The sequence below is a fragment of the Archocentrus centrarchus genome, chromosome 1 (assembly GCF_007364275.1).
Source record: "Archocentrus centrarchus isolate MPI-CPG fArcCen1 chromosome 1, fArcCen1, whole genome shotgun sequence".
Lineage (NCBI taxonomy): Eukaryota > Metazoa > Chordata > Actinopteri > Cichliformes > Cichlidae > Archocentrus > Archocentrus centrarchus.
Window position 1 is genome coordinate 9,072,992 of NC_044346.1, and position 70,375 is coordinate 9,143,366.

General features: G+C 40.7%; 4 protein-coding genes and 1 long non-coding RNA gene across 18 annotated transcripts in view; all 5 read right to left on the reverse strand.

The window, feature by feature from the left end:
* Positions 1-292: 292 nt before the first annotated feature.
* LOC115782680 (uncharacterized) lies at positions 293-4,649 on the reverse strand. 3 transcript variants are annotated; one of them, XR_004020173.1, is made up of 6 exons: positions 4,596-4,649; positions 3,390-3,522; positions 2,611-2,782; positions 2,324-2,420; positions 2,061-2,168; positions 293-1,848 (listed from the first exon to the last, which is right to left on the reverse strand). It is a non-coding gene; the product is annotated as an uncharacterized LOC115782680 (long non-coding RNA). The 3 variants fall into 3 exon arrangements; XR_004020170.1 differs by having other exon boundaries at positions 297-1,848; positions 3,382-3,522; XR_004020172.1 differs by lacking the exon at positions 4,596-4,649 and adding an exon at positions 3,737-4,537 and having other exon boundaries at positions 297-1,848; positions 3,382-3,522.
* A 2,220-nt stretch (positions 4,650-6,869) lies between these two features.
* LOC115782588 (gastrula zinc finger protein XlCGF57.1-like) lies at positions 6,870-18,919 on the reverse strand. Of its 7 annotated transcripts, none has more exons than XM_030732885.1 (6): positions 18,713-18,919; positions 14,580-14,713; positions 10,827-11,779; positions 10,576-10,753; positions 10,334-10,462; positions 6,870-8,780 (listed from the first exon to the last, which is right to left on the reverse strand). In XM_030732885.1, the coding sequence occupies exons 2-6, from the start codon at positions 14,695-14,697 to the stop codon at positions 8,089-8,091; spliced, it is 2,070 nt and encodes a 689-aa protein (XP_030588745.1). In that variant the 5' UTR covers positions 14,698-14,713; positions 18,713-18,919; the 3' UTR covers positions 6,870-8,088. The 7 variants fall into 7 exon arrangements, with proteins under 7 accessions (XP_030588745.1, XP_030588710.1, XP_030588719.1 ...); XM_030732850.1 differs by having other exon boundaries at positions 10,334-10,465; XM_030732859.1 differs by having other exon boundaries at positions 10,334-10,465; positions 18,338-18,919.
* Positions 18,920-20,280: 1,361 nt separating this feature from the next.
* LOC115782623 (gastrula zinc finger protein XlCGF26.1-like) lies at positions 20,281-30,072 on the reverse strand. The gene is made up of 7 exons (XM_030732914.1): positions 29,798-30,072; positions 23,921-24,040; positions 23,745-23,848; positions 23,590-23,627; positions 22,872-23,088; positions 22,223-22,453; positions 20,281-21,638 (listed from the first exon to the last, which is right to left on the reverse strand). The coding sequence occupies exons 1-7, from the start codon at positions 30,070-30,072 to the stop codon at positions 21,031-21,033; spliced, it is 1,593 nt and encodes a 530-aa protein (XP_030588774.1). The 3' UTR covers positions 20,281-21,030.
* A 2,096-nt stretch (positions 30,073-32,168) lies between these two features.
* Positions 32,169-40,027, reverse strand: LOC115782629 (zinc finger protein 2 homolog). 6 transcript variants are annotated; one of them, XM_030732934.1, is made up of 7 exons: positions 39,756-40,027; positions 37,433-37,576; positions 37,228-37,358; positions 35,530-35,591; positions 35,125-35,221; positions 34,556-34,816; positions 32,169-33,481 (listed from the first exon to the last, which is right to left on the reverse strand). In XM_030732934.1, exons 1-7 carry the CDS (start codon positions 39,989-39,991, stop codon positions 32,862-32,864), a joined length of 1,551 nt encoding a protein of 516 aa, XP_030588794.1. In that variant the 5' UTR covers positions 39,992-40,027; the 3' UTR covers positions 32,169-32,861. The 6 variants fall into 6 exon arrangements, with proteins under 6 accessions (XP_030588794.1, XP_030588786.1, XP_030588801.1 ...); XM_030732926.1 differs by having other exon boundaries at positions 34,556-34,834; XM_030732941.1 differs by lacking the exon at positions 32,169-33,481 and having other exon boundaries at positions 34,604-34,806.
* Positions 40,028-55,578: 15,551 nt separating this feature from the next.
* LOC115781323 (zinc finger protein 16-like) overlaps positions 55,579-70,375 on the reverse strand; it is a 23,766-nt gene continuing 8,969 nt past the window's right edge. The window contains exons 7-11 of the mRNA XM_030730980.1: positions 59,635-59,688; positions 59,087-59,532; positions 56,340-56,528; positions 56,030-56,082; positions 55,579-55,720 (exon numbers count right to left, since the gene is read on the reverse strand). Coding sequence (XP_030586840.1) covers positions 55,579-55,720; positions 56,030-56,082; positions 56,340-56,528; positions 59,087-59,532; positions 59,635-59,688 — 884 coding nt within the window. The remainder of the gene's footprint in view (positions 55,721-56,029; positions 56,083-56,339; positions 56,529-59,086; positions 59,533-59,634; positions 59,689-70,375) is intronic.

Below are 70,375 nucleotides of genomic sequence, written 5' to 3' on the forward strand. Positions count from 1 at the left end.
AACTGGAGTGGATTTATGGTCATCATTCTCGGAGGTGTTCTCAAATGATTTCCATAATGTAATACTAATTAATCATGCATATTGTTACTGCCTGTTTCACTATAGTTGTTTGTGTTTATATAACAAAACAGAAAATTTCTGCTATAATAATATTGCAGTTTTCAACATAAGTTTACAGTTAATTGTGGATTTAAAATTTGATTGGTTACTCAAAAATATTCAAATATAGAGACTAGTTTGGGACACAGAACAAAAGTGTAAAGCATTGCCTTTACTTTATTTCCTTGGTGGTGTTGCTTGTATTAACAGTTATGGCAGCTGCTCAATGTCATAGTTGCATATTGATCATATTAACCAAACCATTAAAGCATTATTACCTTGGTAAGACAGTTGACGATTTTTTAAATCGTCTTTAATATTCTGCTGCCCACTTGCTTGGGTTTCGCTTGTAAATGTAGCTTTTTATCTGAGAAATGAAACATTTTCAAGCACTTTTACTGTTTCTACTGTAGGTTAACATGCTGTACAGGGACCTGGTGGGAGAATCAATTTCCCAGTTTCGTGACTACCTCTCCAGACGCAGAAGCTTAACGGGCCTGCTACTTTCATATATGTTTACTGCTGAGGTTTGATGAAGCAGGTGGAGAAAAGTCAAAGAATGATCACTGCCAGCTCATCATTTCCATGCAAGGAGCCTGCTTTGATTTTTTAATTATTTATAATCTTGAACCAAATGTTAGATATGACTGATGGGCTGCAGACCTGGAGGGTGCAACATAACTTTCACCCAAGGATCCCAGGATAGAGCCCATCCCCACCGAGACCCTGGGTGGATCAATGGTGAAAATGAAGACTGATAATCAATATGGATATTAAATAATAATCCACTTATTATGCAATTTCCAACATATTTGTTGGATTCAGCAAGAGTAATATTGATGACATTTAGAGTCTGAATTATTAACCCTAACCCTAGCTCAGCATACAGTCACGCCCTGGACTGCCAGTATTATTAGTCTGAGAAGGAGAGTCGTTCTGGTCGCAGTTTTGATTATAAAATAAAAGGGAAAATATAAACAAACAAAAAGCTTAACGTTGTGAAGACTTGGAAGAACAATGTGACACTGATGAGAGGATTAGGCTCATTATTTATGATGACAGACCAGTAATTCATGTTCTATTGTAAATTGTCATTTTTTGGTATGCTTATGGTCACCACCTCTAATCCAGTTTTATATGTAAAAACAATAAAAATTGTACATGAATTTGACTGATAGTATTATCAATAGCATAAGAGCACAACACAGATCAAAATGAAACAGAAATTTAAATAAACAGAAATCAAAAAAGTCATGTGGAACAAAGGGAAACAGGTGAGGTTACACACTGACTCACAATCAGTTCCAAAGCAGAGAAAACCAACAAAGATCACAAACTAAATCAGGAAATGACTTCAACATTAAAAAACATCTCATACATGCACAAAACCATGCTGTACAGGTACAATATGGTAAGTGTTAACAGTCAAAGGCTGGACTACTAAAAGCTTTTATAAAGTCACTGAGTCATCAGTGATTAAAATGAGTGTTTTCTTATGTGCAGTGAGTGTGGCCTGTAAAAATTAAATAACACAAACTGAGTTTGGTGAATTGAAATGACGACAAAAGAATTAACGACAAAAGACACAAACATGCTCATAATATTCATTAATAATCAGGAAGCAGCAAAACAGTCGTGGTCAGACTTTTACAGTCGTAGCTGCTCTCACTGTCATCTTCATAATCGCTGTGATCGATGCAGGACATCAGTCCCTCCTCTCTGAAGACCCCTTGAAACGTTACCTTTGACCTTCAGGGGAGTAAAGGAAGCAGAGGTTCAGGCCTGTTACCATGTGGTTACTAAAATGAGTGCAGGCAGCAGCCAGGCAGTTAGAAAGTAGATGTTTCGAGTGACTGCTGTATGGTTCCTATGGTTAGGTTATTATACTTATCAATACTACATTTATTAAAGCACACAGACCGACAGAGAACAGATGCTGATTGGTGCAGGAACACGCTCACCTGTGGAGCCCACTGAAGCTGCTGTTTTCTCTTGTTGGCTGTCTCAGTCTGCTGTTGAAGCTGGCGCCTGTTTGGACAGTCTGATGCTGAGATCCTGCCCATCTGAGTCTGAAAACACACAGCAGTGATTAGTTTGTATTATGGTCAAAGTTGGATCTTCATTTTTGTCCTTCTTGTGAGGCTAAAACAGTTCAGACTGTCTCTCTGACAGGATCTCATTTGAAAGTGGTGACAGGGTTATCGACTGACCCACATCACTTTACCTGGATGTTTTTTTCTTAAGCTGCAGGCAGACTGCCCTCTGCCTTGATTCACTTCTAACTCTACAGACCAGATGGCCTCTGAGGTCACAGTCAGCATCTGTAGCAGGAAACAGGAAGTTCAGCTCAGATTCTTCCATCTCTTTCTCCATGTTTATATGAACACAGATGGGCAGCAGGTAATAATATTAAAGATTTACACACTTATTAGACAACAGTAACAGGTATTGCTTGGTTAGTGTGTTATTCAACGATTCAGATGTTAGCAGCCTGTAAGTGCTGTGCTTCACCTGCAGTGCAGAAGAACATCAGTCAGCAAGTCCAGACAGTGAGATGGAGTCATCTCCTCTGTGACTCCTGCAGTTCTTCAGGGGAAGCACCACAGTCTCTCCATGTTGTCACCATCTGTGAGCCCAAACCCCTCAAACTGTCTGCTGCTCTGCTTCCTCTTGGATTAAAGCTCTTTGGAGAAAATCACACGCAGAGGTGAAGAACATTATATTACTAAATATTAGAGCTCAACTTTAGATAACTTTAGATCTTCATTCCAACAGTAGAACAAACAGACAGGAGATCAGAGGACTGGTGGCAGCATTTCATAATCATGGACAGTGAGATGTTGGATGGTGTAGCAGCTCCTGATTCTGAATGAATACAGTATGATATCATTTTCTTTCAGGCCCCTCTTCTGTGGAACCAGCTGCCAGTCTGGATTCAGGAGACAGACACCCTCTCTGTTTTTAAGATTAGCTTTAAAACTTTCCTTTTTGATAAAGCTTATAGTTGGGGGTGGATCAGGTGACCCTGACCCACCCCCCCTTGTTACACTACTATAGGCCTGGGGTGTTGGGAACGTCCCCTGATGCACTGAGCTTTTTTCTCCACTTCCCACTTTTCACTCATCATGTGTCTGTACCCACAGCTACCAGCATTAACTGTGTTTGTTTTTCTACAGATTGCTCAAGCAGTAACTCATAATATTTTTAAGAATTGTCTCAACCGTAACAAGCTTATGATACTTTGAATATTAAAAATAGTAATGCTCTCACTAAGCTATGTACCTAATTACCCATATTCATGACTTATGTAAGGGTGATGCTTGGAGCTAAAAGGACAGGACTGCAGGGATTCCTTCTTCCTGAGCTTTGCTTCCTCACAAGACCAAAGGTGGCAGCCCGGGTCACCATCATATCACCGTCCACCTGAGAAAGAAACATGTACAGTAATGCGGGCTTTGTTGTCTGATCCTGCAAAAAGACCGAGGTCAGAAAAGCCCAGAGAACACAGATACACAGGCTACAACATTCATACTCCAATATTAATTCTTCATAAATGAAGAGCACCAGGTTGACACAATCATACTATTACTAGATATCACATTACTGTGTATGAATGAATAATAAACAAGGAACAAACTTTGGAGATGCTGAGCATCAAACTGCAGACCAGCATCTACTAAACATCTTTGTTGAAGGAGCCCATCAGAGATCTGTAGAGTGTGTTAGCCTGTGGTATAAGCAGCAGCCACTGAAATATCGCTGTTTTTTAACAGTCCTGATGTGCACCCTCTAAACCACTGTTCACACACCTGAATAAAAAAAATAAAATGTTGACATGTACAGCTACCAAATTTACCTAACCATAAAAATACTGGTGTTAAGACAGAGACACAACAAAGAGAAGTGGGAAAAGTCCAATTCAGCACAGACACACAGACAGAGATGAACTCTGCGTTTGTTTAAAGCTGAGGACAGTGAATCAGATATTGAATATAGATGCACTGAAGCTAATTCAAATATTCATTTGGAATCTGTGGCTGAAAATAATCATTTTATGTAACTAGTAAGTCTAGAAGCTCATATTTCTGTCATAACATTGTTTAAATCAGGGGTGTCCAAGCTTGCGGGCCGCTTCCGGCCCCCCACTTCCGGTCCGCGAATTGATGTCAAAAATAACATACAATTTGGCCCTTTAAGTTACTTTTTTGACATTTCGCCTTCCCCTCCAATTAAGAGGGTTAAGCGCAATGTCAAAAAAGCAACATAAGGGCCAAAGTTTGGACACCCCATAGGCTGTGCGATATCCGCTAACATTTGCACAGACACTTTACCTAGCGCCTCAAAAACGGCAAAACCCGCAATAATTTCTACAAATGCATCTCAGAGTTGGGATATCAGCGCTCTCTTACAACACATCAATCTAATTTCAAGTGCTTATTGAACTCACTGTCTTAATAATATCACTATATAAACGCTGTCCATTGAAATCCTCTTACCTGAACACTGCCGCATCCGCCGGAAGTCAGCGAGCATGGATTCTGTAGTCCTTCATACCCTCTCGACTGACTACGAGGTGGAGACGGCCCTTGCTGGCCCATATCCACGGGCCTGAAAAACGCTAATAAAGTCAGTAATGACCTGATAACATCCGAAGCGGGTGAACTGGCAGTCATGCAATTTACCTGGAGAGCAGCGGGAATACGCGTCACCACGGTCACGGCCGATGGGGGTCATGGGTACTGTAGTTCTTTATTTATTCATCGTTAGACGCGGGTTCAGGCTAAATAAAAGTGGTCACACCAAATACTGACTTTCAAGCTCAATATCTTGGAATAATTTTTGATTCAAATCTGAACTCTGAGGCAAACTGTGTGCAAAAAAAAAAAAAAAAAAAGGCATTTGTCACATTTTTTTAACACATTAACAAAGCCAGGATAATTGTTATTATGCTTTTATTGAGATTTTTAGGTCCTTTTTGTCTGTGCCACGGTTTGAATATGAATCTGTAAGGAACAGGAACTCTTTTAATCAAATTGTTGAGCTGAACTCAGCATCCCTCTCAGTCAGACAGAGCAGCTGGCTGGTTCAGTTTCCTCTTTCTGGATGAAGGCATGTAGTCCCAAAGTGCAGAAAATCAAAGTATAAAAAATATTTGGTTCCCTGAGCCATCACTCAGATGATAACTGACATGATGTATTTTCTTATTTGTTTATTAAGTTGTGCGCCTGTTATGCTCACCTGTTTGTTTTGAAAATGTGAGCATGGATAACTTACCACCTGCATACCAAATCTAACAACAGGTATAAATAAAGGAACCTGATACCACAAATTTTCTAAAATGATACATAAAAGCAGACCAGACCTTGAATCATTTACAGATTTATTTGAACCATTACCTTGTTTATGATATTTGGAAAATGGACAGAATGTGATTTTATAAAGAGATCAAATGTGAAGCATGTAAAAATAAAACCCTGGCCCTGAGATATTTGTTGGTGCAACACTGATAAATCTACAGTGCTAGGACTGCTTTGAGCTAGCAGCCACAGAAGTTCGCTGGTCTGCCTGATCGACCAACACCTGGACAGTCTGGGCCAGCCGGCTCAGGCCCTCATCCTCCATGATGAGCTGAGGGGAACACAAAGAATCCTGGGAGGGGATGGAGAAAGGAGGAAGTAGATCCAAGTAAGGAAAATACATTTTTGAGTTTTCACCAAGAAGCAGTCACTTACTAATATATATAAAATATTACCAAAACAACTAGGTATCTCCAGTTTTAAAACTTATTTTAATAATATTGCATTTTAATAACTAAAATAGAAACATAAGTCTAAGCTTGGAAATATAGCTTATTATTAAAAGTCTGCTCCATCAGGACTATGATTGTAGATCGATCAGATTTGAATGGCTGTACTAGTAGCACAAGAAACTTCTTCTTAAACATATTGTGGTGTGTTACAATTTTCCACTTGAAGTCTGTGAGAAAAATTCCAATGTAGCCAATTAGACATAACTACGAATGGAAAAAATCCAGGGCCTTTAGTCAGAGTAGCCAAACAAGTAAATGTTTTCTGACTAGGTTTTCTACGTTTGATATAGTACAATTTTCATTTTTGTAATAAATATATCAAATCTACAGCAATAGACAGCAGTGACTACAAGTAACAGTTACAGTACATACATATGTATGTATGTCCACACATGCACACCTGACAGTTGTGCAGCTGTATGGAGCTCACAACTCCTGAATCTGTGTAACAAAAGACCTAACAAAACAAAAATGTTCTCTAGTAAGAAATGGCACCGATCATTTCTGAAGCTACAATTTTGGAGTTATTAAACAGCCTTCTGTTTGGTGATTACAAAATACTTACCAAAGAGCTGTAACAAAAAAATTCAAGCCCAGTCAGGCTTAATTGGCGATTCTAAACTGCCCACAGGTGTGAATGTGAGTATGAATGGTTGTGTGTCTCTCTCTGTGTTAGCCCTGCGACAGGCTGGCAACCTGTCCAGGGTGTACGCTGCCTCTCACGTAATGCCAGCTGGGATAGGCTCCAGTCCTTCCCAGACCCTGAATTGGACAAGCAGAAGAAAATGGATCCATCTATATTATACGCTATTCCCACAAGCTTAAAAAAAAATCAAGTTTGTCATAAAATACATTGTGCTGGTCTTTGCAAAAACAATATTAAACCTGTTTAGCATATCCAGGTAAATCTTCAAGTGGGATGGAGGGTTTTAATGATTTGACCACGCTCCTGAAATCCCAAGCAAAGTAGTGTTTAGAACTTTTATTGTTCAATATAACATGTCCCACACATTTAGACAGAGGCAGCACATGGCAAAATTAATCATCTACATGGCTTCAAATTACTGCCTTTTGTATCACAGACTTGGAGGATATGGTACCTTTAATCTTAAATTGCTTTATGGCCACTGTAACAAAAATATTCAACCCAATATCCACACACTATAAGTCTGATAACAAATACTGCATGAAAATGTAACCATAGAGTCATTTATTATAATGAATGTGAGTGCACTATTCCAGTGGCTCAAAGACAGGTAATGAGCGACAGAGCTGAGTAAATGTAATCTCTAACATGTAGAATTTAAGCATTTTCCAAGACTTTTCGCAAATTAGTGAAAATGTGTTTGGCTGCTGTTATTTGCAGAACGTCACTTGGTGTAGGTCTTTTTAGTGATCTGTCCACACTTTTCAGGGAGTTACTTGTTTTTTTATGTTAATAATTTTTGTGTAAACTAGGGATGATCCTGGAGGCAAATTTACTACTTGATTAAATGGGAGATCAAAAAAAAAAAAAAAAAACAGACCAGTTTGCCAATCTCAAAGTGAGAAAACACTTACGACAGTCAAAACTTTGCTTAATCTAGTGGACGCACATATACTGCTTATGGATCTGAAAGCCATTTAAAACAGCTAATCACATTCTTTAGTAGTTAAAAGGTATTTTAATGCAGCTGTGTGATACTGAGCCGTGCACAGCACTGCACACACACGTTAGTGTACAAGATTAGTTTACCAAGTGTGGCTAACGTTAGCACTGCTAAGACAGTTTACACTGCCACTGACTATGTGCAGCCGTTTGTTTTTAAGATCAAAATGCTACCAGACCACATTGATTAGTGCGTCTGTCATCTGCTTGTTTTTCACATTGCTTGCTTTCAGGTTCTTGTCACAGAAAGAAAGAGAGGAGTGCTGCTGGGGTTGCACTCCTGCGTAACATCTTAGAACAGTTTACTGGCATTGTACATTAATAAAATATTAATATTTTACTTATCACACTAACATTTATTGTGATGACTAGCACCCAGTGGACTAGTGCTGCCCATCTTTAGTGTGAACCACCACACAAAAGTTTTAATGAAGTTTTAGTCACGGAGGTAGTCCCTTACTTCCACATCATCTAGTTTATGTTTTACTGTCCGAAGTCTTAATAATACTACTGGTAGCCTTTTATAAATACATCATCCATCTTTCTTGTCTGTTATGCACATGTTAATTGGAGAGTTATCGTCGCTTTGTGAAAAGTCATCATTCCTCACAGACTGCTCCTCAGTCTGAATCTGCTCGTGCTTTCGTCTGTGGAGCCTCAGGCTTTGTGAGCGGCTGAAGCCTCTCCCGCATATGTCGCAGCCATATGGCCTCTCTCCTGTGTGTAGCCTGAAGTGGTTCTTCAGGCTTGAAGCTCGTGTGAAACTCTTTTCACACTCAGGACAGTCAAACTTCTCCCCTAAGTGGATTTTCTCATGTTCCCTCAAACGACCAGACTGGTTGAAACTCCTGTCGCACTTGGAGCAGTGGTAGGGCCTTTCTCCTGTGTGCGTGAGCCGATGTCTGTTCATGGCCCCCGAGTGAGCAAAGCTCTTCCCGCAGTCCGGGCAGGAAAACGGTTTCTCTCCTGTGTGAACTTTATAGTGACCTTTCAGTTGACCTTTCTGGGTAAACTGTTTCCCGCATAGAGTGCAACGATACGGTTTCTCTCCAGAGTGAATTCGCATGTGGATCTGAAGTGCAGACATCTTGTGGCAGTCTCTTCCACAGAGGCCACAGCAGTAAGAGCTCTTTGGTACATTGTTATTTGACTGTTCCCGCACTGGCAATGCTTGAGGGTGTTCTTTTTCACTGTCTGCAACACAATCAGGATCTTTTCCAGACACTGTGGAAACATAAATGTGAAGAGCTGAAACAAGTCATTTAAAAACACCAATGTCCAAAAACAACAAATATAATACAAAATAACAAATAAATATAATACAACAAATAAACTTTTCACCTGTGGAGACATTACTCACTATACTAGAAAAGCAAGTGATCCATGTGTACTTGTGTGCAAGAAGTTTCATTGAGACAACTTTTTAACTAGTAAAAGAAGAGTTGCACCAAATATTTAAGCTGATTAAAAACAAGCAGCAGGACTTTACTTGCCACAATTATATCACTTGATCAGGCTCCAGTCACACAGATCTAGAGACCATTCAATGACCAACTGGCAACCACCGGCTGCAAAGGAAAATACATGCTGGAGGTTGCTGGCAGTCACTAGCATGAAATCGGTCACAAGAAAGTATACAGTGCTGCACCCAAACCCTCCTGCAATTGCTTTGGTCACTAGCAAATTGCCATGGTTGCCCATAGTTCGCATAGAAGACACCGACTTTTTTGCAAACGCTTGCAAACTACTCAACACGCTGTAGTGAAACTGTAAAATGTGCAACACAAACTGGAAATGGAAAACAATCGCCTTCAAAGAAAAATTTGCATCTTTTGAAATCCATTGGTCACAGTGGTAAGGCACAACTTTGAAGGCAAATGTCCTCTGTTTCCAGTTTACATTGCACCTTTTCAAGTTTACCTACAGATTGTAAATTAAATGACAAGTGTTTGCAGATAAGTCTGCATTGTCCATCCAAATTACAAGCAACTGCAGCAATCTGCTAGTGACCAAAGCAATCACAATATGGTTTTTGGTGCAGCACTTTCCTTGTGACCCATTTCGCACAACAACCAGTTGGAGAATAGACACTCTTCTCTATCGACTGGAGGTTGCCAGGGGGTCACCAACCAGTCTGCGTGACTGAGGCCTTAGCTATGTTTACCCTAACAACAGAAGTGACAAGTGATAGCTTTTCATTTTAATGCCCAGTATATGGTCAGTATAGTTGTATTGCATGCCATATGTAATGGCACCACAGACCCATCAGCTTCAAGCTAGACATCTCAGTGGAAAAAGATGGTATCCATTTGAATCAAACCATCTGAATCAAACACTAGACTAAGCCACTAGATACTGGTAAAGTGTGTTGCAGTACAAATTTGGTGCAGGAAACTGCATCTGTCATTCAGTATTTCTAAGACATAAACAAAATTGTATTTAAATGAATTACACCTAACAAGTTTCTTGTTAATGTGGAAAATTACATTTCTGGTTTGAGATGTTTGCTGCATTACAAAAAAAACCCCCAAAAAAAACAGGCTGTCATCCAACAGCCTTCACCAATCAAAGTTAAAGCCCAGATAAATTATGTACAATATGAACCTATAAATATCTTTTTGTCACTGCTACATAATGTTACTTAATGCTACTTTAAATCTGGGAGAAAGAACATATTCTTGCCCAGCCGGTTTAGTTAACCTAATATTAACTGAAACTGCACCCCAGTTACTGGCAACCAATTAGCAGTAGCATCTGCTCTCATGTATTCTCCTTACTGTTGAGAGGCTGCTCTTCTTCCTCCTTTACTGTAACACTAATTTCTGTGCTGCTTTCCTGATGCCGCTTTTCAGTTTCTTCTGGAATAGTACAGTCCTCACCAACAGGTACCTGCTCTGGAGTTTCTTCTACTGGGAAAAACAGAAAAGCAGCAACACATAAATATCAGAGATGAGCATCAAATGAATTCACACGCCTTTTAATCTACCAGACAAAAATCTAGAATGTCTTGTTTATGTACCACACAATGGTTCCTCTTCTTCCTCCTCTTTCACGATTACATTCATATGTGGGGTGGGCGCAGTGTTGTCCGGCTGGTCGACGGGTCCATTCGGGGCATTTTCACACTGAGCTGCTTTTTTAAAACCCTCTGAGGAATTATACTCAGCTGTACAAGGCACACTCTGACTGACAGACACCTAAAAATAAAAATAAAGTGAAGCAAATATAACACACAAATTCTACTTTTGAATAGCCGTGTCTTGTCACTACCTCAGAGCTGTCGTTGCTGACCAGATCTTGCTGGGAAGATTCTTCAGCTGCAGCCTGATCTAGGTCCGGGACGTCCTCTGTACCGGATTCCTTCTTGCTCTGTGTACATGAACGCTTATGGTTTCTAAGAGTTCCTGCCAGTGAGAAGTGCCTCCCACAGTCTGTGCAGGTGTACGGCTTTTCCCCAGTGTGAATCCTCATGTGCCTCCGAAGCTCTCCAGGAGCAACGAAAGACTTGTCGCACTGCGTGCAGCTGTAGGGTTTTTCTCCTGTGTGAGTACGCATATGTGTAGTCAGTGTCCACTGCTGTGCAAATGTCTTCCCACAGTCAGAGCAGTGATAAGGCGTGATGCCGGTATGGAGACGCTCGTGTCTTACAAGTGTACCTGACAAGGCAAAGCGTTTGTCACAGAATGAGCACTGGAAAGGTCTCTCTCCAGTGTGAGTCCTCTGATGATCTCTCAGCTCAGCAGCTGAGTTACAACTTTTCTCACAATCTGAACAAGGAAATTTCTTCCTCGTAAAGCCTGCGACAACCTCGGAGTGCATCGCCTCCAAGTGCGTTTTCAAGTGCCAGTGACGAGAAAAGCTCTTTAGACAGATAGAGCAGTGATAAGGCCTCTCACCGGTGTGTGTCCGCCGGTGTAGCCGGAGCTCCCCTTGACTGGCAAATCTTTTCTCACAGAAAGTGCATGGGAATGGCTTTTCGCCAGTGTGGACCCTTTCATGGATCATGAGAAGCCCCTTTTCTGGAAATCTCTTCTCACACATGGAGCACGGGAAAGGCCTCTCTCCTGAGTGAGTACGTAGGTGGCGCTGAAGCTTAGAGGCATAAGGAAAGTCTTTCCCACATACCGAGCAGCTGTGAAGACAAGGTGGTTTTTCGTTCTCACTTGGACCAAATATCTTTGAGGGAGCATCTGCAGGTACAACACCAGGGATAGCATTCACTCCTGTGGGAAAACAGAGAGAAGATTGGCAAACAAGAATCAATCAATAGTGTGCTTACAAGCACTTCGGAAATCAGGTTACATTTGAGATATTGAGAAAACCTATTTTCCCTGGTAAATTTCCCCTCAAGTGTGCTGATTTCTGTGATCAGCTATAAGTGTAACTAAATTTCTAATTCATGGGGGGTATTATAAAAGAAAAAAACAAATGTAAGGTGAACCCACTGCAAAGCAGCCTCTCCAATGAGCTCTCATCCTGCACACACATTCCAGCTCCACGTTCCTAGAACGTTGCTGCTGACGATAGTCCTCTTTCCACTCTGCAGCCTGCAGCAGATGAACCAGTTCCCCACCTGAAGCAGGTTGCGGTCAGTGTGGCCCTACAGCTGGATTTATAATCCTGCTCTATGTTACCAAGAGCAGTCCAAGACAATGGAGGAGAGACTCTCTGGAGAGGGAGCTTATTAAGAATATCAGGAACTGCAATGACAGCAACCTAGCCAGCTTTAGACACGGGGCCTATTCAAGGAAGCGTGTTCAACAAACTGAGTCTAAATGCATACTATGAGTTGACCAACTTTGAGATCGGCAACTCTGAGTTTCCCATTCCAGAACAGCTGATCAGAGTTAGTTCAATCAACTCTGAGTATGTTCATCCTGATTTAGCGCATGCGTGAGTAAGGAAAGAAAGCCATCATCAATGGAGCGCCGACACCATGATTCACCATGGCAACGGGTAAATTAAGAGTGGAGCCTCCATTTTAATCAGATGGATGGAGGATCGCATATGTCAGTTTGGAGCATGACGAGTCACTTTAATCAGCCTGACCCACTCTGTCAGCATCATAGACAGAATAAAAGTTTGTTATAAAATATATAATTTCTTTTATAATGTTTACTGTCATCATTTACAGAACTTCAATCATCATCATCAGATGAAGCTGAATCCTAATTTTACATTTGATTTATAAAATCTAATTATTCAGCTGCAGCCTGACGGACAAAATGCAGAAGACTCAAAAAGAAGATAAAAATGTGGAGAAACAGCTCAGACTGAGTTTACTGATGGACCTGTGTGTTAGTGACTCAAACAGCAGCAGACCCCGGGGGTGGAGCTGACCTCAGGTCAGTTTATTATTACATAACAACTGTTTTTGCTGCAGTTTATGACAGTTCAGTTTATGGGCATTTAATTGTTTAAATAAATATTCAGTAAAAATGGACTCTTGATGGAATAGTAACCTTACTTCATTGATTTTTTTTTTTATTGCGAATTTCATTATTTCTGCCATTACGGGATAAAAATGAGTAATGAGATTTACAGAAAATCTACTTTAATATTTCTGGTTTAAGCGTTTCTAATCTGATCCAAGATCAGCTTCACTAGTAGATGATGGCTCTCTGACAGCCACAGCAGAGATGTTTCGCTGACTTACTGTTAAAGGTCAGAGTTCAGTCATTGTTTCATATTTAGCTGAAAACATGTAGAGCAGCTTTCCAAGTCTGATTTGAATGTAAAGTTTTACCAATAAAGGCAAACATGTTCTCAGAAATGTCTCAGCTTTATAGGTTTTAAATATTTCAGTACAGTTTTGGAGGATGAGACATTTTAATTAAAGAATGCAGATCGTGTTGGGAAAATGAGGCCATTATGAACAGATCCAGACTGGATGAGCTGGGAAATGATTAGGTCATTTATTTCTTTGTTGTAACAATGCTTCTTGGCAATAAATCTTATACTGTTGGAAATTCTGTTTATTTCCCCTTAAATGGTGCCACATTTGTAAGGAAAATGCATGCAATTACCCAATCTCTGCTAATGCCAAACACCTTATTCTGCTATTGACTCTTGTTTTGAGCTTCTGGTATCCCAGGTGCTGACAATCAGGCTCGTCATCATTGGAGGGAATCTCAGTTGAGAGAGAAATGGAGATCTGCAACCAGTGGAAATCCCATATCTCCACAGTCTGGGACCGAACTCTTTCCTCCAAGATGACAACGCTCACCCCTACAGAGTAGTTAACTTATTAAATTGCCAATATGTCTTGTTTCTTCAGACTTCAATCATCCAATCTAATAAACAACAACAAACAAGTCAATAGCAGAATAAGTTTTTTGGCATTGGCAGAGCACGTTTTTCATGGGTGCAACCCACATACTCAACTCTGCTGCTCAATATACAAATGCATTTTCCTTACAAATGTGGCACCATTTATGGTGGGGGGGAAAGAAAAAAAAAAAAAAGGCTTTTCAACAGTATAAGATTTATTGCCAAGAAGCATTGTTACAACAAAGAAATAATCCACCAAACACATCTTTCATTTTGGTGTTTCTCTAACAATTTGTGTTAGTATTAGAAGCAGGCTGTGTTTTTATCAAACTAGTGGTGGATAGGAGCAGCTGCAGGACCTATAAAAATATTTTTTCTCCAGAAGTATATTAAACTGTACTTTCTTTCAAACTAAATTTGAGTGAAAGAAAGCCAAAGAGATGAGATGGAGGAGATACAGATGAGACTTCTCTGTCTAAATGGATTTTTCCCAATAAATTAGATTAGCAAATGTGCCTGAAATGGTAACTTGTCAATTTTCAGCACACTGCTGTACTGCTACTGTGTTGAATCACACTGTATAACAAAAGGAAAATAGAGGTCTCACACAGGAAATCACCACAAACCACAAAAATGTAAACTTTTACTAATCACACAGTATTTAAAACATAGCTGTTGTATTGAATTAATGTGTGCAGGGCATTTATTTTTCTTGTCACTGGTCTATTCTTTGCTGTCATTTTATTTACTCACCAAGATCTGAGAAATCAACCTCTTCACCATCAGAGTTGATCAGCCCTCCAATCTCTTGCTGATCATCTTCAGCGAGGATCACAGTTGGTCCAAAGTCCTCTGGGTTTTCAGAGCCCATCTCTCAAATATACAGCCTGGTAAAGGTGAATAACTATCAGTAAACAAACACCAAAATAAAAATTTACAGCAACTACTATATGCAGTTGGCCAAAAGCCAAAATCACACCTGTAATGTTAAACCTAAATTTAACCTAAATTTCCTGATTTGGCCCTGAATCCATCCAGTCTGCCAGACTAGTTTTATTTATTATAAATATAAATTTGCCCTAAAAAATACCAGTCAAATTTCTCTCTCTATTTTCTAGATCTGGATCAGCACATCCTGAAGAAAAGCCTAATTAGACAAAAGGCAAAAATCTCTGCCCTGCTACAATATGTTGCCAAAAGTATTCACTTGTCTGCCTTCACATGCATATGAACTTGAATGACATCCCATTTATAATCCATAGGGTTTAACATGATGTCAACCCACCCTTTGCAGCTATAACAGCTTGAACTCTTCTGGGAAGGCTTTCCATAAGGTTTAGGAGTGTGTTTATGGGAATTTTTGACCATTCTTCCAGAAGCACATTTATGAGGTCACACACTGATGTTGGATGAGAAGGCCTGGCTCGCAGTCTCCACTCTAATTCATCCCAGAGGTGTTCTGTCAGGTTGAGGTCAGGACTCTGTGCAGGCCAGTCAAGTTCTTCCACACTAAACTTGCTCATCCATGTCTTTATGACCTTGCTTTGTGCACTGATGCACAGTCATGTTGGAACAGGAAGGGGCCATCCCCAAACTGTTCCCACAAAGTTGGGAGCATGAAATTGTCCAAAATATCTTGGTATGCTGAAGCATTAACAGGGTTCTAGCCAGAAGAGAAATTTCAGCCTGGCACGTGCATCTGTGTGTGTGTGGGGTGGGGTGATTAGCATTAGCCTGCTAATGCTATTTAGCTTTCTAATGCTAAATGCTGTGCCAGCTTGCTAATTGAGTGATGGTGAATTTGGACAATATTATGTATATAATATTCTGGGATAATGGTTGGTCCTACAGGTCATTGAAGGCACCTGAATCTGACTGAACCATGTGACTTGATGACACTAGGGAGCGTGGATTCCTCTAGACCAGGGGTGGGCAATTCCAGGCCTCGAGGGCCGGTGTCCTGCAGGTTTTAGATGTGTCCCTGATCCAACACACCTGAATCAAATGGCTGAATTACCTCCTCAGTATGCAGTCAAGTTCTCCAGAGTCCTGCTAATGACTTCTATATGTGATTCAGGTGTGTTGGCTCAGGAACACATCTAAAACATGCAGGACAGGGGCCCTCGAGGCCTGGAGTTGCCCACCCCTGCTCTAGACTGTGTTACAATGCTCTGAAAATAAGATGCACATTTACCTGTAGCTACTGAGCAACACGTCAGTGTGTTATCCTTGTGAGTCTATGAAGACAAGAAACAAGACAAGCTTGAGCTCCCTTTTCCCTCTACTTCCCCCTTGGTTTCACATTGGTTGCTATTCTGCCTCGCAAAATCAAGCACGAACAGGACCGTCGCGAGATCGCATGCACATTGTGAATGAAACTGACCGTGCCCAGGGATAGATTGCAAATTGTGGTGAGATAATATTATAGTGCAGCGATCTAGCCAGAGGGGAAAAAAAACAAAAAACTGCACAGAGTGTGTGGGGTGCAAGCCTGCTTGCTAACTGCAGTGACAGAACAGTTCCAATAGTGAACCGGTGAAATTCTCAGCCGGGCCCATGGCGACCTCAGCACGGCGCAGTGCTGGGCGATCAACCACTGGCTAGAGCCCTTAATAAGAGTTACTTTCACTGGAACTAAAGGGCCGAGCCCCTCACCACAATCCCCCCTCTACCAAACTTACACTTGGCACAGTGTAGTCAGACAAGTACCGTTCTCCTGGCAAATGCCAAACCCAAATTCATCCATTGGATTGCCAGATGGAGAAGCGTGATTCGTCACTCCTGAGAACACGTCTCCGTTGCAGTGGTGTGCTTTACACCACTGCATCCAACACTTTGCATTGTGCTTGGTGATTTACCGCTTGGATGCAGCTGCTCAGACATGGAAACCCACTCCAGGAAGCTCTCTTCGCACTGTTCTTGAGCTAATCTGAAGGCCACATGAAGTTTGAAGGTCTGTAGCAACGGACTCTGCAGAAAGTTGGTGACCTCTGTGCACTATGCACCTCAGCATCCGCTGACCCCACTCTGATTTTACATGCCCTACCACTTCACGGCTGCGTTTTGCTGTTATTCCCAATGGCTTCCACTTTGTTATAATGCCACTACCAGTTGACTGAAACTTCACAACTAGATTTGTTGCACAAGTGGCATCCTTTCACAGTACCACTGGAATTCACTGAGCTCCTGAAAGTGACCCATTCTTTAACAAATGTTTGTAGAAGCAGTCTGCATGCCTAGGTGCTTGGTTTAATACACCTGTGGCCATGGAAGTGATTGGAACACCTGAATACAATGACTTGGATGGGTGAGTGAATACTTTTGGCAATACAGTCTATGACAGTTAGAAAATTTTAATATGAAGACCATAATCACACCTCTGTGAGAAAAGTGAGCCAACCTGCTAAGTCAGTGTTATAAAAATCACTTGAAATATTCAGATGCATATAGTCTAACTAACGTACAAGTTTAACTAACATACAACTCAACCACAGGCCTTTTACTAATGAGCTTTTATGCAAAGAGCTGTGTACTAAAAACATATTTCTCTGTGGATAACATATTCAGTGTTCTTGTAATTACGATTATATGTTTATCAGAATTAAGTGTGACATACTGGCGGCAGTAAATTAGATATGTATTAGGGATGCATTAATACGGCAAATCAGCCAAATATCGGCCTCAGCCAATGTCCTTGCTCACTGCGATTGGCAGATGAGATTTACTGTTGGCAGTGGCCGATGTTTATGCTATACCTTCGATTTCATGTCTGCTAAATTTTCAAAGACAGTGTGATGAAGAGCAGAAAGAGTTTAAAATAGTTTTTTTTTTTTTTTTTTTTTTTTTAAATGAAGATTTTTTTTCTCTGGCACAAAAGAGGGAATAACAGCTAAACAAAACAAAAACATTTTTGTTAGAAACTGGTCTGGGCCCAGAATTTCCCAACTGGAACATCCCTAATGATTAAACTATTGTTTCTGATACTGTCATGATTCATAATGAGTCACACATTTTATTTGAACCAAGATGTGATTTCCTCATAAGGTTATTATCAATTAATGCCACGAATAATCAACTGGGATTTACACAGTGACTGTTGCTCTTTGTATTTCTATACATTCTGCTTAACTTTAGATTTATCTATAACCGGAGCTCAATAATAAAAGCATTCTTGTCACAATCGGCCCACTACCTCCACCCTGGAAGACATTCATCGTGCTGCTCAAGGACACTTAGGCAGGTCGGATGCTTCCCTGTAGAGAAGGTTAACCGGACCCAGCCTTTAAATCTGAGCTGCCTCTCTAAGGATCTATATTACAGTGAATCTTGTGTCAAAATAATTGACCAAGCTTTAAAGCAGTCGGCATTGGGGAAACCACTAATCTTGCATCTGTGGCAACTTGAGTAGCTCGGCTAGCTCAGTAGCATTAGCTCTGCAGAACTCATCTGGCTCCATCCATGAAGTGTTGCATTAATCATGATTGAACTTAAGCAGCAGCTAACTGACTAACCTGTTGGTGTGTATATCGTAGCAATAAATATCCATCACAGCAGGAGCAGATGCACGCAGCAGTACAGACAGTTTGACCTCAGGCTGAATGATGTCTGAGTCGTGACGCGGCGGTGACCAGCGCTTTGGTCAGCCACCACCTCCATCTGCTGTTATTTTCCAGCGATCCGCTAACGTTTACGAGCTATGCTCATCTTAGCAAGCAGCTATCAGTCCCCTTAAGCTACAGCCGATATTCAGCAACAAATAACAGGTCGCACCGGTTCATCCTTGGACGTTAAAATTATACATTTGCGCAGACTTGCCCCCGGCTCCGCAAACCACGCTAACTCAGCTAGCTAACGCTTAACAACAGACAATAGACGTTTTGACCAACCTCTGCATAGACTTTCCCTCAGGTAAAAAGTAGTCGCTCGACAGAAGTTTATGGCAACGACCTGGAAATATTTCTACTTCACTCTCAGGTTCATGCTCATGTGTTCAAACAGTGTGTCAAATTAATGTCAACTAATGAGTTAAGGTAAATAAGCGTTTGATAACAACCTTTCTAGCTTTAGCTTCTAGCTTAAAGTACCGTCGGAACTTCCGGTTGGCCTTTTGGATCACAATAAAAGCCTCAGTAATAACCGCTTTTGGAGCTTTTTGTTAATGCACAGACATGCAAAACAATGATGAAATATGTTAAAACTACATAGCGGTTAGTCATTCTTAAAATAAAAAAACAAAAGGGAATTGCCTGTTAACAGATATTCGAGCACAGGTGCAACTCTTAGCATTATCCGCTGCACTGCGGTTATAAATTAATTAATATAATTAATGCAACATACAAATATTATCGCTTCTCCTGTGACGCGTTCAAATGTCTATATCTAGATGCAAAATTTTTGTACTTTTCAAGTGCAGCAAATGTCAAACATGCACTTATCGGCCATATTATTAGCTAAATGCAAACATATAATCATCCAATCACATGGAAGCACAGCATCATAATGAGGAAGAAAGGTGATTTAAGTGACTGAATGTGGCACAGTTGTTGGTGCCACATGGGCTGGTCTGAGTATCAGGAACTGCTGATCTACTGAGATTTTCCTTACATAACCATCCCTAGGGTTTACAGAGAATGATCTAAAGAAGAGACAATAACAATGAGCGGCTTTTCTCTGGTGAAAATCCCAGAGGAGAATGGCCAGACTGCTTAAAACTGCTAGGAAGGCAACAGTAACTCAACCACTCATTACAACCAAGGTATGCAGAAGAGCTCTCTGAGCACACACTTGGAATCTTGAAGCAGATATGTTACAGCAGCAGAAGACCACACTGGATGCCAACTGAGCCTACCATATGCACAGGCTCACCAAAGTTGGGCAATAGAAGATTGAAGAAACATTGCCCCATCTGCCGAGTATTGATTTTTACTGCGTCATTTTGATGGTGGGGTCAGAAGTTGGTGTAAACCACATGAAAGCATGGATCCATCCTGCTATAGTGTAATGGAGTGGGCCCCCCTCAGTACCAACTGGGCACTGTTCAAATACCACAGCCTACCTGAGTATTGCTGCTATGTCCATCCCTTGATGTCCAGTGTACCCATCTTCTGATGGCTACTTTGCAGCATGTCACAAAGCTCAGATCATGTTAAACTGGTTTCTTGAACATGAGTTCAATAGAGCATCTTTGGGATGTGGTAGATCATGGATGTGCAACTGACAACTGTGTGACGCTATTATGTCAACATGAACCAAAATCTGAGGAATATTTCCAGCACCTTGTTAAATCTGTGCCACAAAGAATTAAGGTAGGTATACGGGGAGAACCTAATAAAGTGGCCAGTGACTGTGCTTGGTTTCCAAAGAGATTTTTGTTTATATTATGCAGAGACTTTCTAACACAGACATGTTAGTGTTAGTAAAAGCAGATGTCAGACAGTACAGGTTTATTGTTCAGCTGTGTATTTATAGGTTGTGATGTCATTATAAGATAAGGCATAGCAACAAGGAGTACACCCCAGTATGTGACTACCCAAGCCTTAAAAACTTTTCCACTGTGGCTAAGTTAAAAGTCAAGATTTGGTAAATCAGAAACTACTGGCTACACTATGGACAACAGGAGTAAGCATACCAAATATACCACGTGATTACTTTTTCAACTTGAGTCAAGTGACAGATTTTATTTTACATGAGCCCTTGTCAAACATTGACACGTAACATTGCTGGTTTCATAATTCTGTTAAAGTGACAGCAGTCTGTCTAAGCCACTTTTAATTACGTTTTTCAGCTTCATTCAGCCAAACTTACAATACTGATGGGACAGGACACCATACTTCAGTATTGTGTATCATTTGTGAGATGTGTCAGGTAGCATATAATGGATGAAGTCCGAGTTTTCTTCTGAGCTTTATTTTTGCTGTTTAGAAATTCAGAGAGACCCCATTGTATCTGCAGTTATGGGAATGTATTCATACACACTTTAATAAATGGATCAGGCAATCTAACAGCACTGTGACGCACACAGTGCTGTTAGATTCTGTCTCTATGTTGGGGTAATCATTAGGTATCAGATTACTGCCGCTGTGCCACATTCATAAGTGTGCATAAATCTCTGGATGCTCAGATGTCAGATTAACAGAAAGGAGAGTGTGTCTTCAGGGGGCATTAGTAATCAAAGACTTCTCAGACTAAATGTAAATGCTCTCAATCATGTCAGCTGTTGTTTTGGTCTTCCCAGAGGTCTTGTGGCCGTTTTTGGCTTCTTGTCATGAATCTTCACATGCGCTTGATAACCCTGATAGTAATAGAAACATTTCCCACATATCTTACACGTATACGGGTTCTCTCCGGTGTGAACTCTCAGGTGAACTTTAAGGGTATCTGCTCTGGAGTAACTTTTACCACAGATTGAGCACAGAAAAGACCGCTCTCCAGTGTGAGTCTTGAGGTGCAAATTGAGGTTGTAGAATTGCAAAAATGCCCTCCCACACTGATCACAGTGGTAATTCTTTTCTGCAGTGTGGGTTAACTTGTGTTTTTTAAGCACTTCTATCGTGACACAGCTCTTTCCACACTCTGAACAGAGGTGAGGTGAATCTCCTGAGTGGATGTGCGTATGCATTTTAACGCTCTTGATGTGTTTGAATCTCTTTCCACAGTCAGGACATGCATAGGGTTTCTTGTGAGTCTCACGGTGTTCCTCTAGCTGATGTTTCTCAGGGAAGTCCATTCCACAGTCCCCACACACGTGAACTGTGGCAGGCGATTCTTTAGGCTCCCTCTTCTCTTGAATTAATGTCCACTTTGGGAGCTCTCCTGTGACAAATAACATGTACAGGATTAAAAAACAAGAACCGAAACATCAAGCCCACAGACAGGTGAACTGAATAACACTGCTCATGATGTTATACATTCATTGTTTTGTGGGTGGAGTTGCTGGAGAACCCGATGATGCATGCTGCCATGCCGTGGGGTGAACAGACATGATGTCAGGGTGGCTGATAAAGTATTTATTTTCTTTTAAGTTGAACAAAGTCCTTTAAAGATGGCATTATCAGTGCTAACATTTTTCTGATGCTTGTTCCACCAGCAGAGAGTGCCCTCTGGTGGCACATGCAGTCAAAAAAGCAGCAATTCAACACAATAGCGTCTTTATTGGAAAGAGGAGCAGATGTATTTTTAAAAGGTATCTAAAACTCATACCATCATGATGTTTAAACACCCAGGCATACAACAATACCGTGATACAGCTCCGAGTCTAATCAGCTGTACATAACTTTTCTTTTTTTTTTTTTTTTTTTTGTCCAGTTAAGTAAAAGAAGAGTTAAGAGAATTCCAGCTGGCAGAAACATCTAACTGAAGCAGCTGAAAGTGTTCTAAGCAGAGTAGCTTTGTCTCACCTCTGTGAACTTTCATGTGTGTTTTGAGGTTTCCACCCTGGGTGAATCCTCTCCCACATATGAAGCATTTGAAAGGTCTTTTTCCCGAGTGAATCACAAGGTGTCGTTTGAGGGAGCTGTGCCGGGGGAACACTCTTCCACAGGTCAGGCAGTGGTAGGTCTTTGGTTTACAAAGCTCCTGGGAGCTGCTGTGTATGCTGGTAGCTTCTGGACTTAGAATGAGAGTTTCTCCTACAGAAAGAAAATGTATAGATATGTGTCAGTGTGAAGACTGAAAGAACTGAATGATTCATTGCAAGTATCAAGCGCTGATTTATAACTGAATTATGATATTAAAGTGTATCTCTTCCTGTTGTTTCAACAGTTTTCAGATATAAAACATAAAAAAATAATTATGTACAAAAAAAAAAAGGAGAGAAGACAACAATCGACAATCTGCTACTTTCAATATCTTTCATGGCCGACAAAAGACAAGCACAAATTAAAATAAAACTTTGTTGCACATGTAACACAAAAGGATTGTCTTGTGTAATGAATGTAGCTAAACGACAAGAGATGAAAATGAATTTTAGCTTTATCTGGTACAAAAAATGTCTTATCTGTGAAATTTTTGAATAAGGTTTAAAATAAAAATATAATACTCCACCACCTGTAGGTGCTGTGTTGTGATCCTGCGTTTCAGGTGTGTCGTCTTCACTGTGATTTTCCTCAGCGTTCGTCTCATTCAGGTGTATTTTCTTTGACCTGGTGTTGTATGAGGCAGGTGGGGTGAGCTCAAGCTCATAAGATGGAGGAACGGAGGAAGCCTCTGGTGTCCAGGAAGCCTGGTCTGCTGGAGAGCTCTTTTCAGGTTTTTGCTCCTGATCCTGTAAACACACACAGCTTTAAATTCTCAGCATCTATGTGAGTACAGGTTACAACCTCTAAGGTACTAGCTCATAACTGAGCAGTGTTCACAAGTTTAAATATATTTTTAATTTAGTTTCTATAAGAAAAAAAAAAGAAAGCAATGATTTGAACATTTGCATTCATTTGCAACCTAGATGTAATTAAAAATAGTGCAAAGGCCACCAAATGTTTACATTTTATTGGTTCAAAAAATAAATAAATCAGCTCCATAAACTTCATAAACCACATCCCAAAACTAGTTTGGTAAATATTCACAGTCTTTCAGTCCAGTGCATTAAAGACAGGCTTCTGTAGTGGAAATTGCTTCATAGCCTCAGTAGCACTTATGAGCTCATTGCTGCACCCACGGGAACTATGCATCGAATAACAAAACACATAACCAAGATCCAAGCTTATTTAAGACTGAAGTAAAGTGAAATGATGGAATTTTAACATCTACAAGACACAGTTTCTCTCACCTTGTGTTGAATCCCATGCAGATGGTGAGGCTCGTTTCCTGTATAGACAAACATTATATTACAGCCACTGCCAAGGTTACACAGAAAACATGACTGTTTTTCAAACAATCACAGTTAAGTAATGAATGCAGCATGACAGATGTTGCTGTCCTCACTCTGAACTTCAATTTTTTCTGTGCTTGGTGGTGGCTCTGCATCTACAGCACCATGCGCAGTGACCTGCTTGGTGATCAACTTAGGAGTATTCAGGCAGCCAGCACTGTAGGAACAGAAAAAGCAATCAGCAAACAAAGTAATTTTCATGAGAATGAACTTTTGATTTCAAGTTTACCGAACAGATACAGGGGGAATGTAGTCCTCATTGACACGGTCACCCTCCTCTGCTCTTTCCTCTTCTGATGTTGAAACATCTCCTTTGTCCTCACCTGGAGAACATGTCACTTCCTGTGCCCTGTCAATGTTTTGTAGAAGGCAAAAAAATATTATTAGACAGTGACGATCAACTGATGAGAGCCCACATAAAACTTCTAGGTACACCGCAATGTTTAGTTTTGTTACTTGGTGCACATCAGACTGGATTATGGGTACACAGCCCAGGCTACAGCGCTGTGAAGAAGTATTTGCTTCTTTCCTGGTTTTATTAGTTTAGGGTGACACAACCAATTAAGTTTAGGGGGCAATTACTTTTTTTCACAGGGATGTGCAAAAGTGCAAAATGCGAATTTTTGGCTCCAAATGATCAAAAAAACCAGTGTAATCGTCAAAAAACTATTAGTAAAATGATTCTGTCTCATTACAATCTACAAGTATACTCTCAGGCCTATGCAAGTGGCCAGCAATGTTGCTGGTACTTAGGCTTGTGCAGGTGCATTATGTGTTAATTACTGTTAATTATCGAGTGAGAAATCTACACCGTAACCTGACGTGCACCTGCCGAGAAATGTAACTACAGGTCGGGTCGACGAAGCCTGCAATGATTCTGATAGGCCTGTTCAGCGCGGTCGTTTCCTCCCGTGCATTTTTGGCTACTTTTACTGCACAGTTTTTGAATTTATCAGGGAGATAATAACAATCATGATCTCAATTAGGGGTGTGCGATATATATCATCTACGATAATATTGTAATTGCTGTGTTAACGATGTGCAAGCTGACATTATTGAGTATGCTAATTAGAAAAAAAAACAAAGGCCTTGGCTCCAGGCGTTCACTACTTTATGCTTTAGTATAGGCTGAGAGCGCCCGTACTGTGCGCTAGCATAGCTGCCTGAACAACACGCCTAAAGCTGGAAATGAGTGAACACACTACGCCAGGGGAGGAAATTCAGACATTGCCAGCCTCGCAGTCTACCCCCTTAATTCCTAGGCGAGAAGGTGGTTTGCAGTTTGCAGACCTGGTAAGAAAACGGACAGCTCAACAACTAACCTGTTCCATCATCAGCAAGTATGAGGAATATGAAAAGTTTCGGGAAAACCGCTGTCCAAGACAAACCACGACTAGCGGGGTAAAGAGGAAAACAATGAAAGGATTGATGTTAATATCCTTTAATTTAAAGTACGTATGTTACAATCACTGCGTCATAACCCAGCGATGTTCTCGGAGCTCACCTGTTCAGAGCCTCGGATAATACGCTGAAGCGGGTTTCTGATCAGATGAGGGTGTGTAGTTTCTGTGAATTTATTTTGCTATAACGTAGGGGGAATCCCCCTGGACAGCCTCTTTTTTGATTTTTTTTTTTCTTTTTTTTCCCCATTCTGTCAAGCAATTGCTTTTGAAAAACTTTACATTTGTCATGCAAAGGACACTTAGTTAAAGAGATTTTAATCTATGTGTTTTTCCTGGTTAAATAAAGGTTAAATAAAAATAAAAAATAAGGTAATGTCTCAAAAACACTGATTTAAGTCTTATATTTTACCAGCTTGCAGTTCTTGTATTAACACATTTTAAAATAATGCAGAATATCGTTTATTATCGTTATCGAGAATATTGCAGAAAATATCGAGATATTATTTTTTGTCAACATCGCACAATATAAGTAATAATAATCATAGCATCAATATAAGGACTCACAAATGTCAGCAAATTCCTGGATAGAGATTGCTGAAACTATCAGAATGGACGTGAGGGAATGAACAAAGAAGTGGAAAAACTAGAACAGAGCCCCTCTCCTGCAGGTTTTAGATGTGTCTCTGCTTCAACATACATGAGTCAAATATAGAAGTCATTAGCAGGACTCTGGAGAACTTGACTGCATACTGAGGAGGTAATTCAGCCATTTGATTCAGGTATGCTGGATCAGGGACACATCTAAAACCTGCAGGACAGGGGCTCTCAAGGCCTGGAGTTAAAGAGCCCTGAACTAGAGGGACAAATGTGTTTGCAATAATTCTGATTTAGTCTGAAGCTGAACATATTTTTTGTTGGCTCTGGGCTATAATAAGCCAGCCTCTATGTTCTTGGATTCAGTTACTGACTGGAATTAATTGAATGTCAATTTTGCATACATGTACAGAATCTTTGAGTGTGCTAAAATGTGAGCAAATTTATTTGGTCTAAATAACTTGGTCTGATTTCTTTTTAGAATCATTAATCATGATAACTGGTAATACCTTTCTATTTATTATTTGTGTTTAATTTATAAAGTATTTGTATTGTAATTTATTTTTTTATATTTTATTTATATATTCTGTATTTAATTTGAATTTAGTATTTAATTTCAGGGGACTGTAGAAGTGAACTACAGTTGAAACCAGAAGTTTACATACACTACATAAAAAGACGTGCATTTTTTTCTCACTGACATGAAATCATGAAATCCTGTTTTAGATCAATTAGGATTTCCAAAATTATTTATATTTACCAAATGCCAGAATAATATGAGAGAGAATTTCTTAAGGCATTTTTGTTATTTTCTGCAAAGTCATAAATTTACATTTATTTCATTAGTATTTGGTACCACTGCCCTTAAACTGAATGACTTGGGTCAAACGTTTTGAATATCCTTCCACAAGCTTCTCACAATAGTTGGTAGGAATTTGGGCCCATTCCTTCTGACAGAAGGTGTAACTGAGCCATGTTTGTAGGTCACCTTGCTCGCACCTGCCTTTTCAGCTTTGCCCATAAATTTTCAATAGGATTGAGATCAGGGCTTTGTGAAGGCCACTCCAAAACATTGACTTGGTTATCCTTAATAAGCCACTTTGTAACCAGTCTGACAGTATGCTTTGGGTCATTGTCCATTTGGAAGACCCATTTGCGCCCAACCTTTAACTTCCTGGCTGCTGTCTTCAGATGTTGCTTCAGTATTGCCACAATGTTCTTTCCTCATGTTGCAATCTATTTTGTGAAGTGCACCACTCTCTCCTGCAGCAAAATAACCCCACAACATGATGCTGCCACCCCCGTGTTTCACAGTTGGGGTGGTGTTCTCAGGCTTGCAAGCTTCTTCTCCCTTTTTCCGCCAAATGTAACGATGGTCATTATGGCCAAACAGTTCAATTTTAGTTTCGTCAGACCACAGGACATGGCTCTAAAAATTAAGGTCTTTGTTCTTGTGTGCATTTTGCAAACATTGATCTGTTTTTTTTTTGTAGTAATGGCTTCTTCCTGGCAGAGTGACCTTTCAGCCCATGTCGATACAGTACTCTTTTTACTGTGGTAAAGACACACTCTTACCAGCATCTTCACAAGGTCTTTTGCTTTTGTTCTTGGGTTGATATGCACATTTCGGACCAAAGCACGTTTATCTCTGGGACACAGAACCCGTCTGCTTCCTGAGCGGTATGATGGCTGGACATTCCCATCTTGTTTGTACTTGTGTATAATTATTTGTACAGATGAACACGGAACCTTCAGGTATCTGGAAATTGCACTCAAGGATAAACCAGACTTGTGCAAGTCCACAGTTCTCTTCCTGATATCTTGGCTGATTTCTTCAGACTTTCCCATGATGTTACAAAAATAAGCAGTGTGTTTCAGGTGTGCCTTAAAATACATCCACAGGTGTCTCTAATTAACTCAGATGTTGCCAATAAACCTATCAGAAGCTTCCAAAGACATGACATCATCATATGGGCTGTCCCATATTGTTTAAAGGCATAGTAATCTTAGTGTATGTAAACTTTTGACTTTGCAGAAAGCAATAAAAATGCCTTAAGAAATTCTCTCTCTCTCTCATTATTCTGGCATTTGGTAAATATAAATAATTTTGGTAATCCTAATTGACCTAAAAAAGGAAAGGTTTATTCTGATTTCATGTAGGGATGGGAAGCTCGACACTGAAGTTTTGACACTGTGTCGAGCTCCTGAAGGGCAGGTGTTTCAAAACACTGCTCCGAAACACCTACATCACGTGACCGTGGCTAAGCGAGGCTTTGGTGCGTTTCACTCCTGCTGTTTCCAGGCGGCCGAGGCGCCGGGATTCATTTGTTTTTTTCTTCTCTTTTTTTTTTTTAATTTAATGAACCTGTCGTTTTTGTTTTGTTTTTTTGAGTTTGGCTTTGTAATTGCTGAATTATTATTATTATTATTTTTTTTAACCAACGTTTCTATTTAATACAAGCAGTACACACACGCATAACTCATTATTGTTTCTGTGGGCAGTGAAGAACGATATAGGTGACCCATTTACAAACAGGAGAAACATTTCTTTCGGTGTAAAAGTGGATCAACGAACTCACGCTGAACAGCTGACTGCGAGCGCTGAAAATCCTCAATCCTCCAGTTGCACACTGAATGACCTCTATTTATTTTCAGACATTAGAGGAACTTCCCCAAGTCTGACCTGCATCCACTCTCCGCTCAGTGTCCTCCTCAGTCATGTTGGTCACCACGATCGCTGCAGAAGCGATGAACCAAATAATTAAACTGAGCTATAGAGAGAGATTGGCCAGCAGGTGTCACTGTGCGGATGAGTTTCAGATTGTGTCGAAGCTTCGGTACAATTCCGGCACAAATGCTTCAAATGCTTCGGTGTTTCACAAAGCCTCATTTTTCCCATCACTAATTTCATGTCAGTGAGAGAAAAAAAAAAAAAAAAAAAGCATATGTATTTTTTTTATATAGCAGGGATCCTCAAATCCAGGCCGCAAGGGCACCGGTGTCCTGAAGGTTTTAGATGTGTCTCTGCTTCAACACACCTGAGTCAAATATAGAAGTCATTAGCAGGACTCTGGAGAACTTGGCTGCATACTGAGGAGGTAATTCAGCCATTTGATTCAGGTGTGTTGGATCAGGGACACATCTAAAACCTGCAGGACACTGGACCTCGAGGCCTGGATTTGAGGAGTCCTGTTATATAGTGTACATAAACTTCTGGTTTCAACTGTAGATGTCAGGGTATTGACTGTACTTTAAGTGCAATAAATGCAGTGTTTACAAATTCAATGAGTAAACATGTTAAATAATAGTGATTCCAATACTGACCAAAATAATTGTGATTATGATTTTTTGTTTTTTTTCCATAATTGAGCATCTCTAACTTATGGAGTCATTTATTCTGTTCTTTCTTCACAGATCACATCAAAGGAAGACCAGATCAAAAACTACTATACTTGCCAACTAGATTTCTTCAGAGTGTGACAATTTGTTGAAACGCTTTCTGATTTATAAAGAAAGACTGCTTAACTCCTTCTGCATGTTCACAAATATGCTAAAGGTTCCATAATTTGAATGTGGGCTTCAAACATCTTTGGGGCTTTAATTAAAATGCCTCACATTGTTTTAAAGAACAGAGAAATGCAAAAAAAAAAAAAACCAAACAAAACTGACCGCTATAGTTTATTTGGTTTTCTTTACTTTACCCTAAACTGTCAAATCAGAGGCAATCGTTGTCTGCTTATCAGCTTTTCAAGGCAGGGGCCCAAACCCAGGGGCTACGTCCATCTTTGATATACAGTCTAGTTACAGGTTCGCAGACTCTGCGCGCGCGCGCGCGCGCGCACACACACACACACACACACACACACACACACCTTGACCTTAACCCCACTACGGGAAACGCACATTTTCACTAAGACACACCGACAGCTGCAGCTGAACATGCGCAAAGTAATAAAAACAAACACTGGCGTTAGCCTTCCGACGACGCTAACGTTAGCTGGACTGCAAAATCACGGTAACGGGCCACGGAGTGTTAGCTTTGATATTTTAGCTATGTGGTCACATTTTGCGTAAACCACCTTAAACACAATTCAAGCACAGGTAATTACCTGTCCAGCAAAAATGTGGCAAACTCTGCATCTGTTTTGAACCCTTTCTGCTTCCGTATCTCCTTGCACCCGTGAAAAACAGGTCCAGTGTTTATTTTGCTTTTATCTCGGGCTCGGTCTAACCCTTTCTTTTCAGCTCGCTGCTTGTCGGTAGCCTTTTTAACTGGCTCTGTTGTGTTCGCTGGGATCAGGAAAAGGGTGACGGTCTCTTCGTTTGATGCTGCAGCTTGTTCCTCAGCCATTGTTTGTAAACTTTTCTTGGAGCTAGAGATCATGCGCGGAGAAGAGCGGGTGCGCGGCGCGCTCACGAACAGGACGCTTTCTAACATGCGTACTTAGTCCTGAGAAAAGCCTCTGGGAATAAAGTTTATTAAAACGAAAGCGGAACAACTGCGAGCTTTAAAAGAAAGTAAATAATGTACTTATTTAAGTACTACCCAGAACAAATTATAACCATTTTGTACATACTGGATATCAGTGTGGAGGTCATCATAGCTCTGCATGAATGTTAATATGAATGTCGGGCCTGCTTCCCTCAGCTCTAACATTGACTGCATATAAGCAGGATCTATGGACTGCTTGAATGCAATGCACAGACACATTAGGTACACCTTGCTGGTACTGGGTTGGACCCCTTATGCACTCAGAATTCTTTGTGTCATAGATTCTACAAGGTGCTGGACACATTCCTCAGAGATTTTGGTCCATGATAGCATCACACAGTTGCTGCAGATTTGTTGGCTGCGTATCCATGATATAACCCTCCCATTCCACCACATCCCAAAGGTGGCTTGAGATCTGGTGAGTATGGAGGCCATTAGAGTACAGGGAACTCATTGTCATATTCAAGAAACCAGCCTAAGATGATTTGAGCTTTACCAGGCCATCTTTATTTATAAAAGCACTTTAAAACAACCACAGCTGACACAAAGTGCTGTATATTTGGAACATATAAAAAAGGAACAATCGCTTTTAAAAACATACAGTTTGTACTAGGTCTCGCTCGGGTCGAAAGCCAAGGAAAAAAGATAGATTTTAAGATGAACTTTAAAAACATTGAAGGGGCATCTCTAATGTGCAAAGGCAAGTTATTCCATCCTTTAGGAGCAATGATAGAGACAGCCCCGTCCCATCTGAGCTTCCTTCTGGATCTCGGTACTTCCAGAAACAGCTGGTCAGCTGACCCGAGAGATTGTCAAGGTATGAAAGGATGAAAAAGCTCAGAGAGGTAAAGTGGGGCAAGACTGTGAAAAGATTTAAAAACTAACATAAGAACTTTAAAATGGGCCTTAAAATACACAGGCGACTTGTGAAGTGATGCCAAGACAGAGGTTATGTGCTCCCTCGTCCACATTCCTGTCAATAGTAACGCAGCAGCATTTTGAACCAGCTGCAGACGTGAGAGTAGCCACTGACTCCCTCATAAAGTAGTCCAAATTAGATGGAATAAAAGCACGGATCACAGTTTCAAAGTGCTGCCTAGAAAGAAGAGATTTCACTGATGCCAATCACCTTAATTGATAAAAACTGAACTTAACCGCAGCTCTGACTTGGCTGAACAATTTAAAATCACTAACTTGAAACCAGGATCAGTAATAACAGGTTTAAAATATACCTCCAAATCAACAGAGGAGGACTCACACGGGCCAACAGGTCCAAACACAATCACCTCTGTTTTCTTTTCATTAAAATAAGTTCAAGGCCAACCAAGGGTTAGGGTTAACGTCTTTGTGACATGGTGCGTTATCCTGCTGGAAGCAGCCATCAGAAGATGGGTAAATTGTGGCCATAAAGAGATGGACACGATCAGCGACAATATTCAGGTAGTTTAAGTGAAGTGTCCAAAGAAACCATCCCCTGCACTATTACATGGCTTTCATGTTATTTGCACCAAATTCTAACCCTACCATCTGCCTGCCAAATGAAGACTCATCAGACTAAGCAACATTTTTCCAGTCTTCTATTGTACAGTTTTGGAGAGCCTATGTGAACTGTAGCCCAAATTTCCCGTTTCTAGCTGACAGGAGCAGCACCTGATGTGGTCTTCTGCTGCTGTAGCCCATCTGCTTCAAGTTTTGATGTGCTGTATGTTCAGAGATGCTCTTCTGCATACCTTTGTTGTAATGCGTGGTTGTTTGAGTTACTGTTGCCTTCCTATCAGACTGAATCAGCCTGGCCATTCTCCTCTGATCTGACATCAACAAGGCATTTTCTCCCAGAGAACTGCCGCTCATTGGGTATTTTCTTTTTTTCAGATCAGTCTCCGTAAACCCTGGAGATGGTTGTGTGGGAATATCCCAGTAGATCAGCAGTTTCTGAAATACTCAGACCAGCCCATCTGGTACCAACGGCAATGCCACATTCAAAGTCACTTAAATCACCTTTCTTCCCCGTTCTGATGCTCAGTTTGAACTCTAGCGGGTCATCTTGACCAGGCCTAAATGCACTGAGTTGCTGCCATGCAACTGACTGATATTTTTGTTGATAATAAAGTGCCCAGTGATCATATCTGCTTATTAGTTTAACAGACTAATATAAGACTAGAACTTCACTTACTAAAACAGATGCACCATACAGCAAGCCATAATATTAGATAATTCCATTATTTCTTATTTACTTGAGTGAACTCAGAGCGTGACAGGGGATGGGAATACAAAACAATACTTTACTACAATACCTCACATCAACATGCCAGTTGACGGTGGTGCAAAGCCAACTCTTAACTTTTCAAGAAAAAAGACAAAGAACAGTCATATTTCTGGCTTCACTGCGCTTGTACCTGTTACTATGACAAATCCCAGTATCAGAGCTCCACTGAGTTTTTAGTGTCAGGATTAATCACCATTAAGTTTAAGAGTTTAGTAAGAGTTAGGTTAAGCACAATTACAAAACACACAAGAACAATTATCAGGATTTATTTTCTTCAATTCTAGTCACGACACTGGAGCTGACTGTATATATGTACCAATATGTGCTAACATTGATAGTGCTTTTCCAATCACTTCAGAAATTTCACTTCAGAGAGTTAAACTTATATTTAAAAAAATAATAACTTAAAATGACATTATTGATTTTTCACCACTATCAGCTGTTGCTTTGGTCTTCCCAGAGGTCTCGTGGCAGTTTTTGGCTTCTTGTCATGAATCTTCACATGCGCTTGATAACCCTGATAGTAATAGAAACATTTCCCACATATCTTACACGTATACGGGTTCTCTCCGGTGTGAACTCTCAGGTGAGCTTTAAGGGTATCTGCTCTGGAGTAACGTTTACCACAAATGGAGCACAGGTGAGGTCGTTCTCCAGTGTGAGTTCTGAGGTGCAATTTTAGATAGGAAGATCGTGAAAATGCCCTCCCACACTGATCACAGTGGTAATTCTTTTCTCCAGTGTGGGTTAGCATATGTATTTTAAGCATTTTAGCTGTAGTGCAACTTTTTCCACAGGCTGAACAGAAGAAAAGGGAATCTCCGGAGTGGAGGCGCATGTGGATTTTAACGCTATTTTCCTGTTTGAATCTCTTTCCACAGTCGGGACATGCGTAGGGTTTCTTGTGAGTCTCACGGTGTTCCTCTAGCTGGTGTTTCTCAGGGAAGTCCATTCCACAGTCCCCACACACATGAACTGTAGCAGGTGACTCTTTAGGTTCACTCTTCTTTTGGACTAATGTCCACTTCGGGAGGTCTGTGGGGAAAAATAAATATAATGATTGATAGACGCAGATGAGCAATTAAATTAAAAACAAAACACCTGAATACATGAGTGGAGAAACTCAACAGATGTTTTCACATGAGCACAACTGATTAAGTCATAATTGCTTGTGGAGAAAGAGATCCAAGAGATTTTGAAAGAGGGTTCATCCTTGTGGCACAGACAGTGGGAACCTCAGTGACATTTAGAGCTACTGGAAAAACATCAATAAACGGGGGCTGAATTTGTGTGACCCTGATGTGAGGAAGTCTGAGAAGTCACTGTTGACTGTGACTGTCAACAGTTACACAGAGAGGGATCGTGTAGTGGGTTTGCAGTGGATAAACCATTCTTGTAAAATGAATGTACATCTAAGAGTTCAGAGATGAACTAACTGGAGGCCCTGCTGGCATTTGCAACCGTTTTTTTTGGACATGTTCAAGTTAAAATTGCAGTCTGTCATTTTTGGACTCATGCATGTTGATCCTTAGGCACTTTGTAGTGCCCCTGATAAGAAACCCATTTACCTATGCTTGTGGTACAAGCTGAATCCTAAGCTGTGTGTATAGTGAACTGGAAAGCAGCTGAACAACAACAGAGACTCTCACACTGAGCTAAATGGAACAACTGCACACAAATGAACTAAATAACAAATAAAATACTCCTTACAGCTGAATGCTGAAGACTGTGCCTTTTATTCCTTTTTCTTTGACTCTCTTTGAAACTTCTAATGGATTCGTGAGGTTGGTCAGCACTAGGTGTAGCATTAACAGCAGCCTGTTTGTCATCACCTAAAATACTAAAAGATAGCATTCCTCATTGTAAGTAGGAATGCCTTCTGCCAATGAATTACAAGCCCCTTGCAATTCCCTCAAGAGAAATGTATACACGTTAGAAATGTCAACTGTTCATTCATAAAGTAATAAATAGTCAAATGTCCATTTACTTTTGAGCCTCTGCAGACACCACAATTTTAAAAAAGCTGAAATTTTTTCTCTGGAAAACAATGAGTGGTCCAGTAAAGAAAGAGGCTAAGGTGTCATGAGGTCAGCAGGAGTTTCCTCTCACCTCTGTGAACTTTCATGTGTGTTTTGAGGTTTCCACTCTGGGTGAATCCCCTTCCACATATGAAGCATTTGAAAGGTCTTTTTCCTGAGTGAATCACAAGGTGGCGCTGCAGTGCATTGTACCGAGGGAACACTCTACTACAAGTCTGACATTTGTAGATCTTCTTTGGTCTGCGAAGCTCCTGGTGTGATATTATTTCTTCAGTCTCATAAGGGAAGCTGGAGTGCTCACTGGTAGATTCTGGACTTGCACTGAAAACATCTGAACAAAAATAAATATCTGAGAAAAAAAATAAAATCAGAAAGTTGGTGCAAGCAAGTCTGATTTGTTTCTTTTCCAAGTATGATGTTTTTACTGTGCCCTGTTTAAATTACCACTACACTGAAATGCATATAAACAAGCAACATTCTCCTGATTCAACCATGTTCATACACAAAAATCTAAACATAAAAGACATTTTCTGTGACCTTAAATGTATTTTATGGCCAACAGAAGATTGTCACTAACTTTCAGATTGTATCATTTAAATAAAGTATGAAATAAAACTAAAATAACAGAGTCTAACCCACCCGTAGGCGCTGTGCTGCAATCCTGCTCCTGTGTTTCAGGTCTGTGATCTTCCTCCGTTTTCGTCTTTTTCAGGTATATGTTCTGTGACGTGGAGTCCTGGGAACACGTGAAGTTTTAAACTGTCAGCATGTGCCTGAGCAGAGGGGTTAAACACTGTGTCAAAGTGCTGTTTTATGAAAGTCAGTGAACAAGTGTGTGAAGTTTGAATGGTCTAGCTTGAACAGTATCTGTGGTGTGAATCTGAGTCACATCATTCTCAAGTTATGGCCAACATTAAAGGTTTTGTGGAACAGACACCACCTTAAAGCTTTTTAATGGGTGTATTTTTGCTCTGGCTCCCTAAATTGGCACTCAGTCATCAAAACTTTGAGAAGTTCTGATCTATGAGATGCAATTTTGCTCACTTGGTGGTGGCTCTCGGCAGCACTTTTTTCCTGGTTTCCAAGCTGATGGTAAGGCTTGTTTCCTGTATGAACAAAAAAAAAAAAAATCAATATATTATAGTCACTAACAATTCCAGAGAAAACAGTGACTGCTTTGGTGATTAACTTTTCTCCAGTGACTTGTGGGGATGTGTTGCTGTTGTAGCTAACAAAACTTACAGAGATCAGCATATGTGCAAATATCATACAGTATCATACGGTGTTGTTAACAACTACAACTTTATTATTCAACACCTTAAACAATAAACAAAAAAAATCCTTCTGGTTAAAAGAAGGCCCTAAGTAAAAATGTTCAATAACATTTGAAAACCTTGGTTTGAAATCTGTTGTGAATAAAAATGGTGCTCACATTTGACAAAATGCTGTAAGGTATCTTTATGGGGCCAGCCGCACCAACAGGGCCAAGTCTTGAATTAGTGTTATTCTGCCTATTTCAAGCTCCGCGTTTTTACTTCTAGAGCAGCTTTACATGCCACACAGTTTGAAATAATCCTCATTTATCTCATACTGGGCCTGGACTCAGCCCCTTCCACCCATCCACTTTCTGAAACTGTTTTAGCATCCTTCCTTTTGAAGTCACCAGTCTTTTATTTAAATCAGTGGTTGTCAAACATTGTTGGGCCTGTACCGCTTCAACATTATGGTGGTTTTAATTCTCTGAGTAATGTAAATGGCAAATTTAACGTGTGGTGAATATTAAAGTATGTCTGTATTAGAAAACCATTTTGACACAGAAGAAATTGTGGCTAGAAGATGATGGTGGGTACAAAAAATGAGACGTTTCATGCTATAAAATGTTTTAACCAGCAGTGTGAGTTTACCCAAAAAGCATTTTTTTTAAAGTTACCTCTAGTGAATGATGAGAAAGCAGGTCAAACATCCAGGCTACCAATCCTTGTTTCTATTACTCTAGATCACAATTAAATTAGTGCACTTTTGCTATTGACACTATGATATAACCCCTCATATTCATGCTCAGGTAGGGAAAAAAAAAGATCATGCTGAAAAAATAAAGTGATTTGGCTTTAGATTGTGATACTTGGAGCTGATGTAACACTGATTTGGTTGCAGTTTTTAACAAAGCTTAAATATGTTTTTCAGCTTGAGAACATTTCATGGGGCGATCTTAAGAAGGACTTAAGAAGTTAAGAGGATCAAAAATGTGCTAAAAAAGATCTGACGACTTAAAAAGCACCCAATTTTGACCTGCTCTATGTACTTCAAAGGCTTGTAAAGCGGACATTTTTCAGTGTGAAGGTAACACTTGTATAATGGCTTTATGCCACACAGGGTGAGAGACAGTGGTTTAACTAATCAGTGTGATCTTGTGCTGACTTTACAGCTTTGTTCACTGTCTTATTTCAAAGTGCCTTTTCTCTTGTGGTGATCCTTTATAGTTGCCGCCAATATGAAATGACAAATTCACATGACAGTCATCAGGCAACAGCATAGTAGGTATAATTAAGACTGGGTTTAAGTTTGGTGGGTGCTGCCTACACGAAGGCTATTCTATAAACTGGTCTAAACAGAAACTAACTCAGTAAAAACCAGGCCTCATAAAGACCTGTTGATATTTATGTAAAATCACACAGAACTGCTGCTGGTGTTTGAAGCAGTCATGGTAAGTAATGGCTGCAGGATAACCAGTGTTATCCTCACTCTGGACTTTCATTTTTTCACTCCCGCCTGGTAGCTGCTCTGTTGGCTCTACAGCTTCATGTGAGGTGAACTCTCTGCTGATGGACTCTGGAGCATCCGAGGTCATTTTGGTTTTACTGGCACCACCAGCGCTGGAGGAACACAAAAGGCAGTGTGAAAAAGACACAAATTTTCATGAACTTGAACTTTTAAATGAATGGCTTACCAGAAATATCCATGAGGGATGTAGTCTTTATCCTCATTATAGTCACTGATGCCATCCTCTTCTACAGTCTCCTCTTCCTCTGATGTTGAAACATCTCCTTTGTCCTCATCTGGACAACATGTCCAATCCTCTGCACAGTCAACACTATGGAGAAGGAAAAATAGTAGACAATGATTCAAATCACAAGTTGATGTAAATATTGTACGCATGCAAATTATGAGATTGAAATTCTGAACTTTCAATGAGTGACAAAAAAAAAAAATTACAGTTTGTTACGGCTGTGTGCCATGTTGTGTTGGTGTGCGTGGGATCGCAGCCCCATTATACACCTGGTATAAAGAGGCGGATGCGAGACACGGAAGGGGAGAGAGAAAAGCGTGGCGAGGGAAAACAGCGGACTAGTGCTTGTGTGAGGGTTGTGTTACTCCCGGGGTGGGAGGGTGGCTTATCTGTTGGCCGACAACAGACGTGGTCCGGGGATCCGGAGAAGTGGGTTTTCTTTGAGGGAGGTGTTGAGTCCGTTTAGCGCTATTTCCTGCTTTTAGCCCTTAACGGGACAGGTAGCGTCTCCAGTTTGGAGAGTGTTGGGCTGATTTAGCTGTGTGGTGCTTTCCTCTTTTTAATTGTATGTTGCTCCCTCGCCCCCCCTAGACTAAGGTAGGTAGGAACGTGTCTCTACCGTCCCCACTTAATTCTATGCCTCTAATTCCAGTCAGGCTGGCCCATTATAGCCCAGAACAAACAAAAAACATGTTCATCTTCAAACTAAATCAGTATTATTCAGGCTAATAAAGCAAATACTGGTTATACTGGCAACGCTGCGGTGTTTGAACTTCAGCTGGTCCCAGTGGTTTACATGTGGTGGGGCCGACAGAAACCAATGCTGGTCCTTTTTTTTCCTCCTGGGTCAGTTTTTTTTTTTCTTTCAGATGCAAACATATTTGTCCCTCTAGTTTTTCCACTTCTTTGTTCATTCCCTCACGTCCATTCTGATCTCTCCCCGCAGGAATTAGGAAATTGCTGACATTTGTGAATGATTATATTGATGCTCTGATTATTATCCCTTACATTGCCATTCTCTCCCTGATAAATTTAAAAACTGTGCCATAAAAGTAGCTGTAAATGCACAAAAAGAACTGATGATGCTGAACAGGCCTGTCATAATTGTTGCGGGCTGTGTCACCCAGACAGGTTATGGCATAGAATTCCAGCTCAATAATTAACGTAAATTAACACATAATGCACCTGCACAAGCCTAAGTGCTGGAACACTGCTGGCCACTTACATAGGGTATGTTTTAGGCCCTGCAAAGACTCAGCGCTACAGCATAAATCAGGGCTGAGAGTATACTTGCAGAGCGTAATGTAACCAAATTATTGGTTACAGTTATTGGAGCCAAAATCAAAATTTGATTAATTGTACAGCCCTTGGTTCATGGATGTAGAGGATATGCAGAGGGTTGATGCAATAGGAGGATGCTAGGGATAGAGCAGGGGTCGGCAACCCGTGGCTTTTTCAGGCTTATGCTGCGGCATAAATTATAAATTATAAGTATCCAATTGAAGTGCATTTTATTTTTGTCAGTTCATTTTTTGTTGTAGTTCTAAATTGGAACATTATTGTGATCTTGAAATATTAAAATAAAATCATTTTATTTATTTATTTATTTTTGTTTCTCAATATATGTGTCACTTGTGGTAGCCGCTACCGGCTTCCGGTAGTATTTGTGGCACTCATTGTTTTCTTTTCCGTGGAAACCGGGTTCAAATGGCTCTTGGAGTGTTATAGGTTGCCGACCCCTGGGATAGGGTGAGATGGAGGCAGACGCTGCTCTGGCGACCTCTAAAGGGAGCAGCCGAAAAAAGACGAGGAGGCCATTTGTTATGCAAAGTAGGGTATATCCATCTTTGATATACAGTCTATGGTCTAGCTAAAACTTTGCAGACCCAACAAGCATGATCCTACACAGCACAGACTCCTGACCTTAACCACATTACATGAAGCAAACACTTCACTACAGGTACGCAGTGTGCTATAGCTGCAGCAGGATATGGCTGCACTATCCAATAAACCTATTCCCCAAGCTACTTCCGGCTGCCCCCATATTCTCAAGGGGTCGCCACCCCGGGTAATTCCGCATGGTTGATTTTGCACATTTTTACGCTTCCTGTGCTCACCACAAACCTCAGCACTGGGAACAAGCTAGCATTAGCTTACCGCAACATCACTCATAAGAAATGCATCATTTCAGCTACTATGTTGCGCTTATCTAATTCAAACCGAAATGAAGCAGGGCTATTATTATCATTACGGCTGTTATTACCTGTTCAGCAGAAATGTGGCGAACTCTGCATCTGTTTTGAACCCTTTCTGTTCCCGTACCTTCCTCCACCTCTGAAAAGCAGGTCCGATGTTTATCCTGGTTTCCTGTCGCTCTCCGTCTGCCCCCTTCTCCGTGTCTGTCACCTTCCTCCGTTTATTCTGCTGTGTCGTGTTTGCTGTTATGAGGAACAGCGGAAACGGCTCTTCTTTTGATGTCGGAGCTTCCTCCTCAGCCATTGTGTTTGTAAACTTTTCTTGACGCTGCGCTTAACGTGAGCATGCGCAGAGGTCAGCGGATGCGCAGCGCGTTCACGAACTTGTCCCTAAACTCGGTTCACGGACTCGGGTTCATCAGTAATGCGATCCAGCTCACTTAGCTGAGTCACTTGAGTCCCCTCCACCCCAAACATAAGATTAATTAGTTTGCAAATTTTTTTTTTTTACATTTAATTTAAATTTTTTTTTTTACATTTTTATTTAAATTAAAAATTCACACACCAAAAAAAAAACAAGACTTAAACACAAATAACAAATTAAACAAAATTGGAAAACTGCAATGACAAGATAACCAAAATTAAAACACAGAAGAGCTAAAGAAAAACAGAATGTGCAAAAGGCACAAGTTGAATATAAAACAATAAAATACAGAGATATAAACAGCAAAAAATGCAATGTGCAAATTAAAATATAGACTAAGAATTTAATATTTTTAGGACCTATATAAACAAAACAACCAAGCTGAAAAAAGGATGAATGTGCACATGACAAAAGCATGTGTATCATAAGCCATATAATGAACACTAATGTATTTAAGTACTTATTTATTGGAATATTTAACTTATTTGTTTAAATTACTGACTGGAGTGCCGACTGGAGCGCTGAAAGCATCTTTTCTCAAAGATGCTTTCGGCCATTATTAGAAGTTTTCATCATGCTGATTTAAGTTCATGGGTCACCTTTCTAATAAGTTTCATTTTAATTACCAACTTGATGCATTGGGCTGCAACATCATGATTTGATTGGCAGCTGCTGTTACGGAGAAACTTCTGTTCGGGAATTGCAGATTACGGCAGGGATGTTGAGAGCAGAGTCCTTGACTAAAGTCTGTGTCAGCAGGGCTTCAGAGTTTGGGGTCATCGCGAGGTTCACGTAGACGTCAAATAGTTCCTGGAAGGAATGTGTGAAAAAGTGACAAAACTGTCAAAAAAATGCATTGATCTACAATAATTCATATACCACTGTGAGGTACATGTAGTTAAAGAGTTTCAAGCAGGACAGGTGACCATCAATTATGACAACATAACAATTCAGTGCACCAACATAAGTGAAGCGCACTTCGCTGGTAAATACACGGCACACTTGATAATAAATAAGAGTTCTGATGTCCACTTTTTGTGTGGCAGAGACAAAAATTTCTCTGTCATATATAAGTATGATATGTATAGTATAATAGTGTATGTATATAAGACTCCATAAGTCTCCTATTAAATTAGAGCACATTAAAACATATGTACTGGGCAGATTGCGTTAAAACACGCTACTGTGTATTATGTGTCAAGCTTGTTTCCTATTATAGTGAGACACTTGAGTGGTTTAAACGGATACTTACATGTTGTAACACATTTCTTGTTATTCACATATACTGATCAGGCATAACATTATGACCGCCTAATATTGTGTTGGTCCCCCTTTTCTGCCAAAACAGCCCTGACCTGTCGAGGCATGGACTCCACTAGAATTCATGCGTCTTAATAACATACAGTCTTGTTTTTTTAACCTCCTACTTTTTAAAAATGTATCTGAGCCGCCATTGTTTATATATATATATATATATATATATATATATATATATATATATATATATATATATATATAAAATAACGGTCTGTTGGATTGACCGGAGATGATGCGAGACTGAGAGGAGGTCTCGTCTACTTTCAGTAACCACGGCTGTCTGCTTCAGACTTACTGTGAGCTGGACTAACCGAGGCACCGTCGCACTGTTTCCGTAAGTTAAATGCTGATTTTTTAAGCTAATCAGTGCCGACTGTCATTAGCTAGGACGAGGAGTCGGCTGTCGGAGGGAAAGCCGAATCAGTGCACATGAATGAATTCATCGACTAAAGAAATCACTGCTGAGCTTGAATGCTGATTCGAAGTCAGTGCTGTAGCTCAGACATTAGCTCTGTTGCTCCGACTGTACTGAACTCAAGGATGTTCAGACCTGCAGCAGGTAGCTGAAGGTGAGGCACTAAAACGGTTTATATGAGAGAGAGGAAAGTCATCAGGCCTGCCCAGCGTCTTTCTAACGCTACTGTTACTGTACTTTTAGTATGAGTATTACACTGAGCAACAGGCTACAGCTGCATGTTTCTAACACTAGAATAAAAAGAAGCGTGCACAGCCCCTCATTAACGGCGGATTTAGCGTAGTATTAACCTAAGATGAATTACTGAGGACTGGAAATGTTCTCACTATATTTTTGGTTGACCCTCAAACTACTCATACAATCAGGTCCAATTCCTACCAGATACTGTATCTCAGTTTGTTCATAACACAGCTGTCCACGAAATTTTTTTTTTTTTTTTTTTAAATAAAAAGCTAATAATAATTTAGAATACATTGCCGAAAGTATCCACTTGTCTGCCTTCACACAGATGAACTTGAGTGACCTCCCATTCTTAATCCATAGGGTTTAATATGATGTTGGCCCACCCTTTGCAGCTATAACAGCTTCAACTCTTTTGGGAAGGCTTTCCACAGGGTTTAGGAGTGTTTATGGTAAGTTTTGACCGTTTTTCCAGAAGCACATTTGTGAGGTCAGACACTGATGTTGGATGAGAAGGCCTGGCTCACAGTCTCCACTCTAATTCATTCCAAAGGTGTTCTTTCGGGTTGAGGTCAGGACTCTGTGCAGGCCAATCAAGTTCTTCCACACCAAACTCTCTCATCCACGTCTTTATGGTCCTTGCTTTGTGCACTGGTGCACAGTCATGTTGGAACAGGAAGCAGCCATCCCCAAACTGTTCCCACAAAGTGGGAGCATTAAATTGTCCAAAATGTTTTGGTATGCTGAAGCATCAAGAGTTCCTTTCACTGGAACAAAAGGGGCAGAGCCCAGCTCCTGAAAAACAACCCCACACCAAAATCCCCCCTCCACCAAATGTAACACTTGGCACAATGCAGTCAGACAAGTATCGTTCTCCTGGAAACCACCAAACCCAAACTCATCCATTGGATTGTGTTTGTTGATGTAAGGCTTGGATGCAGCTGCTTGGCCATGGAAACCCATTCCATGAAGCTCTCGATGCACTGTTCTTGAACTAATCTGAAGGCCGCATGAAGTTTGGAGGTCTGTAGCAATTGACTCTGCAGAAAGTTGGGGACCTCTGCCTCAGCATGCACTGACACCACTCTGTCATTTTACATGGCCTGCCATTTCCTGGCTGAGTTGCTGTAGTTTCCCAGTCACTTCCACTTTGTTATAATACCACTAACAGCAGACTGTGGAATATTCAGTAGCGAGGAAATTTCATAACTGAACTTGCTGCACAGGTGACATCCTATCACAGTGGAATTCACTGAGCTCCTGAGCAACCCATTCTTTCACAAATATTTGTAGAAGCAGTCTGCATGTCTAAGTGCTTGATTTTATACACCTGTGGCTGTGGAGGTGATTGGAACACCTGAATTCAATCATTTGAATGGGTCAGTGAATACTTTTGGGTATGTCCTGATACCAAATGACAACATTCAGTCACTGACTTTTTATATTTATTTATAATTTTTACTGAGTTTGTTTCAAATATTCAGGTTAGAAAGCAGTCTGTAGTATGAAGCAGAAATAATAGGAAACATTAATACATATTGTCCAGTGCTAAGGCAGCTGATCAGAACACTAGTGAAAACACCTCCATAGGCTTATCTCTGTTTTCCTGCTGGTGACCACTATGCATCACAACTGAACCAGGACTGGAAACCTGCTCCATCATCTCCTCTTTGTAGCTCTCCATTTAAAAAGCAGCAACAACATAAAGGTTAACTGTTGTACTTGATAATATGTTAGTATTTGAAGCTTTGTATTTTTTAAACAAACAGTTCACATGTCAGCAGAACTGCAGACTGAAAAAATTTAAGAATTTCAGAGCCTGAAGTCTGTCAGAATGGGGAAAGATCAGCTTTGAGGGATAAACTTCACATTTGCCTGTCTTTTCTCTTTGTGATTACAGGAGCTGGCCTCAGATTCAGACCTCAGCACCACCCAGTGACAACAGACAAATCATCTGATACACTGATCAAGCAAAACATTATGACTACTGACAGGTGAAGTGAATAACACTGATTATCTCTTCATCATGGCACCTGTTAGTGAGTGGGACATATAAGGGAGCAAGTGAACATTTTGTCCTCAAAGTTGATGTGTTGGAAGCAGGAAAAAAATGGGCAAGCGTAAAGATTTGAGCGAGTTTGACAAGGGCCAAATTGTGATGGCTAGACGGCTGGGTCAGAGCATCTCCCAAACAGCAGCTCTTGTGGAGTGTTCCCGGTCTGCAGTGGTCAGTATCTATCAAAAGTGGTCCAAAGAAGGACCAGTGGTGAACCAGCGACAGGGTCATGGGCGGCCAAGGCTCACTGATGCACATGGGGAGCGAAGGCTGTCATCCGATCCAACAGACGAGCTACTGTAGCTCAAATTAGTGAAAATGCTGGTTCTGATATAAAGGTGTCAGAATAAACAGAGCATCACAGTTTGTTGCGTATGGGGCTGCATAGCCGCAGACCACTCAGGGTGCCCATGCTGACCCTTGTTCACTGTCAGAAGCGCCAACAATGGGCTCATGACCATCAGTACTGGACCACAGAGCAATGGAAGAAGGTGGTCTGGTCGGATGAATCACGGTTTCTTTTACATCACATGGATGGCCGGGTACGTGTGCGTCGCTTACCTGGGGAACACCTGGCACCAGGATACACTATGGGAAGAAGGCAGGCCGGCAGAGGAAGCGTGATGCTTTGGGCAATGTTCTGCTGGGAAACCTTGGGTCCTGCCATCCATGTGGATGTTACTTTGACACGTACCACCTACCTAAGCATTGTTGCAGACCATGTACACCCTTTCATGGAATCTGTATTCTCTGATGGCTGTGGCCTTTTTCAGCAGAATAATGCGCCCTGCCACAAAGCAAAAATGGTTCAGGAATGGTTTGAGGAGCACAACAATGAATTTAAGGTGTTGACTTGGCCTCCGAATTCCCCAGATCTCAGTCCAATGGAGCATCTATGGATGTGCTGGACAAACACGTCCGATCCATGGAGGCCCCACCTCGCAACTTACAGGACTTAACGGATCTGTTGCTAACATCTTGGTGCCAGATACCACAGCACACCTTCAGGGGTCTAGTGGAGTCCATGCCTCAACGGGTCAGGGCTGTTTTGGCAGCAAAAGGGGGACCAACACAATATTAGACAGGTGGTCATAATGTTATGCCTGAACAGTGTATGTACACTCTTAATGTTGAATACACTTATTTATTTTAATATTGGAGTAAATTTGTAGTACCTTCAAAATTAAGTGACGAAAAAGTACAAAGGCTGAACTACCGTTTTATCTGCTGTCAGTGAAACCTGCAGCTGTTTTAGTGAGAAAGTTAAACACAAAATGTCAAAGGGATTATGCATCCATGGGCAGAGACAGTCCTGGCTGGGGCCTTTCTGTGTGGAGTTTGTATGTTCTCCCTATGTCTGCGTGGGTTCTCTCCAGGTACTCCGGCTTCCTCCCACAGTCCAAAGACATGCAATTAGTGGGTTAGGTTAATTGGTGATTATAAAATTTCCCATAGGTGTGGGTGTGAATGGTTGTCTCTCTGTGTTGGCCCTGCGGGCAGTCTTTCTTGACCTTCAAGCTTGGGTCCTCTGCCAGAGGCCTGGCAGCTTGAGGTTCCTGCGCAGTATCTTAGCTGTTCCTAGGACTGGGCTCTTCTGGACGGAGATCTCAGATCTTGTTTCTGGAATCTGCTGAAGCCATTCTCCGATTACCGCGGGTGCTACTGCTGCCTTCACCTTCCACATCCTCTCTAGCTGTTCTCTCAGCCCTTGGTATTTCTTGAGCTTCTCACCTTTTGGTTTTAGAACTGAAGAAGCCTCTTGGATGAGAGGTGAAATGTCTTCAAAAAGTCCAGTTCCTTTTTTTTTTTTTTTCAAGCTCTTGAGTCTTCTTTTGTGATTTCTAAGACTGTTGCATTATTGTTACTGGAACACTAACACACCACATGCATAGCTGTTTGGTGACTGTACTGTAAATAAAAGCTAAAGACGAATTGTCCTATATATTATTAAGTGTTAAATTTAATCACAAAAAATGTCTTATCAGTTCTCTGGATAAAATACTTTGTTGATGACAGAGTTCAGAGGAGAATGACCAGACTGCCTCAAGCTGATAGGAAGCCACATTAACTCAAATAACCACACTTTACAACCAAGGTATGCAGAAGAGCATCTCTGAGTACACATTGAACCTTGAAGCTATAGCAGTAAAAGACCACACCGGGTACCATTTGTGTCAGCTAAGAAACTGGAAACTAAGCTACAATTCACAAACCCTCACCAAAATTGGACAATAGAAGACTAGAAAAATATTGTCTGTTCTGATGACTCTCAGTTTCTGCTGCTGATGGTAGGGTCAGAATTTGGTGTAAACATGAAAGCACAGATCCATCTTACCTTTTATCAATGGTTCAGGCTGCTGCTGGTGGTGGCGTAATGGGGTGGGGGTTATTTTCTTGGCACTTTGGGCCCCTTACAGGGTTATTAGTTAACGAAAACGAACGAAATAACGAAAACTGAAATTGAAAAAACATTGTCGTTAACTGAAATAAATAAAAACTATAATTAAAGGAAAAAACGATAACTAATTAAAACTGAATTGTGAGTTTACAAAACTAACTAAAACTAACTGAAATTATCGATAAGCTGACTTTCATTTACTTGTTTTTTTTTTTTTTTTTAAGCCTTGTGGATTGATATGAAATCATTTTTTCTGCTCTCCGAGTTAAGCTGGGAGCGCCACAGGACAACTGTGTGTGTGAGTGCGCATGTGCGTGCGCTCACCGCGCTGGTCTGCAAAGTAATGGCTGCGGTCTGCCGAGAAAGCGGCAGGAGTCCCGTATGGAGGTTCTTTGAGTACAAACACCTGCACACGACCACAAGGTAATTAACACTCACAATCCAGCTACACAAGCATAAATGTGGACATGAGGTCGGCAAGTTCCGTAGGCTATGTACAGAGGCCGCAAAGACCCTGCAGGTTTAATTAGCGAGCATCTAACCAAGCTAGCTCCAAAACAGAAGCAGCTTCAGGTGGTGAGAACATCAGGATGCAGCTGGATTTGAGCTTTGACTCCTTCAAAGAGTTTGTTTTTGTCAAAACACCACATGTAGGCGTTATTAATCTGCTGCACTGATGCTGAACTTTATTGTGGAGTTTATTGTAGAATTTATTGAGTTTGGGAGTTCATGTTTTTCTTTGTTTCTCCCTGTTGATGTTCATGTGTGTCCTTAATATTACACACATTTAGCATGTCTTGTGAACAGTTGGTGTTGAATATATTTCTTTAAACTGTATCTTTTGTCAAGTTTTCATTACACAATAGTCACTTTTGCGCCTTGAATCTTGCACCTGATTAGGTATGAAAATACTAAAACTAATACTGAAACTAACTGAAACTAACTAAACTAAGCATGAAACCAAAAATAAAACTAATAAAAACGAGAAAATCCACTCTGAAAACTAATTAAAACTAACTGAATTAAAGAAAAAAAAGTAAAAACTAACTAAAACTAAACTATATATGTAAAATCCAAAACTATTATAACCCTGGCCCCTTAGTACCACATAAGCATCATTTAAATGCTACACCCTACCTGAGTATTGTTGCTGACCGCATCCATTTCTTTATGACCTTATGTTCCAGCCAGTGTTAATTTTGACAGCAAATTTTGATTTAGTTTTAGTCAGTCTTTTGACGAAAATGTAATTTAGTTTTAGTCATAATTTAGTCATCGGAATAGTTTTAGTTTTAGTCTAGTTTTAGCTGACGAATTAGCATGAGAATATACAGTCATCCCTCGCTATATCACAGTTCAGTAATTTGCGGCTTCACTGTATCGTGGATTTTTAAAAAATTATTACTAACTCTGTTTTGTGGAGTTTTCACTATATGGAGGGATATTGCGGTATATAGTGATATACATAGGTATTTCTGTAACACCCCATAATTGTGTTCATCACTTGGATGAAGAGATAAGTTACGCCTACACCTTTAGCGGAAATAGAAGTAACGGCCGAGGGTGAAGATACTGCACCACCTTCCTCGCCATCAGTACTGCACAGCTACATAATTCATCATCTTCATCATTCAAGTTGTAGTAAGAGAGTGGGAAAGGTTTATAGGAGTGTGAGCAGGGTTTCTAAAGCCTTAAAATGTATAAATAATAAAATAAATACATAATAAATATAATGCCGCTACTTAGCGGATCCTCACTTATCGCGGAGGTCTCTGGAACGTAACCCCCGCAACAGGCGAGGGATCACTGTAGTCGACTAAATCTACAGTCGATTTAGTCGACTAAAATATAAAGGGTGTAAAATTTAAATGCTTTTTCTTCAGTTCCCTTGAATTAGTCATTATACACACTTACACAAAATTAAACATTTATTAAAAGTTATGGAATATCAATAATATTAGCGTTTCACCTGAGTCCCACACACCTGATCATTAACACCACCTTACTGAGATAATACGAGCGTTTTACAGCAGGACACGCTCTGAAAGGTACAGGGCAGTGTTCAGGACTAAGATTAGGAAAGGCTAATCCACCTGCATGACATTAAAATGCTTACCTTTGCATGGAGCTCTGGTGACTGGTTTTCAGATGTCATTTAAGATTTGTTGTGTTTTTACCTGAGATAGTCGCCCCACAAAGGACAAATGTGTCCATACATCAGCTCTTCTCTTTCTCCCCTACTGACATTTACATAACTTAGTTCTATCAGAAGTAACGACAAATCACAGGCTAGTTTGGCCTTCCCTGGTTTAGAGCAAATTTGTACAACTGTGCGTTGATTGGAGGTTTTCCTAACTTGTCCCGCCCTGTCACAAAATTAAATAAGTTCTGATTGGATGTCATCCCCGCCAAGCATTTTCGTCTTCGTTTTCATTCGTTGACAAAAGCGTCAATTAATTTCGTCATCGTTTTTATCCTTTTAGGTATTTTTTATTTAGTTATCGTCTCGTTTTTGTCATGAAAAAAGGGTCGTTGACGAAAACTATGACAAAAATATTTCGTCAACGAAATTAACACTGGTTCCAAAAAAGGGGGTACAACCCAGGACTAATGCTGAAATGTTAGATTCAAGATGGACAGGGGAGATATAGATTATGAGACAAAATAAGTTAAAGCATACTAAAGCCACTGTTCTTTGAGAAGGAACAATCTACTAGTGTTTAACACTTCCCTTTTAAGGCAAAATATAAGGATTACATTGTCATAAGATAGATTAAGTATAAATCTCTGGCTGTTGGAGCTTTTGAGCAGGATGTTGATACACAGTGACCGTGAGACAAACTGTCAAACCTATCCTTGTTTCTGAAAATGTCTGTATTCCATCAACATGGATTTTAAAATATTAAGGATATAGTGCATGATCTTTTTTTTTAACATTTAGTATTTGGCATGCAGGTTACAAAGGCACTCAAATTTGTACAGATGGGCTACAAGTGACAGTAAACAAAAACATGAATACAAAACATGGATACAAGAAAGACAACACAATAAAATGCCAAGTCTTAGCAACCCACATTAAATCTGTGGTGTACATTTTTTTTTTTTTAGACATAATCATCTTTTTTGCAGCTGTGAGGAATGGAAGGAAGAAGATCAAAGAAAAACACAATTTAGTGCAATATTTTCAAACACAGTTAACAACAAAAATGCACCAATAGATTAACTGTTAGATGTCAAGCCTGGCCTGTTGTTTTGGTCTACCAAGCTGTCTGGTTGGCCCAATGCGTCTTCCAGCATGCGTGCGCTGATGCTGCCGAAGGCCCTGGCGATAAATGAAACTCTTCCCACAATCACCGCACTCATAGGGTCTCTCTCCAGTATGAAGTCTGTGGTGTACCTTTAGTTCCTCTGCTCTGGAATAGCCTTTCCCACAAACGCTACAAATGAATGGTCTATCTTTAATGTGGGTCTGGTAATGTGCTGTTAGGTAAGAGTTAATCCGAAATGTCTTCCCACAGATGGAACATGCAAACGGTCTCTCCCCAGAGTGCTGCATTTCATGCAGTTTGAGGGAGGAAGCAGTGTGGAAACCTTTGCCGCACTGGGAGCAGAGAAACGGTTTCTCTCCGGTATGGATGCGCTGGTGGATTTGTATGTAACTCTCATTAATGAACCTTCTTGCCACAGTCAGGACAGGAGTACGGCTTCTCCTTGATATGGGTTTCATGTGTTCGTCCAGCTTTTCTCTTTCACTGAACTGAATACCACAGCGGCGGCAAAACAGAAGTGGCGGTGCACTGAGCTTAACGGCACCTGATTCAGCTGCAGTCTCAGTGTGTGAAGTAATGTGGTGTGCTTATAAAGCTGAATGACTCTCGCAGTCTTTTCCACATTCCAGGCAACGGAGGGATGATCGAATCCTGGACTCACCAGGCAGGACTTTAAATATTCAGAGAGCTCTGACGCTGTGGGATTCACATCATCATCAAAATCCACAGCACCCTTACGACCTACAGAGAAGCAAAAGATTCAGTCCATGTTTTATTCCTTTGCCTTTTCAGGTATAACAATCTCTGCAGTTCATAGGAGTTTAATTTGACTTCCCTTCTGTCTTACACTGGGGTAAAAGCACAAATAACTGAGGTCATAAATGTAAAAGGTTAACAAATTACAGATCTAATGTTACATTGGTAATTATCCAATACCAATCATTCCCATTTTCTTAATCAATGACCAAGAACAATTGATCAACAATAATTAGAGCAAACGTTGGTCAAAATAGTAAATCATGCATTTTTAGCTGCAGGTTAAAATACATTTTATGCACTGACTCAAATAAAACACAGTGCCCATGTTAGAAGCAGTGAAAGATGCCAATAGTGCAAAAGCAATGGTTCTGGCTTATCAAGTACTGTATTTGTATTGCTAACAATGCTCACCTAGGTGAACTTTGTAGTGTGTTTTGAGATTTCCCTTCTGGTTAAAACCACGACCACAGATGGAGCAGCAGTATGGTTTCTCTCCTGTGTGGATCAGCTCATGCCTCTCTAATTTGTAGGCATGTGGAAATTCTTTGCCACACACTGAACAGTGGTATTCTATTTTTTCTTTGGGTTTCTTTAGGAGCTCAGGAGGTATTTCTATTGGCACACAGATCATCTTTCTGCCAGGGCGCTTCTTGCCTATGTGGATGGAAAAGAAGAGCACATTGTAAGATTAAGCTGCTAATTTAAAGTTTAAAAATAACTTCTAACTCATAAATTCAGTGTTCTTTGAAGTGGTTTATTCAAAGGCAGACCAATTCTACACAATTGTTTTCCAGAAATGGACGCTAAAGGTCTATTTCCACTGCATACATGTTGAATATTCAGACATAATATTCTGTCCTTTGCTGTGATTTAAAGGTTCCTGAACTGTTCACACTGAAGGAACAGACTTATACTATACACACACCAGCCACTTTGTTAAGATACATCTGTTCAACTGCTCCTTAACAACCTATCACATGGCAGCACCTCAAAGCATTTAGGCATGGTCCACACAACCTGCTGAAGTTTAAACTGAGCATCAGAATGGGGAAGAAAGGTGATTTAAGTGATTTTGAACATGGCATGGTTGTTGGTGCCAGATGGGCTGGTCTGAGTATTTCAGAAACTGCTGATCTTCTAGGATTTTCACACACAACCATCTCTAGTGTTTACAGAGGATGTCCAGTAAGTAGTAGTTCTCTGGGTGAACATGCCTTGCTGCTGCCAGCGCCTTGTTGAATCTGTGCCATATCAGAATGTCTACATCTAAAAGCTGCTTTAGAAATTGCTTTTGTACGAGGTGAACTGGATCCAGCAGGTCTGTAACTCCTGCTACTCGGTATATGGATGACAATTAAAGATACTCGTGTTCTTTTTCTACAGTGTGTTTTCTTGGTGTGAGTGCTTTAAATAACACATAAAGTCCAGCATTTAAATATATGTAACAGTGACTTGACTGGCTCAGGTATGTTCATGAATAGAATATACACAGGACGCTGTGTGTAACCATGTTTACAAATAAAACAGAATGCCGTGATTCACAAATCTCATAAACCCATATTTTATTCACAGTAGAACATAGAAAACAAAATGTTTAAACTGAGAAAATGTGCCATTTTAAGAAAAAATATTAGCTCATTGATCATTTGATGGCATCAACACATCTCAAAAAAGCCGAGACAGGGCCATCTTTACTGTGTCTGTAAAAATCTGGGAACTTGGGAGAGCAGCTGCTGGACTTCAGGGAGAGGAATGTCCCATTCTTGTCTGATGCAGGATTATAGCTGCTCAACTGTCCTGGATCTGCTTTGTTGTATTTTTGTTTCATAATGCTCAAAATGTTTTCAGCTGGTGAAAGGTCTGGACTGCAGGCAGGCCAGTTCAGCACCCACAGTCTTCTACTATGAAGCCATGCTGTTGTAATATTTGCAGTATGCAGTTTAGCATTTTCTTGCTAAACAATGCAAGGCCTTCCCTGAAAAAAGATGTCTGGATTGGAGCAGATGTTGCATTAAAACCTGTATATACCTTTCATCATTGATAGTGCATTTCCAGATATGTAAGCTGCAAATTCCATAGGCACTAATACCCCCATACCATCAGAAATGCAGGCTTATGAACTGAGTGATGATAAAAAGCTGGATGGTCGCTCTCCTGTTCAGTCAGGAGGATGCAGTGTCATTTTGATTTGTCTAACCACAGAACAGTTTTCCACTTTGCCTCAGTTCATTTTAAATGAGCTCTTGTTCACATATTCTAGAACATGTGCTTCAGCTGGTAGCAGCATGTTTTGGCAGCTCTGAGTTCTTTATTTTTGTTGGATTTTTATCAATTTTCTTTTTGTTTTTGTCAAGTACTGATACTTCTGTGGGGAGAGGAGTGTACTCAAGAGAAGAGTTTTTTTTTTTTACTCTTGGTACCAGAGTAGCAGTACCATCATATGGGACTTTGCTGAAAGGGCCGACAGATCAACAGACCATTTAAAAAATATATCTTGAAAAGGATTTGATACATGAACCTAATATTTCACAGTACTCATTATATATGTCCATAAAAAAAATCTGCAAATCGGAGATAATCAAGCAGAAAATGGTCTAAAAATTTGCTGCTTTTAGATGGAATGACCCACCACTTACTTTTCCAGTCTTTTGTTGCTCCCATCCCAACTTTTTTTGAGATGTTGCTGCCATTAAATTAAAAAATAACTAATATTTTTCTTAATATTGTACATTTTCTCAGTTTAAACATTTGATATGTTTTCAATTGTCTGTTGTGAATAACATTCGATTTATGAGATCCAAAAGTCATTCTGTATTTACTTACATTTTACACAGTGTCCCAACGTTTTTGGATTTGGGTTTGTGCATTAACATCATAGCTCCTTTGAACAGTGTTTATTTAATATATTTCTTTCCTGCTATTCTCTACTTTGCCAAACTGGTGAAACTGAATGACCGCGATGTAAAAAGGCTCAGGGAGCTTTTAAATGAATGGAATGCTGTTTAAACGCAGATACATTTTCTTTCCTTCAGTAAAAGTTGATTGTATGAGATTTTTAGCGCACTTACCAGCAGCTGAACACTGAACTGGTTATGGACTGATAAGTCCAGTGTTAATTTCGTTGATGAAATATTTCGTCATAGTTTTACTTCAACGACCCTTTTTTCATGATGATAACGAGACGATAACTAAATAAAAAACTACTTTAAAAGGATAAAATGATAACGAAATAATTGACACAACTGTTGGTCAATGATGAAAACGGGACAAAATACTTGGTGGGGACAAAATCCAATCAGAACTTATTTAATTTGTGACAGGGCGGGCAAGTTAGGAAAACATCCATCAAACGCACAGGTGCACAAATTTGCTCTAAACCCTGGAAGGACAAAACTAGCCTGTGATTTGTTGATTACTTCCGCTAGAACTAAGTTTTGTAAACAATGTCAGCAGGGAGAAAGAGAAGAGCCGATGTATGGACACATTTGGCCTTTGATGCGTGACAAACAAAACGATGTGTAAACCATGTGGGGGCGACTATCTCGGGTAAAAAACACGACAAATCTTAAACAACATCTGCAAACCAGTCACCCAGATCTCCATGCAAAGGTAAGCATTTTAATGTCATGCAGGGTAAAGTGTTTTTTCCCAGTTTAGCGTTTGTGGTTTAGAGAAAATCTCCACAGCCGCGGTGGATTAGCCTTTCCTAAACTTAGTCCTGAACACTGCCCTGTACCTTTCAGAGCGTGTCCCTGCTCTAAAACGCTCGTATTATCTCAGTAAGGTGGTGTTAATGATCAGGTGTGTGGGGAAGCAGGTGAATACACTAATATTAGTGATATTCCATAACTTTTAATAAATGTTTAATTTTGTGTAAGTGTGTATAAATGACTAATTCAAGGGAAACTGAAGAAAAAGCATTTACATTTTACACTCTTTATATTTTAGTCGACTAAATCGACTGTAGATTTAGTCCACTGTATTCTTAAGATAATTTCGTCGACTAAAACTAGACTAAACTATTCAGCACGACTAAATTGTGACTAAAACTAAATTACATTTCATCAAAAGACTATGACTAAAACTAAATCAAAATTTGCTGTCAAAATTAACACTGATAAGGTTATTAGCTATTACCAGGTGAAAGACCGATGTTCTCTCCTTCTGCTTCAGCAGATGTTTTGGTATCTTTCCTTCTTCTATACGGCCGCTTTGCTGTTGAAAAAAGAAGTTGTTTTAATTTAAAACATGCGTGGTTAAACTGGCATAAGACTACAGTTTGCCCCTCGGGGGGACTGATTCAATACATTTTACTGCATTTAAGCAAATTTTTACTGCATTTAAGCAAATATCTGTTCTCATCAGTTCCTGAAACTAAAGTTTGGATGTGATATTCAGTCGGCAGCCTAAGTTTTTCTATTTTTTTTCGTTTCTTACCAGCAGCACGACGGCGGGCAGTTTTTGAGTTTAATTCTTCTGGTTCTGCTACTGCATGGATATTTCTCTTCTTTCTTCGGGTACGCTGTGATACTTAAAGTAAAAAAAAGACTAATTATAACAAAACAGTAGTCACACAAACTATATAATTCAGAGTGATAAACATACTTTTAAATTGCTGCAGAACACAAAGAATCACTCACCTCCTGCATCTTGCCTCTAAGTCTTCAGCAGGAAACGGTGGAGTCCGGGAAATCTTTCTCTGCCTCTTCTTTTTGCTTGGATTGGATGCAGAAAAGAAAGATACTTACCAATGGTCTCAATACTCTCTTCTGAATGTGCCAGTGAGTTACTACATTTTTGCTTCCAGTCACTCACCAGCATGTTGCAGGAACCTCTTGTTCTGTGTCCGAGTTCTCCATATACACTACCTGGAACCTTTTCTTTCTTTTTGGTCTCTTTTTTCTGCTAACAAGTGCAAACAAAATAACCTCAGGACCAAATCATATAATCATTTAACAGTTTCATCGTATTTTTCTTCACTTGTTGTTTACCATATGTGAGGGGGAGACGGCATTAATCTTTGCTCCTGTTGTGTTTCCTCTGCTTCCTCCCTTTCTTCATCTTCCCCCACAGAAACAACTTCCATGATGAGCGTTGGACTGCTGCTGTCTCTCTGGCTTGACCTCGCAGCTGAGACTGAGGCAGGGAGACAGCCCTGTGATCACAAATCATTAAAAACCAGCAGAAATACACTCCTAAAATCTTCCCTGATTGACAGTACTTAAACTACTAACTGTGTGCCATATATATATATATATATATATATATATATATATATATATATATTATATATATATATATATATTATATATATATATATGACCCCAACAATGGAAAGAGTGGTGCTGCTGTTGCAAATTAGTAATTATGATTGTTTATGAAACCAAAAACCTACACTGCAAGACTAAGAACTCACTCCTCACTCCCATGGTAACTGAGATACATTAATTACCAGAGAAATTACCTTGTTAGGCTGAGGACCTGCTGTGCAATCAGAGCCTCTGTCAGGGCTGCCTGCTGTAAAAATCAAAATAGTTGGCTTAGGTTAAAGAAAAGCTGACAGTCTGCAGTCTAGGTGAAGAGAGAGCGTCAATGTCATGCTAAACTACATGCAATTTATATTAATGAAGGCTTGTTTGCGAAAGACTATAAATGTATTTGGCTGCAAAGACACAGACCATTTCTTCTACTTCTTACTGTTACTTAAAACATTCTTTATCAAATAAACTTCAACATATAAGACAAAAAGTGAAACTGCTGTCCTGACAACTTACCTGAATCCCATTCAACCACTTCTCCATCAGAGTTATTAAGCCTCCAATTTCTTCATCTTGTGCCTCCTCGTCTTCCTCCTCCTCCTCCCCCGCATGCAGTCTTACAGTCAAACGAAGTGTTCGGTCGTTTAAGTTTTCAGATGCCACCTTGAGTCCGCGTGACTTCGGGTGCTTACGTTCAGGAGAATTCTAAAAACAAAAAACAGAGCTAAAAGGCATTCACTTTCTACATGTCTGCAGTGTCCTGAACACCCCCACAGTGGATTTTTAACTCAAACAAGATTGAAGTGCAGACTTTCAGCTTTAATTCAAAGTAATGCATCAACTGTTTAGAAATTACAACCATTTTTATCGATTTCTGGAGGCTAAAAGTAATTGGACAAGTGACTGATAAACAGGCCTCTTCCCTGTTATTCCATGACAAATTAGGCAGATGAGATCTGGGGATTACAATTGTTGAATCTGTATTTAGTATCACTGGAACTCCCAATATGAAGTCCAAAGACTAGTCGAAAGTGAGGGAGAATATCACTAGGCTGAAAAACAAAATGAACCAGAGAAAATCAGAGATAGGAGAAACTTTAGGAGTGGGCACAATCTGGTTCATTCTTAAAAAGAAGGAATGCACCGAACAACTCAGCAGCACCAAAAAGCCTAGAAGATGTGAGATGATGTGGCTAATGTTATGAGATGGATGGATGGATGCTTTATTGATCCCGCTAAGGAAATTATTGTGTAACAGCAGCAAGAAAAATACAATCTATCAGCATGTATGGCTACCAGCAGAACTGGGGCACTAGTGTTTACTAATGATGTGACTGCTGACAAAAGTACCAGGATGAACTGTGAAGTGTACAGGGCTATACTATCTGCTCAGATTCAGCCAAATGCTGCAAAACTGATTGGACAGCGCTCCACCACACAACTGGATAATGACCCAAAGCAAACTGCAAAAGCAACCCAAGAGTTTCTCAAGCAAAGGTAATTAGATTCTTCCACGGCCAAGTCAGTTACCTGATCTCAACCAGCAGAGCATGCTTTTCAGTTACTGAAGACAAAATTGAATCCAGAGAGACACACAAACAAACAGCGACTAAAGGCGGCTGCAGTAAAGGCCTGACAGAGCATCTCAAGAGGAAACAGCATTTAGAGATTTCCATGGATTCAAGACTTCAGGTAGTCATTGACTGCAAAAGATTTTCATCCATGTATTAAAAACAATCCTTATGTTTAGAATTATGTTAGTTTGTCAAATTATGTTTAAGCCTTTGAAAAAAAAAAGCATAAAACTCTGTATATAAATGACTGTAATTCCTCAACAGTTAATATACTTTTGTTAAACTTCTTGAATTAAAGCTGAATTTCTGCATTTCAATCACATATTGTCTGACTCAAAGGCAAAACCGCACAGAATGTATCACTTTCCAAAAACTTATGGATCTAACTGTACCTACCTGAATCAAAGGGCCTCATGCAAAAACTTCATATTCTCATCCATTACTCTTACACCTGTAGCATTTCAAATTGGAGTCACCACACTCTCAAGTGCAAAAACTAAAGAGCTTGTGAACTGCTAACTTCAGCATGATTAGTGAAGCATCCCAGAGACTAGTTACATATTTGTGGAAAGTCAGCATTGGTATTATGGACCCTAGAAACGCAACATTGGGCTCAAAAGTGTTTCTGAACTGTAAAAAGAAGGTTCACACTGGGGAATTTCAAGTCATGCAAAAATGAACACAAACAATATTTTTGTTTCAAAGTCCAAAAATAAGAACATGTAATTAATAAAGAAAAAAATCAACAAGATCTCAAAAACAGTCAGAAATTCAGAGCCATTTTGGGTTTTTTATACATCTTTCAATAGAGCAGCGCTACACCGTGACATAAAGAAAGCAACTGCTTATAGAGTTAAATAATGCAAAAACCTATGGAGATGTTATACTGTCCTGTGCAAGAGGGGACTCAAACTGAATAAATTCCTGAGAACTTCTTCTCTTAACTATTTTTTGTATTTGCCACAACAGAGCTGGACCACTCAGACTTTGTACCAAAAAAAAAAAAAAAAAAAAAAAAGCTTCGCAATTGAAAATTTAAAGCTACTTCAACATTTTCAAGTCTGTCTTAAAACAAAAATCATTCCTCGTATACACACCAGACATTAAAAGACCCCTTTCTAATGTGCTTACAATGCAGGTAATCTTACAAAATCCTCTCGTCTTGTCATCATCCCTCCACTGCAGCCAAAAAGATAAAGTTAGCGCCTTCCTTTTACCAGATCAACTTGCAGGAGTGTTGTTTGCGTCTTTGTGTTGCTTTTAGTGGACTGTCAGCTTGATGAATTTTCTCTGTATCGTTTTAGTACCGTCACCTTACAATTTACATGGCTTGAGTTGTCACAGCATGGAGGACTTATGGCCCAAATATTCATATTGAAAGACAACAGAATGTGATCTTTTAATGGACATCATGAACACAAGGGATGAGTACAGAGAGACAAAGACAGCCTCTGTGTTTAAATGGTTGCCTGACTGTTTTAAGACAGACCTGAAAAACGTTAAACTTTTTCTTTAAGAACAAATCCGTATGTACACGTTCTTGCATGAGGCCCACTGTGATGTTATAAATGCATTCACAAATAACAAATGAATACAATTTTCTAAACTAGATGGCTAAAATAACAATTATAAGAATGAAAACTTTGTGTTGATCATTTCACAATATTTCAAAAAGTTATATTAACATACAGTTTGGCAAGCTGCTGATGTTTTGGTCTGTTGTAGCTCTTCTTCCATGTGTAAAGATGCTCTCTGGTATTGGGCACAACACTCCTCGCCTGCCTCTGTTCTCTGATGGGATTTCACATTCCTTTTGTGACTGGGGGTCATGTCCCATCCTGGGCAGGAGAAGGGTTTCTCTCCTGTGTTATTGCACTGATGCACAGTCGCATTTCCGGGCACCTTGCCATGCATACAGGAAATCTGAGGTTTCTCATCGGCGCTCATGAGCATGTGTCTCTGCAGGTTCTCTGTGGCAGGGTCAGGCTTCTCAAAGCATTTCTCCGCTGAACAGCCTCTCTGGTGTTTCTTTACTCCACACGAAACAGAGCTCTCCGTCCCACACGCTTTCTGGTGGGGAAGACAGGTGTCTGCAGAAGTGTCCTCTTTTTCCCTCTCTGAGCTGAGGCTCTCATCTGCATTTAATATTTGAAAATAAAAAGTGAAAAATCATGAACGAGCAATGATGTGTATATCATCTAGTAAAGCGATGCTAAAACGCAAGATTTCCCACTCACTATTCTCACTCACAGTCCAGCCTTCCTCTTCCTCTTTGATGATTACTCGGATCTCTGGAATTCACAGTTGTAGTCGGGGCTTGCTGGTGCTTTTTTTGGCTCCTGATGTGGTGAAGACTGGTCACTGTAGTTTTCATTTAGACTCAGTGATAACGGATCTGGAAGTTCGGGGTCCTATTAAGATATTAAGACAGAGATTTAAGTTTTGTGTCCAGTAGAAGTCTGAAGAAATAATGGGTCAATGCTCTACAACAGCGCAAGTTTCAGCTGACTGTAAAAAAAAAAAGAAAAAAAATCTCTATCAGCAAGAAAACTGACTCTCCACACATCAAATGTTTTATTGTTGGCTGCAAGAGTAAACACAAGAGTGGTCGGGGTTTCATTGGTATGTTTTTAGGGCCCGAGCACGAACTGTGCGAAGGCCCTATTGTAATTGCTTCGTTTATTATTAGGGCCCGAGCACGAACTGTGCGAAGGCCCTATTGTAATTGCTTCGTTTATTATTATTTTTTTTTTATTAGGGCCCGAGCACGAACTGTGCGAAGGCCCTATTGTTATTGCTTGTTTGTTATTATTATTTTTTTTTTTTTTTTTTAGGGCCCGAGCACGAACTGTGCGAAGGCCCTATTGTAATTGCTTCGTTTATTATTTTTTTTTTATTATTATTATTCAGGCAAATGAATTGGCTTTTTGGGGGCTTTATCATATTCAAAAACTCATGAAACTTTGCACATGCGTCACACCTGGTGAAAATTTAAGTATTTTAATGGGCTCGGGCAAGGGCGCGCCCAAATGGCTCGCTAGCGCCCCCTAAACTGGAGCCCCACCGCTGTGTTTCACGTACATGAATGAAACTTCATACACATGTATATCATGTCCAGGCGCACAAAAAATCCTCTTGGAGCCATGCCCTAAACCCAACAGGAAGTCCTCTATTTTGAATTAATTATGCAAATTTAGCGATTTGCAGCCCTCACACTTTTTCTAATAACTCAGAGGTTTTAGACGTTATCATCTTCATATTTGGTTTGTCTAACCTACACCCCCAGGGGAATCTAAATCTCGAAAATGGTGAGTTTTTGCCAAGGGGGAGGGGTCCTTATGCCCCTTTGAACTTTGATCATTCGCCATGAAATTTTGATTGCCTCTCATTCATACCTACATGATCCAATGTGCATCAAACTTCTCCAGTAGGATGAGGGTGCCCCCCTGAACACATACATATGACAATATTTAATATCAGTCGCAGCGCCACCTAGTGGGAACAGGAAATGTCATATTTTACACTTGGAGGTCCAGCTCCAAGGTGGTTTAGCAGAACCATCTCAAATTTCACCTGGAAAGCCTTAAGAAGTTGGACTTACTGTGTTTTCAAACTGTGAGTTTTTTGACAAAAGGGCGTGACCCTTATGGGACGGCAAAGTTCGATGATTCGCCATGAACACAAAAATGGCTGTAACTCAAAGCCAACTTGCCCAATCTGGCTCAAACTTCAGTGGTGTGATAAGCACGCTGCCCTGAACACACTCATATGCATAAAGTCCATAAACGTTAGAGCGCCGCCTAGTGGCAGCTCGGAATATCTTAAAATAGCAAGTTTTTTGAGTAGCACCGGAGCTACGTTTTATCTACATGTATGAAAATGTACATGCTCATGTAACATACTAAGACGTACAAAAAGTCTCTTGGACCCATACCCCAAACCCTACAGGAAGTCGGCCATCTTCAATTGAAGGTGTCAATTTTGCGATTTCCACGCCTGCTATTTGAACGAACTTGTCCTAGGGCATTTCACCCAGTGACACCAAATTGGCTCCAGATCATCTACACAAGTAGCCCATCAAAAGTTATTCAGGGTTTTGTAGAATATTGAACGGTGTTGCCATGGCAACCCTCTGAATTGGACTTTTTTCAATTTCAAATTCACAGAGATTCTAAACATCAGCCCCTGGGCTGTGCTTTCTCTATGTACCTGAAAATGTGCCTGCTGATGTAAGATGCTAACAACTACAAAAAACTCTCTTGGACCGATAGCCCAACCCAACAGGAAGTCAGCCACGTTATACTTAAAAGTGTCATTTTTTTGCATCATTTTTCGCCTTTTTCAGGCCTTTTTGCCTCAACTCCTCCTAGGGCATTTGACCCAGTGAGACCAAATGGCTCCAGATCATCCACACAAGTAGCCCATCAAAAGATATTCAGGTTTGTGTAGAATATTGACCGGTGTTTGCCGTAGCAACCCTCTGAATTTGGACTTTTTTCCATTTCAGCCCCAGATAGGTTCTAAACATCAGCCCCAGGGCAGTGCTTGGTCTGTGTACCTGAAATCGTGCATGCTGAAGTAACATCCTAACACGTACAAAAAAGTCTCTTGGACAGATAGCCGAAATCCAACAGGAAGCCTGACATGTTCTAATTAAGGTGTCATTTTTGCAGCATTTTTCACATTTTTCAGGCCTGCTATTTAATCATCTTCTACCTAACAAGCTTTTCATCCACGTCACACCAAATGGCTCCAGATCATCTACACAGTAGCCCTCAAAAGATTTCATGGTTTTGTAGAATATTGAACGGTTTTGCCGTAGCAACCCTCTAAATGTGGGATTTTACTCATATACCACAGTGGCACCAAATTGTTACATCTCTGACATACATTGTCCGTCTGCCTCAAACTTCACAGCTTAATGGGAGGGTAAGGGAGACCGGACACACCCCTCTATCAGCTTGTTTCACACTCATACGCCACCTAGTGGCAACAGGAAATCAGTAGGACACTGATACTCATCATCCTATGGTCATTACAGTTTCATTGATGGCTGCAGGCATTACATAGAGCATTGTGACATATTAATTAGTGGGCACTCACCGACGCCACCTAGGGGAAGCGGGAGACGAGCGACGCGAAGTACGGCTAGCCTGCTGAGCCGTCAGCAGCCGGGTGAGCCAGCTACTCTCTCGTCTGCGAGAACCTCCGAGCGCGGTTCGGCTGGAGCGTGCCACGGGTCGACGCGCGGCTTGGCTGGAGCGCGCCAGGGTCGACGCGCGCGGGTGCGAGGGCCCACTCATCGCCGCTTGCGGCTTTAATTAGGGCCCGAGCACGAACTGTGCGAAGGCCCTATTGTAATTGCTTCGTTTATTATTTTTTTTTTTTTTTTTTTTTTTTTTTTATATTATTATTATTATTTTTTATTTTTATTATTATTATTCAGGCAAATGAATTGGCTTTTTGGGGGGCTTTATCATATTCAAAAACTCATGAAACTTTGCACATGCGTCACACCTGGTGAAAATTTAAGTATTTTAATGGGCTCGGGCAGGGCGCGCCCAAATGGCTCGCTAGCGCCCCTAAACTGGAGCCCCACCGCTGTGTTTCACGTACATGAATGAAACTTCATACACATGTATATCATGTCCAGGCGCACAAAAAATCCTCTTGGAGCCATGCCCTAAACCCAACAGGAAGTCCGCCATTTTGAATTAATTATGCAAATTTGGCGATTTGCCCCTCACGCTTTTTCTAATAACTCAGAGGTTTTAGATGTTATCATCTTCATATTTGGTTTGTCTAACCTACACCCCCAGGGGAATCTAATCTCGAAAATGGTGAGTTTTTGCCAAGGGGGAGGGGTCCTTATGCCCCTTTGAACTTTGATCATTCGCCATGAAATTTTGATTGCCTCTCATTCATACCTACATGATCCAATGTGCATCAAACTTCTCCAGTAGGATGAGGGTGCCCCCCTGAACACATACATATGACAATATTTAATATCAGTCGCAGCGCCACCTAGTGGAACAGGAAATGTCATATTTACACTTGGAGGTCCACGCTCCAAGGTGGTTTAGCAGAACCATCTCAAATTTCACCTGGAAAGCCTTAGAAGTTGGACTTACGTGTTTTCAAAACTGTGACGTTTTTGACAAAAGGGCGTGACCCTTATGGGACGGCAAAGTTCGATGATTCGCCATGAACACAAAAATGGCTGCTAACTCAAAGCCAACTTGCCCAATCTGGCTCAAACTTCAGTGGTGTGATAAGCATGCTGCCCTGAACACATTCATATGCATAAAGTCCATAAACGTTAGAGCGCCGCTAGTGGCAGCTCGGAATATCTTAAAATAGCATGTTTTTTGAGTAGCCCCGGAGCTACGTTTTATCTACATGTATGGAAATGTTACAGGCTCATGTAACATACTAAGACGTACAAAAAAGTCTCTTGGACCCATACCCCAACCCTACAGGAAGTCGGCCCATCTTCAATTGAATGTGTCAATTTTTGCGATTTCCACGCCTGCTATTTGAACGAACTCGTCCTAGGGCATTTCACCCACTGACACCAAATTGGCTCCAGATCATCTACACAAGTAGCCCATCAAATATTGTGGAAATCTTTAAAAAATATTAAACGGCCTTGTCACACCAGGCCATTAAATTTGGCCTTTGTTTTTCTCCCTCACCACCAAAATTGTTGTGCACTTGTTCGCACATGCTTTGTCTGATCAGGCTGAAAATTTAATCACTCATGTACACACCCAGGCTGAATCCATAACTACAGATTCAAGACTGTAGGCGCAATAGCGCCCCCTACAGAACAAATGAAAATTTGTATGACCGTCCACAGAATTAGTTTTGCTCTGAAATACATGAATATCTTTCACCATTCCTTACAAATCCTCATCTATTTGATAAGCCTCCTGCCCCTGCCCTGAACACATTGATATGCATAAAGTCCATAAACGTTAGAGCGCCCCCTACTGGCAGCTTTAAATATCATAATATACCATGTTTTTTAGCTAGCCCTGAGTTACTTTATCTACAGCTCTGAAATTTTGCACACTCATGTAACATCCTAAGACATACAAAAAGTCTCTTGGAGCCATACTGGAAACCCTACAGGAAGTCCAGCATCTTCAATTGAAAGTGTCAATTTTTGCCATTTTCAGGCCTGCTATTTGAATGAACTCCTCCTAGGGCATTTCACAGCCAGTGAGAACCAAATTGGCTCCAGATCATCTAGACAAACAGCCCATCAAATATTGTGGAAATCTTGACAAAATATTAAACGGTGTTGTCACACCAGGCCATTGAATTTGGCTTTCATTTTTCTCAATGGCGACCAAAATTGTTTGGGCACGTGTTCGTACATGCTTTGCCCGATCTGCCTGAAAATGTAATCACTCATGTACACAGCCACTCTGAACCCATAACTATGGATTCAAGGCTATACGTAGCTGCAGAGCGCCCCCTACAGAGCAAATGAAATTTTGTATAGCATCCACAAACTTAGTTTCTCGGAAATGTATGAAAATGTGTTTCAACATTCTTGACATCATCCTGATCAAAACAGTCTATCAGACCCATGCCCTATTTTGCATGCTGGAGCCGTGACCCCCCCCCCAAATATTCCATTGCGTCTATGCCGAGAGCAAATATCTTTTCCTATAAAAGAATTCAACTTCTACAGACCTTCTGTACCCATCACGATCACAAGACCTCCGAGTGCGGCACGGGTCGACGAGCGCCACGGTCGACGCGCGTGGAGTGCGAGGGCCCGATATCACCGCTTGCGGTTTTAATTATTATTATTATTATTCAGGCAATGAATTGGCTTTTTGGGGGCTTTATCATATTCAAAACTCATGAAACTTTGCACATGCGTCACCTGGTGAAAATTAAGTATTTTAATGGGCTCGGGCAAGGGCGCGCCCAAATGGCTCGCTAGCGCCCCCTAAACTGGAGCCCCACCGCTGTGTTTCACGTACATGAATGAAACTTCATACACATGTATATCATGTCCAGGCGCACACAAAATCCTCTTGGAGCCATGCCCTAAACCCAACAGGAAGTCCGCCATTTTGAATTAATTATGCAAATTTGGCGATTTGCAGCCCTCACACATTTTCTAATAACTCAGAGTTTTAGACGTTATCATCTTCATATTTGGTTTGTCTAACCTACACCCCCAGGGGAATCTAAATCTCGAAAATGGTGAGTTTTTGCCAAGGGGGAGGGGTCCTTATGCCCCTTTGAACTTTGATCATTCGCCATGAAATTTTGATTGCCTCTCATTCATACCTACATGATCCAATGTGCATCAAACTTCTCCAGTAGGATGAGGGGCCCCCCGAACACATACATATGACAATATTTAATATCAGTCGCAGCGCCACCTAGTGGGAACAGGAAATGTCATATTTACACTTGGAGGTCCAGCTCCAAGGTGGTTTAGCAGAACCATCTCAAATTTCACCTGGAAAGCCTTAAGAAGTTGGACTTACTGTGTTTTCAAAACTGTGAGTTTTTGACAAAAGGCGTGAACCCTTATGGGACGGCAAAGTTCGATATTCGCCATTCGCCATGACACAAAAATGGCTGTAACTCAAAGCCACTTGCCCACTCTTGGCTCAAACTTCAGTGGTGTGATAAGCATGCTGTCCCTGAACACCCTCATATGCATAAAGTCCATAAACGTAGAGCGCCGCCTAGTGGCAGCTCGGAAATCTTAAAAATAGCAAGTTTTTTGAGTAGCCCCGGAGCTACGTTTTATCTACATGTATGAAAATGTACATGCTCATGTAACATACTAAGACGTACAAAAAGTCTCTTGGACCCATACCCTAAACCCTACAGGAAGTCGGCCATCTTCAATTGAAGGTGTCAATTTTTGCGATTTCCACGCCTGCTATTTGAACGAACTTGTCCTAGGGCATTTCACCCAGTGACACCACAAATTGGCTCCAGATCATCTACACAAGTAGCCCATCAAAAGTTATTCAGGGTTTGTAGAATATTGAACGGTGGTTGCCATGGCAACCCTGAATTTGGACTTTTTTCAATTTCAATTCACAGAGATTCTAAACATCAGCCCCTGGGCTGTGCTTTCTCTATGTACCTGAAAATGTTGCCTGCTGATAAGATGCTAACATCTACAAAAACTCTCTTGGACCGATAGCCCAAACCCAAAGGAGTCAGCCACGTTTACTTTAAAGTGGTCATTTTTGCAGCATTTTTCGCCTTTTCAGGCTTTTTGCCTCAACTCCCCTAGGGCTTTGACCCAGTGAGACCAAATGGCTCCAGATCATCCACACAAGTAGCCCATCAAAAGATATTCATGGTTTTGTAGAATATTGAACGTGTGTTGTGCACGATAGCAACCCTCTGAATTTGGACTTTTTTTCCATTTCAGCCCAGATAGGTTCTAACTCAGCCCCAGGGCAGTGCTGCGTTGTGTACCTGAAAATCATGCATGCTGAAGTAACATCAACACGTACAAAAAAGTCTCTTGGACCGATAGCCGAAATCCAACAGGAAGCCTGACATGTTCTAATTAAGGTGTCATTTTTGAAGCATTTCTCACATTTTTCAGGCCCTGCTATTTGAATCATCTTATACTACAGCTTTCATCCAGTCACACCAAAATGGCTCCAGATCATCTACACAAGTAGCCCATCAAAAGATATTCATGGTTTTGTAGAATATTGAACGGTGTTTGCCGTAGCAACCCTCTAAATGTGGATTTTACTCATATACCACAGTGCACCAAATTGTTACATCTCTGACATACAGTCCGATCTGCCTCAAACTCACAGGCTTAAGGGGAGGGTAAGGGAGACCGGAACCCCCTCTATCAGCTTTGTTTCACACTCAACGCCACCTAGTGGCAACAGGAAATCAGTAGGACACTGATACTCATCATCCTATGGTCATTACAGTTTCATTGATGGCTGCAGGCATTACATAGAGCATTGTGAATATTAATTAGTGGGCACTCACCGACGCCACTAGTGGAAGCGGGAGACGATAGACGCGAAGTAGGCTAGCCTGCTGAGCCGTCAGCAGCCGGGTGAGCCAGCTACTCTCGTCTGCGAGAACCTCGAGCGCGGTTCGGCTCTGCAGGTGCCACGGGTCGACGCGGGCTTGGCTGGAGCGCGCCAGGGGTCGACGCGCGCCGGGTGAGGGCGCAGCCTCATCGCCGCTTTGCGGCTTTAATTTATTATTATTATTATTATTCGGCAATGAATTGGCTTTTTGGGGGCTTTATCATATTCAAAAACTCATTAAACTTTGCACATGAGTCACACCTGGTGAAAATTTAAGTATTTTAATGGGCTCGGGCAAGGGCGCGCCAAATGGCTCGCTAGCGCCCCCTAAACTGGAGCCCACCGCTGTGTTCACGTACATGAATGCAACTTCATACACATGTATATCATGTCCAGGCGCACAAAAAATCCTATTGGAGCCATGCCCTAAACCCAAAAGGAAGTCCGCCATTTTGAATTATTATTATGCAAATTTGGCGATTTGCAGCCCTCACACTTTCTCTAATAACTCAGAGGTTTTAGACGTCATCATCTTCATATTTGGTTTGTCTTAACCTACACCCCCAGGGGAATCAAAATCCTCGAAAATGGTGAGTTTTGCCAAGGGGGAGGGGTCCTTATGCCCCTTTGAACTTTGATCATTCGCCATGAAATTTGATGCCTCTCATCATAACCTACATGATCCAATGTGCATCAAACTTCTCCAGTAGGATGAGGGTGCCCCCCTGAACAAATACATATGACAATATTTAATATCAGTCGCAGCGCCACCTAGTGGGAACAGGAAATGTCAATTTTACACTGGAGGTCCAGCTCCAAGGTGGTTAGCAGAACATCTCAAATTTCACCTGGAAAGCCTTAAGAAGTTGGACTTATGTGTTTTCAAAACTGTGACTTTTTGACAAAAGGGCGTGACCCTTATGGGACGGCAAAGTTCGATGATTCGCCTAATGAACACAAAAAAGGCTGTAACTACCAAGCCAACTTGCCCAATCTGGCTCAAACTTCAGTGGTGTGATAAAGCATGCTGCCCTGAACACACTCATATGCATAAAGTCCATAAATGTTAGAGCGCCGCCTAGTGGCAGCTCGGAATATATTAAAATAGCATGTTTTTTGAGTAGCCCCGGAGCTACGTTTTCTCTACATGTATGAAAATGTACAGCTCATGTAGCATACTAAGACGTACAAAAAAGTCTCGGGACCCATACCCCAAACCCTACAGGAAGTCGGCCATCTTCAATTGAAGGTGTCAATTTTTGCCATTTCCAGCCTGCTATTTGAACGAACTTTGTCATAGGGCATTGGACCCAGTGACACCAAATTGCTCCACATCATCTAGACAAGGAGCCCATCAAATATTGGGAAATCTTTACAAATATTAAATGGCCTTACACACCAGGCCATTGAAGTTGGCCTTCGTTTTTCTCCCTCACCACCAAAATTGTTTGGCACTTGTTCGCACATGCTTTGTCTGATCAGGATTGAATTAATCACTCATGTACACACCCAGGCTGAATCCATAACTCAGATTCAAGACTGTAGGCGCAATAGCGCCCCCTACAGAAGCAATGAAAATTTGTTGACCGTCCACAGAATTAGTTTTGCTCTGAAATACATGAAATATCTTTCACCATTCCTTACAAAATCATCATCTATTGATAAGCCTCCTGCCTGAACACATTTGATAATGCATAAAGTCCATAAAGTTAGAGCGCCCCCTACTGGCAGCTTTAAATATCATAAATATACCATGTTTTTTAGCTAGCCCCTGAGTTACATTTTATCTACAGGAAATTTTGCACATCATGTAACATCCTAAGACATACAAAAAGTCTCTTGGAGCATACTCCAAACCCTAAGGAAGTCCAGCACTTCAATTGAAAGTGTCAATTTTTGCCATTTTCAGGCCTGCTTTGAAGAACTCCTCCTAGGGCATTTCACCCAGTGAGACCAAATTGGCTCCACATCATCTAGACAAACAGCCCATCAAAAAAGTCAATCAGACCCATGCCCTATTTTGCATGCTGGAGCCGTGACCACACCCCCAAATATCCATTGCGTCTATGCCGAGAGCAAAAGATACCTTTTCCTATAAAAGAATCAACTTTCTAGAGACCCATCACGATCACAAGACCTCGAGTGCGGCGGGTCGACGAGCGCCACAGGTCGACGCGCGCGGAGTGCGAGGGCCCGTATTCAACCGCTTGCGGTTGGTTTAATTATTAGGGCCCGAGCACGAACGGTGCGAAGGCCCTATTGTAATTGCTTCGTTTATTAGGCCCGAGCACGAACTGTGCGAAGGCCCTATTGTAATTGCTTCGTTTATTATTATTTTTTTTTTTTTTTTTTTTTTTTTTTTTTTTTTTTTTTTTATATTATTACAGGCAAATGAATAATGGCTTTTTGGGGGCTTATCATATTCAAAAACTCGTGAAACTTGTGCACATGCGTCACACCTGGTGAAAATTTAAGTATTTTAATTGGGCTCGGGCAGGGCGCGCCCAAATGGCTCGCTAGCGCCCCTAAACTGGAGCCCCACCGCGTGTTTCACGTACATGAAAAACTTATACACATGATATCATGTACAGGCGCACAAAAAATCCTCTTGGAGCCATGCCCTAAACCCAACAGGAAGTCCGCCATTTTGAATTAATATGCAAATTTGGCGATTTGCAGCCTCACACTTTTCTAATAACTCAGAGGTTTTAGACGTTATCATCTTCATATTTGGTTTGTCTACCTACACCCCCAGGGGAATCTAAATCTCGAAAAATGGTGAGTTTTTGCCAAGGGGGAGGGGTCCTTATGCCCCTTTGAACTTTGATCATTCGCCATGAAATTTTGATTGCCTCTCATTCATACCTACTGATCAATGTGCATCAAACTTCTCAGTAGGATGAGGGTGCCCCCTGAACAC

Excerpts from the sequence above, each read along its gene's own strand:
- LOC115782623 (XM_030732914.1), bottom strand. The coding sequence starts at position 30,072 with ATGATCTCTAGCTCCAAGAAAAGTTTACAAACAATGGCTGAGGAACAA. Across the intron at positions 23,089-23,589 it reads TGCATGGGATTCAACACAAG|GATCAGGAGCAAAAACCTGA; the intron begins GTGAGAGAAACT and ends GTGTGTTTACAG. Across the intron at positions 22,454-22,871 it reads TCACAACACAGCACCTACAG|GAGAAACTCTCATTCTAAGT; the intron begins GTGGTGGAGTAT and ends TTCTTTCTGTAG.
- LOC115782629 (XM_030732926.1), bottom strand. The coding sequence starts at position 39,991 with ATGGCTGAGGAGGAAGCTCCGACATCAAAAGAAGAGCCGTTTCCGCTG. Across the intron at positions 35,592-37,227 it reads TGAAAAAATGAAAGTCCAGA|GAAACAAGCCTTACCATCAG; the intron begins GTGAGGATAACA and ends TTGTTCATACAG. Across the intron at positions 35,222-35,529 it reads CTGCCGAGAGCCACCACCAA|GACTCCACGTCACAGAACAT; the intron begins GTGAGCAAAATT and ends ACGTGTTCCCAG.
- LOC115782588 (XM_030732850.1), bottom strand. The coding sequence starts at position 14,697 with ATGGGCTCTGAAAACCCAGAGGACTTTGGACCAACTGTGATCCTCGCT. Across the intron at positions 10,754-10,826 it reads TCAGCAACGACAGCTCTGAG|GTGTCTGTCAGTCAGAGTGT; the intron begins GTAGTGACAAGA and ends TTTTATTTTTAG. Across the intron at positions 10,466-10,575 it reads AGAAGAGGAACCATTGTGTG|TAGAAGAAACTCCAGAGCAG; the intron begins GTACATAAACAA and ends TGTTTTTCCCAG.